General features: G+C 36.5%; 2 protein-coding genes across 2 annotated transcripts; one reads left to right on the top strand and one right to left on the bottom strand.

Annotated features, from left to right (window-relative positions):
• Window positions 1-37029: 37029 nt before the first annotated feature.
• LOC145000625 (ABC transporter C family member 10-like) lies at window positions 37030-44014 on the bottom strand. The gene is made up of 11 exons (XM_078959885.1): window positions 42449-44014; window positions 40401-40721; window positions 40241-40327; window positions 39563-40150; window positions 39305-39469; window positions 38908-39202; window positions 38559-38773; window positions 38056-38361; window positions 37928-37991; window positions 37568-37807; window positions 37030-37451 (listed from the first exon to the last, which is right to left on the bottom strand). Exons 1-11 carry the CDS (start codon window positions 43880-43882, stop codon window positions 37348-37350), a joined length of 3819 nt encoding a protein of 1272 aa, XP_078816011.1. The 5' UTR covers window positions 43883-44014; the 3' UTR covers window positions 37030-37347.
• A 3153-nt stretch (window positions 44015-47167) lies between these two features.
• On the top strand, window positions 47168-49507 carry LOC145002954 (uncharacterized). The gene is made up of 2 exons (XM_078962132.1): window positions 47168-47867; window positions 48102-49507. The coding sequence occupies exons 1-2, from the start codon at window positions 47168-47170 to the stop codon at window positions 49505-49507; spliced, it is 2106 nt and encodes a 701-aa protein (XP_078818258.1).
• The last annotated feature ends 22582 nt before the right edge of the window (window positions 49508-72089 follow it).

Here is a 72089-nt window from a genome sequence, read left to right as displayed (position 1 = left end):
AGATCATAAGAATTATGTGTAACCTCCATGTGTGTTTAATTCATGATCTTAATGGTAATAATGGTGTCCATAACTTGTCCTCAAGTTATGGATAACCAAAAGTCACTTCTTTAAAAGTTGTCATTAAAGAATAGTAGGTTTCATAAAATGAAGAGTCTTCAACTTTATGAACCATTAAAACTCATAAGTTACAAATTGAAGAGACTTGGAATAGTTTCAATTCTTGCCCTCAAGTTTTGGAATTTGAAAATTCTTACACTTTAATTCCAAATTAATTTTTTTTAAAAGTTAAAAAAAAATTTCAAACTTTATGGACTTCATTAAATTAATTAAAGTGTTTAATTAAAAGAGTTAATAATTCCATAAAGACATGGTTTAAGTTTAATTAAATTAAGTGTATAGTTTAATTAATAGATTAAACCACCAAGTATTTTAAATGTTTAAAATACACCCTTATACTATTATTATAATTTTAATTATATAGATATGTATAAGAATATGTCATTCTTACCGTTAGTAGGCCTCATTCACGAAGCTGGTCTATAAGTGAGGTATAAGGTTGTTGCCTATAAAATGGTGACTTAATGAGTGTCTACTCTCACCCACCGCTTCCTTGATCGGTGGAGGGTTGTTAGCCGAACAGGTAGGATGCGACTTTAAATACTCATTAAAAGTATAATGAATTATAAAGTAACTATACATTATAAATTCCCAATCTTAGTTACTTTAGGAAAATGTGAAATTGGTGCTAGCCCATAAAATTACACTTTGTACCTTACCAAGTCGTTAGTGGAGCGTGTGTGGTTAACCGACATACTAACATGGACTAGTAAGAGTGGCAAAGGGTAACTTGACTTTATTATAGATCGGTGGAGCGTGCGTGGTTAACCGGCACATCGATTAGGTAATATTGTTGAGGGTACCAAGTCAATTTGTATGGTTATTCACACCTTGTTTGTGATCCTCGGCATCCCAGTCACAAACTTGAGAGGACACAATCGAGATTCAAACATGCCATTGAAAGTTCAATGTATCTCAAAAGATCTAGGAGTTTTAAATCCAATTAAAACTTAATTTTATTTCGTTTTTCATGGTGGAAATTGGTAAATCGTCATTTACCTACCTTTAACTATTTTATAATTTGGATTACGGCATCCCTCTTCCAGTTATAAATAGGTTATTGGGTCCTAGCCTTAATATTTCATATTGGGTGTTATATTAAGGACTTTAAATCAACTAACTTGAATTTCTCCCATTATAGATGTCTAGTTTAGATAGCTATGGTCTTCCCAAATCTTAGGAAGAAGCTTCCTAATGAAGATGATATCCCGAATGACAATCAAGGTGAAAGATCAATCCCTTTGTTGTGCATTAGTGGGACTGAAAATCATACTTCACTTCCTTCACCTACTCCAATAAATCTCCCTATCCCACAAGTTTCAAGACATGATAAGTTCTAAGTCACTCAATCCCTATTGGCAAACAAAGTCTATATGTGCTTAGGTCTTGGAGATTAAGTCACATATTGACAAGCCGGGAGAGTCGGGTGTCGAAGTCTCAAGGTAGCTGGCTGTTGACTTGGTCACTCCCTGATGACCGATCACGACATGACCCCTAATGATCTTACCTATTTGCTTGATGATGCTGAATCAGCAATGATTTGGAGCATTGGTAAAGCAAAATTTGATTGGAAGATCAACTTTCCAAACTTCCATGGACATTTACAATGGTAACATTGGAAGTCCAGAAAAACTTTCTCTTCCCAATTGAAAGGGATTGGCCATAGTCAACTCGGTTGACCAAATGGTAAAGAGAAAGGCTAAGTCTGTGATAGTCCCATGTACCGTTTCCAAAGAGTCCATATGTTTCTAAAGGAAGGGCATTGGTTGCGAAGCTGCCAAATTTACCTAAAAGTCCATAAGGATAGTAAAGTCAAATGTTTGACTCTACTTTAGGTAAAGTCCATTGTCTAACTCTATTAAGTTTCTATTATGAGATTCTTATTGCATGTTGTGACTGGGTCACATATTGATGTTTAAGAATCAAAGAAGAGTGAAGAAACTTAAAGGAAGTATATGCTGATTCTGATCGTGAAGATGGATTTCGATTGCATGGTTCGGTGATCAGAATTTTGAGTTGTTACTTAAGAGTTAGATATACTTAGGAAAGGATAACAACAAGTTTTCCATATGGATTGTAAGGATAAGTTTTCCGCAAAGTTTTAAAATAAAAGAAAATGGTTTTGATTTTATTTATTTTAAGTATCCTTACAATGGCATTTGTGAAAAAAGGTTGTTGCTTATATGTTTCCATTGATAAGCAATATGGGTAAATGGATTTGATTCTTTCATTAGTGGTAGTATCATAATTTACCAAATAAGGAAAGATTCTCATCACCCAAGTTTCAGTTGGATAGAAACTTGGAATCATGCAAGTTGTATTATGTGATGAATGAGAATTTTCATCTTTGGTAAATTAAGACTAATTCCTTGTGCACATTCACATGTGAGTCAAGCAAAGGACTAAGAGATTGGGTACACTTGGTTGTGTGTTGGTCAGGTCCACCACAATGGTTGATAAGATTATTCATTATGATTTACTAAAGTTTAGTAAATATGGTTATGCTTACAAGTTTAAGTGTAATTCTGAAACATTGGAAAAGTTTCAATGTATGGCAGAATGAATAAGAAGAATCAAATAAGGCAGAAAGATAAAAGTTTCTCCAATCTGAAGAGATGGGAGAGTACTTATGTATTTTGTTTTATGATTATCTTAGTGATTATGAAACCAGATCACAATTGATCCTTTAAGGAAACCTTAGTTCATTTGTTTGGCTAAGGAGAGGAATCATGAGTTGTTGAAATGGTTAAATCAAAAGATAAATCATACATCAAATCTTAGAGTCATACTCCAAGATTGAGCCATTGAGTGACATAATCTTTAGAAAGTTTATAACACTTATCAAATGTAGAGTAAGATGTGTCCTACTCGTGTACATTTGAGGTTGGTTAGTTGTTATGTTTTGGATAAAACAAAGACAAACTAATTCCAATTGTGGGAAGTGTTTAACTTGATAAGAATCCACACTAGCTCTTGAATATTTGTATTGTCAAGTAATGGTTCTTGACAAAGAGAAGTCTTATATGTCAAGAGGACAGTGGGAGTCTAAAAGATTCTGAAATAGTTTCAAGAACTAATCAAGAGTTTTGTTAATCACTAGCCCACGACTTGAGGTTTGTAACCTATCGTGTTGACATATTCTGTGCTCATCCCAGTTAAGGATGGCTTTGCATTAGAGTTCTGAGATTTCTCGACTTTTTGCATAACAACCTAGAAGCAATGGTAGTACCTTGTGCTGCCGGGTGGTAAGAAATTAAGATTGCACAAGTTCAGTCCATATGAATTTGGAAGTGTCACTAACCTAGTCCTGTGATTATGGTTTTGACAAAATTCACATGGAAAAGAACACATACACCATAAAATCTAAGTGTCATAAGGTTTCTCTTCAATTCATGAAAATGATTGTAAGGAAACGCTTCCACTAAGAAGATTTTAAGTAGATAACGGATGTGATATTTGCATTCTCATATAGTTAGTGGAGCGTGCGTGGTCAACCGACACACTAACTAGTGAGAAATGCAAAAGGTCTAGACAAACATGTGAGCTATCTAAGGAAAGGTGTATGTTTTTGATAAATTCTTATTAAAGCAATCTAGTATCAGAAATATGAACTTCGGTAAGAAAGTCAATAAAGTATTGATTTCTAGAAGTCCAGTTGATTTCTGAGTACATGTCAAAGCTAGTGGGAGCATAAAGTGTTATGTTGGTAATCATTATGCTAGTAGGAGCATGATGATTATGTTAAGTGTTGCAAGTTAGCAATGTTAATTATAGAAAACAAAAGTTTCAATTTGCTTTGAAAAGTTGTTTTGCTATAATTAAGGGAGAGGATTTTATACTTCACTCCAATGCTACAAGCTTAGATTGATATTTTAATCTACTTTAGTCAAGAATATATATGAATGTTATACTGAAATGGTTCAGCATAAGGAAATTTTATATATGTTGCGTTCTCAAAATTCGATTATGATTTCGGCATACCTCTTCATAGTTCGAATTGTGAGAACATGGAAAATAAAAATTTTATAGCATGAATCGTGTCCCATATGCTTCGAATATAGGATCGATTGAATATGCTATAATATTCATCCATTCTAAATTTTCCAAATGCCTAGGGCATTAAGATGGAAAAAGGAATAGAACTGGAAATGACTAAAATGATTAAGCAAAATTGTCGAGGACAATCTGAGGTTTACCAAAGATTGGTTGCTCATGGACAATTAGAAGTATAGAGTAAGGTCCATATTGACGTATTTTGAAAAGCGGTAACTCTTGTTCAGAAGTGATGGTCAAAATGGTAATATGGAATTGTCTCCATAGGTGGAAGTTATTTTTAAATCTGTGTAAGATTAAAGAACTTAATGCTAAGAAGGATGTTCAAAGGAATGTACTTTGAATTTGAGACTTCATTTCCATGGAATTGTTTTCCATTAGAATGCCCTGTAATGTCTGTTTCCAAGTCTTTGTGACTTCTGTGCATAGTCATTACAAGGGGATCATTGCATATAAGTTTAGAATCTAACATATTACAATAAATGGCAAGAGTTTGGTATTCTTGCATTTACAACAAGGATTGGAATTGTGAAATGAGAATCATTGGAATATTGACAATTGATCTATTTCAGAAAGAGAGGACCATATGTAAACATAGTATGCATACTTGGAGTATGGCATAATTGTTGTTTGGAAAAACATAGTGTACATGCTTGGAGCATGGGGCAACTAATGTTTTAATTCAACCATAAAGTTGATTAATCGAAACATAAATAATGAGTAACCAATATGGTGCTTAGAGAAAAGTTGTTTTATTTACACCCAAGTGTTGGGGCCATATAGGATTAAGTATTATTCTTGTGTTTCACTTTGTGTGTTTTGACTTCCAGAATAATTATGTTATGGTATATATCATATTATTCAAACCATCCACAGTCAGTCATATGTTGGAAGTAGATATGAATCAAGACTGTCATGAATTTGGCTTGTATGATTTGTCTAAAGTGCTTTAGACAATGAAATGGTTGCTACAACATTCATGAGTACTCATAAGGGCTGAGTATTGGATTCAACCCACGCTCACTTGCATCACTTCATGGAATTTATCTCGAGTGATCGTGAGACGGTAATATCATATAAATCTTCAAACCTAGAGATATGAGTTGTTGACTATGAGTTGGTTATTTATTGATTGTACGAAAACGCATTGGTAACTCGATGTTATAAAACGTGCCTTTGTGAATAATTCAACAAGTAGTTAGTACAAGCATATCAGTCGAAGTTTATCTGTTCCTTCTAGAAATAGAAGCGATATCTGGGCCCCTCAATGATTTGGTTTTGACCTACGCACCGAGCCCGGTCAGAACCTAATTGATGTGTTCAATTTAGTTCTATGTCGAAACAAATCGGAGATCGAGAAACAAATGTTGGACAATAAGTAAGACCATGTTCCATGTGTTTGTCCGGCTGATATCATGAGATCAGAGGATTATATGATCACTTATCTTAAATGGCATATCATCATCATCTCAGTTCCGAGAGACTTTGAAAGAGCTACGATTGCTAGTCGGGTTTTGAAGTCATATTTGCAAATATAGTTATTAGACCTATCCAAGTGGGAGACTGTTGGATATAGTGTCTAAGTCCACAACTTTATTTGGTATGAACTTGACCCGACCCGCCATGGTCCATTTGGGTTGCATGGCATTGCAATACTTGGATAGACTAAATTAGAGAATAAGGCACTTATGATTATTAATATATTATAAGTTCTAATATATTAATAATAGTATTATTTAATTAGCATTTGATCAAGTATTAATCTAGAATTAATTTGATGATCAAAGTGAGACTAATTAAATATATAGGGTTGATTATGACAATCATCAATTCTTTTATGGTGGATTAATGATCCATGGTTTATGAGTTTGGTTATAACCATATGGAGCTCCATGGATAGTCCATGGGAGTTACAAATCCATGGGTCATGAGAAATGAAGAGTCATGACAATTAGGGTTTACATTTGTAACTCCTAATTATGACACACTATAAAAGAAACCCTATAGCATGCAAAATTAGCACTAGAGTATTCTTGTGACGGCATAGCCGATTTTGGAGTGTAGAAATATTCTCTCTAGTTATTCCAAGGTTGTAGTGTTGTGTGAAGCATTTGAGGCACAACATTTGGGGTGCTAGGCTCACAAAGTCTTGAAGGAATCCAAGCAACAACAAGGTATGTATTTCTACTAGTTCTTTATGTTTTATGTAATCCCCATGCCATGCTAGTTAGGAAATAACCTTGAAAAAGAAATTTGCATGTATATAGAGAAAACATAGATTCAAGGTTATTAGGGTTGCATGTACACTTAGGAAGTGTTAGAATGCTCAAAACCCAACAAAAGTATCTGCCCTTGAGTTGATTATGGAGCCTCTTTGCCTTAAACCCTAGTTTATGGTGTATTTTGCCTAGATCTCCTTCTCTACACGTAAAGTTTGCAAATTTACGCGAGAAATAGGCTTGGGAAGGGTAGATCTATAGTTTGGAGTCCATGCATGACTCAAAAGTCCTCTGCATGTGAGGAGATCTGAATGGACTCGGCGAGTCCTTTGAGTGGACTCGGCGAGTAGCATGAAGAGTAGGAGCAACTCGACGAGTGGGATGAACAGCTCGTCGAGTCAGATGAAGATTGCCTTGTACTCGGCGAGTCAGGTCGCGAAACCCTAAACCCTTCGAGTTGAGACTTGAATCAGTGAGTCGAGTGGAGACTCGGTAAGTTGGACAGGTCAGGACTCAGAAATCGGTAGACTCGGCAAGTCATGGACTGACTCGGCGAGTCGAGACGCGAAAGGAAGGACTCTGAATATATGAACTCGGCCAGTTAGTAGGTTGACTCGGTGAGTAGGGTTGACCTGGGAGGTTAACCTTGACCAGGAGTTTGACTTTGGACAGAGTTGACTTGGTTTTCTCTCGGGGGTCAGTTAGACTCAGTGTTGCTTTGATATTGGTAGTTCGGGGAGTAAGGGGAGCAGGAGTTCAGAGAGTTACCAGGCAGCAACTAGTGAGATCATCAGCAAGTTCAGCCAGTGCAGGTGAGTTTCCCTTTGTGCGATGGGTCTAAGGCCACAATTCCGGCCCATGTAGTTATGAGTAGAAGGCCCGAGGGTTAGCCCTAGGCACAGTATGCTAGTATGATATTCAGGATGAGGTCCATTAGTAGCGGGCGGGTGCCCAAGGAGTTGTTTATGTGATAGTTTATACTTGTTGTCTGTATGATACATGTATGTGCCTGGTAGGGAGGTGAGTGTGGGCGAGGTCCCGTATCTCACCAATAACAGAGTGTGGATGGGGTTCCACATCTCATTAGTAGCAGAACAGGGGCGAGGCCCAAGTTAGGGAAGGAGTGAGAGTGGGTTGGTCCCGTATCCCACTACCAGTAGGAGCATGGATGGGGTTCCATGACTCATCAGTAGCAGGACAAGGGCGAGGCCCAGGATAGGCGAGGCCTTAAGACAGGATCAGTCGTATGGGTTTAGCTTATGTGTTGTGATATGTTTATATGTTATTATTTGTTGGCGGGCGAGGCCCTGTGACAGGCGAGGCCTAAGTGAAACAGATCTGTATCCGAGCGGGGCTCGAAGCCAGGCGGGGCCTGGAGCGACGGGGCCGTTGTAGCGGGTGAGGCCCGAGGTAGGGGGCGAGGCCCAAGATAGCGGGAGTGGCCCAGTATGTGCAGTATGTGATTATGCATGGTATGTGGTAGGGTGGGGAACTCACTAAGCTTCGTGCTTACGGTTTTCAGTTTTGGTTTCAGGTACTTCCGGTAGCGGAGCGAAGAGCTCGAGGTGATCGCATGGCACACGCTATTGATTAGACAGCCTGGGAATGTTTATTCTGATAACGAACATGTGTTTTGGAAATTAATACTCTGTTTATGTTTTAGATTAATGATTTTGCTTTAAGTAATGTTTTATTAAAAGAAATTTTGGTCTTGAGGGAGTTGATATTAGCTGAGTTTACGCGCAGTATTCTAGATCAAAGTCCTGTGATCTTTGGCACGGTCAAGGAGGGTATATTGGAGATTTTGGATGAGAGGTTGGGAGCCTTCCGTACTGAGATGATGGCATTGATGGGAGCGCTTAACTTGACATTTTGGGAGTTCAGGGCTTGCGGGGCACCAGATTATCATGGGGCTAGGGACGCCATCGCTAGCAGCAGATGGCTGGCTGATGTTGCCAACGCGTTCCGTACGAGCCGGTGTCCTGAGGAGGACAAGGTCAGACTCGCTTCCTGTCTTCTGAAGGACAGATTGAGAGATTGGTGGGAAGATATTGGTCATGCTTTGGGTGATGATGCCGCGTTGGACGCGATGACTTGGGGTGATGTTTCAGCCAGGTTCAGGGCGGAGTTTTCGCCAATTATTGAAGTGCAGCAGTTGGCACGGGAGTTTCAGGATTTGACGCAGACCATTGAGACTGTGGCGGAGATCAACGCCAAGTTCAGGGAGAGGGCTCTTCTCGTACCGCAGTATGTCGCAGATGAGGAGATGAAGAAGGCCCGATAACACAAGATGTTGAGGGATGACATCAGGGAGTTCGTGAGCAGGTCCGGGTGTAAGACGCTGGAAGATATGATTTCTCGGGCCAGGGAGAGGGAAATTGATTTAGAGCAGATCCGGAAGAGGAATCCGGATAAGGTTCAGGTAGCCGCGAGCTCGGGCAAAAGGCCCAAGGGATCGGATTCGAGATCGAGGGATTATCGGGACCGCAACCGATGCGGGAAGTGTGGCAGCGCGCACGAGGGCGTGTGTAGGAGTGGTAGTGGTGGTGAGTCTGGCTGCTTCAAGTGCGGTCGGACTGGTCATTTTAGCAGGGATTGTACTGTTACCACCACTCAGGGATCAGACTTTATATGTTTTCACTGCAATCAGCGGTGCCACAAGAAGGCCAAGTGCCCCAGTTTGTTTTCAGCAGGACGAGTGATGGCACCTGCCCCTACAACTTTGAGGATCACAGACGACCATCAGGGTCGTGCAGAGGCACCTGCAGTAGGAGGCAGGGCTTTTCAGATGGCTACCTTGGAGACGCGAGCAGCGCCGGATGTTGCAGGTATGCGATTTCCGTTTTCAATTCTTTTATTTGTGCATGATTATATTGTTATGGTTGTGCATCATTATCGGTATGAGTATTTTATTTTGAGCGGTTTGATTGTGATCGAGTTATATGCTTAGATATTTGAATGGTAGTTAGGGGATGTGCCTTATTGAGGGAGGTTGCTTAGGATGCAGTAACTGTAGCATGCCTTGGAGGGACTCGGTATGTCTCGCTAGTTCGGAGCCGTATAAGTTTTAGAAATGGACTGGTTAGATCCCTAGCTATGGTATGCTTGGGATTCCTCAGCAGATTGATTATGGAATGGTAGCAAGGATTGGGATTTCTATTCATTGAGTAGCAAGGTGTAAGAAGGATCAAAGTGGGGGAGAATCCTCCGAGTGTACAAAGGTAAGAGCACGCAAATCCAGAACGAGTACGTGATTTCTGAGAAGGAAAAGAGGTAGTTCAGCGTTTGATGGATTGAGTAGTTCAGGGTTGGGAGTTTGAGAAGCTCCCCATCAGTTCGTGCGTGTAATGGTGATGGTGAGTATGTGGTTCGGAATTCAGGTTGAAGGATCGCCTGTAGGACTCGTGTGATTCGGAATGACGATCTTGAGGACAAATAGCATGGGATGCTTTCGTTTTAGTAGACAGTGGCAGAGACAACATGTAGAGAATGGAAGAGCGGTGGGAGAGCCTCATCCGTAGCATTCACTAGCGATTAGTGGTAGAAAGTGTTGTAAGACTACGGGACAGCCGTAGCATTCACTAGCAGTTAGTGGTGGAAAGTGTTGTAAGACTACGGGGAAACCGTAGCATTCACTAGCAGTTAATGGTGGAAAGTGATGTAAGACTACGGGGCAACTGTAGCATTCACTAGCAGTCAGTGGTGGGAAGAGTTGTTAGACTACGGGGCAGCCGTAGCATTCACTAGCCGACGGCGATAGAAGGTGATGCAAGACTGCGGGTAAGCCGTAGCATTCCATAGTAGCTTCGTTGGCGGAGTTGGGGCGAGGCCCTTATCTCCTAGCATTCAGATAGGGATCAGGAATGGGTAATGGATGAGAAGGGTAAGGAGTTTGCTTGTATAGCCCTTGAGAGGTGAGACCTTGGGAGAGGCCGCTCTAGGATATAGTTGGGTGAGACCCGCGGGCGAGGCCCGTATGAGAGTAGCAGTGTAGGTGAGACCTGAGAGCAGGGTTGCTCAGTTGTATGGTTGGGTGAGACCCGTGGGCGAGGCCCGTGCGAGAGTAGTTAGGCAAGTGAGACTAGAAGGATAGGGGCGGGTGAGACACGTGGGTGAGGCCCATGAGTTTTAGCAGCACAGGTGGGACCTGGTAGGGATCTTAGAGTCAAGATAGGGGATCGAGGATCCTAGGAAATTGTAGTGCATGCATGGTATAATAGACTGAGCAGTTATAGGTGGTTGAAGTTTCTTCGAAAGTCGCTAGGAGAGACTAGTAGTTGTGCTGGGTCAGCGATCGGTGGGAGCCGGTAATCCAGATATTGATAGGTTGGTAGGGACCAGGGTGGTCTTAGTTCATCCGGGAGCCAGATAAGGAATAGTAGAATTTCTAGTCAGTAGCGGTGCGAGTATGCAGCGTATGGTGGAATTCAGTTAGTTGATCGTGGGGGTGCTCGACACGAAATGATAGTATAAAGAATGCCCAGTGGATACTGGCGATAATGACCCGTACTGGGAGTAGCGGGAGTAATAGACTGAGCGGAAGGCTAATGAAGGATTAGCGTTAGTCTGAATGACTGAGCGGAAGGCCAACGAAGGTAGGAAGTTGGTGTTGGAATAATTTGTGGGGTATTAGAGGCAGATCACAGGCGGTGGATCATAGCAAACTTCGAGGACGAAGTTTGGTTTAAGTGGGGGAGAGTTGTAACACCCAAAGTCTGGAAGGCCAAGAAAGGAAAGAAAACCCTAATTTTAAAGAGCGACTCGGCGAGTCCGAGCAAGATTCGGCGAGTAGCATGAAGAATAGATCTACAGTTTGGAGTCCATGCATGATTCAAAAGTCCTCTGCATGTAAGGAATCTGAATGGACTCGGCGAGTCCTTTGAGTGGACTCGATGAGTAGCATGAAGAGTAGGAGCAACTTGACGAGTGGGATGAACAGCTCGTCGAGTCAGATGAAGATTGCCTTGTACTCGACGAGTCTGTTCTTGGACTCGACGAGTCAGGTCGCGAAACCCTAAACCCTTCGAGTTGAGACTTGAATCAGTGAGTCGAGTGGAGACTCGGTAAGTTGGACAAGTCAGAACTCAGAAATCGGTAGACTCGGCGAGTCGAGACGCGAAAGGAAGGACTCTGAATATATGAACTCGGCCAGTCAGTAGGTTGACTCGGCGAGTAGGGTTGACCTGGGAGGTTGACCTTGACTAGGAGTTTGACTTTGACCAGAGTTGACTTGGTTGTCTCTCGGGGGTCAGTTAGACTCAGTGTTGCTTTGATATTGGTAGTTCGGGGAGTAAGGTGAGCAGGAGTTCAGAGAGTTGCCGGGTAGTAGCTAGTGAGATCATCAGCAAGTTCAGCCAGTGCAGGTGAGTTTCCCTTTGTGCGAATGGGTCTAAGGCCACAATTCCGGCCCATGTAGTTATGACTAGAAGGCCCAGGGGTTAGCCCTAGGCATAGTATGCTAGTATGATATTCCGGATGAGGTCCATTAGTAGCGGGCGGGTGCCCAAGGAGTTGTTTATATGATAGTTTATACTTGTTGTCTGTGTAATACATGTATGTGCCTGGTAGGGAGGTGAGTGTGGGCGAGGTCCCGTATCTCACCAATAACAAAGTGTGGATGGGGTTCCACATCTCATTAGTAGCAGAACAGGGGCGATGCCCAAGTTAGGGAAGGAGTGAGAGTGGGCTGGGCCTGTATCCCACTACCAGTAGGAGCTTGGACGTGGTTCCGTGACTCATCAGTAGCAGGACAAGGGCGAGGCCCAGGATAGGCGAGGCCTTAGGATAGGATCAGTCGTATGAGTTTAGCTTATGTGTTGTGATATGTTTATGCGTTATTATTTGTTGGCGGGCGAGGTCCTATGACAGGCGAGGCCTAAGTGAAACAGATCTGTATCCGAGCGAGGCTCGAAGCCAGGCGGGGCCTGGAGCGGCGGGGCCGTTGTAGCGGGCGAGGCCCGAGGCAGGGGGCGAGGCCCAAGATAGCGGGCGTGGCCCAGTATGTGCAGTATGTGATTATGCATGGTATGTGGTAGGGTGGGGAACTCACTAAGCTTCGTGCTTACGGTTTTCAGTTTTGGTTTCAGGTACTTTCGGTAGCGGAGGGAAGAGCTCGGGGTGATCGCATGGCACACACCATTGATTACACAGCCTGGGAATGTTTACTCTAATAACGAACATGTGTTTTGGAAATTAATACTCTGTTTATGTTTTGGATTGATGATTTTGCTTTAAGTAATGTTTTATTAAAAGAATTTTTGGTCTTGAATTTTGGGTTGTTACATGTAGGGAACAATCGATATTTAAACATGACATTGAAAAGTTCAATGAATCTCAAAAGATCTAGGAGTTTCAATTCATTTAAAACTTAAATTTCCTTTTCGTTTTTCATGTTGGAAATTGGTAAATCGTCATTTACCTACCTTCAAATGTTCTGCAGTTTGGATTACAGTATCCCTCTTCCAAATTGTAGAATATTATGTTGGGTTCTAGCCTTAATATCTCATTTGGATGTTTTATTAAGGACTCAATCAACTACCTTTAATTTTATCCATTTTGTAGATGTCAAAGTCTAACAACTATGGTATTCCTGAATTCGTTGGAAAAAGTTTGGATTGTGGAAATGGAAATCGCTCTACACTTCCTCCACCTCCTCCAATAATTCTCCCTAACCCACGTGTTCAAAGACTTAAAAAGTTCAAGTTCACTCAAGCCCTATTGGTGAAAAGACATGAAGATGGAAAGTCGGTATGCGCTCATGTATTGGATATAAAGTTGCATATTGATAAATTAGGAATGTTGGGCGTCGATGTCTTGGAGAAGTTAGGTGTTGACTTGGTTCTTCACTCACTTCCCGATTCATATGGTAAGCTCGTTAGAGAGTACTATATGATGGAACACGACATGACCCTCATTAATTTCACTTACTTGCTTATTACTGTTGAATCATAAATGATTTGCCGCACTGGTCGAGCAAATTTGTCTGGTAAATCAATATCCCAACATTCTATGGGCAATGACAACATTGGAAGTCCAGAAAAGTTTTCTCTACGTAAGAGAAGGTCTGAGTCTGAGATAGTCTCGTGTACCATTCCAGAAGAATCCATATGTTTCTACTACCAAAAGAAGGGGCATTGGTTACGAAACTTCCCTGACTACCTAAGAGATCTATGAGATGGGAGAGTCAAGATGTATGACTCTGCTTCAGGTAACAACCATTATCTAACTCTATTTAGTTTTCTATTTTAGATTCTTAATACATAATCTGATAAGATTGCATTTTTTATGTGTTGTAGGATCGAAGAAAAGAAAGGAAGCTTAAAGGAAGAAGTGAGTTGAGTCTGATCGTGAAGAAATGGATTTCGATCACAAGATTCGATGATCGGATTTTTGGAGCTGCTACTTTTAGAGTTATGATAGATTGCTTAGGAATATGTAATAGTGTAGTTTTCATTAGAATTGCATTGTAAGGACAAGTTGTTACGCACCTTTTATAAATAAAATAAATTTTGTATTTTGTATTATTTATATTTCCTTGCAATGACATGTGTGAAAAATTGATGTTTGTGTATTCCTATTTTTAGCGATGTTATATGGATGTGATTCTTGGTTATGTTATTTATGGTAATGTCGAGAATTTACCAAATAAAGAAAGATTCGTGTCGTCCGAGTTTCAATTGTACATAAACTTCGAATATTACAACTTGTATTGTATGATTAATGAGAACCTTCATATTTGGAAAATTAAGATTAATTCCTTGACAAATAGTCAAGTGAAGGACTAGGAGAACTGGTACACAATGTTGTGCACTGGTCAAGTCCACCACAAATAACAAGAAATGCTATTCGTCATGTTTTACTAAACGTCTAGTAAATGTGGTTATGCTTACATGATTAAGTATAATTCTGAATCATTGAAAAGTTTCAATGAATGGAAGAACGAATAAGAAGAATCAAATAAGCAGAAAGATAAAAGTTTCTCCAATCTGAAAAGATGGGAGAGTACTTTAGTATCATGTTTTATGATCGTCTTGTTGATTATGATACCATATCACAAGTAATCCTCTAAGGACAACTTAGTGCACGAGTATGGCTAAGAAGAGGAATAAAAAATTATTGAAATGGTTAAACCAAAAGGTGGATCATATCTTAGATTCATACTCCAAGATTGTGACTTGAGTGACACATCTTAAGAAGTTTTTAACACACTCATCAAATGTGGAGTAGAAAAATGTTTTGAAATTGGTAAGTTGTGATGTCGTGAATAAGACAAAGACCAACTAAGACCAATTGTATGTAGTGTTTGTCTTGATAAGAATCCTCACTAATTCTTGAATATTTTTTTGTCAAGAAATGTTTCTTGACAAGAGAATCTTATATGTTAAGAGGTTAGTGGGAGTCTAAATGATCTTGAAAAGTTTCAAGAACCAATCAACAGTAAATGTATGATTAAACACTAGCACACGACTTGAAGTTTGTAACCTATCGTGTTGACATATTCTTTTTTATGTGCCATTCTAGTAAAATTACTTATGCATATGAGTTCTAAGAGTTCTCATTTGAATGCATAAAAGGCAAAGCACCCTGATCAATGGAAAGTACATTGATAGGTAGGAGTAAGTTGCTAAATAACTTGGAAGCAATGGTGGGACCCTTGATGGCAAGAAATTAAGAATGAACAAGTTCAGTCCATATAAGTTTGGATTTGTCACAAACATTGTCTTATGATGATGGTTATGACAAATTCACATGGATAGGAACACATACACCATAAAATCTAAGTGTCATAAGGTTTCTCTCATTCATGAAAATCATTATGAGTAAACGCTTTCACTAAGAGAGATTTTAAGGAAATAGCGATTGTGTAAATTGCATTCTCAAATTCGATTATGATTACGACATCCCTTTTCATAATTCGAATTGTGAGATTTGGCAATTAGTTTAAACATTTAAGACTTATTGTTATAAGTGTTGAAACTATTTAGACACATATATGAGCTATCTAAGAAAGGTGTATGAGTTCGAGAAGCTTAGATAAAGGCTTATCGAAGCATATTGTATTAGAAATATGAACTTTGGAAGTCAATAAGTATTGCTTTCTAGAAGTCCAATTGTTTTCTGAATGCATGTCAAAGCTAATGTGAGCATAAATGTTATGCTGGTATGGATATAATTATCATGTTAGTGGGAATATGATTATTATTTTAAGTGTTGCAAAGTTAGCAATATTAATTATAGAAAACAAAAGGTTTCACTTTGCAAAGTTGCAAGGTTTGATAAATTGGTTTTCTATAATTAAGGGAGAGAATCTTATACTACGTTTCAAAGTCTAAAGCTTGGATCGAGAAATTTTAATCAAATTTAGTCAAAAGACATATATGGATGTTATGTTGAAAAAGGTTCAACTTAAATGGATTCTATATATGGCAATATTATAGTAAGAAACTTGGAAAGTATCACGTTTTTCATTATGAATCGTGTCCCATACGCTTCGGGTATAGGACCGATTGCATATGCTGTAATATTCAAATGTTCAAAATTTTCCAAATGCCTAGGGTATTAAGAGGGAAAAAGGACTAGAACCAGATTGACTAAAGTAATTAAACAACTGTCAACGAAAATCTAAGGTTCGCCAAGGATGGTCACTTGTGGGCAGTTGGAAGTACAGTAACGAATGGATCATATTGACATTATTATGAATAGATAAGACTCTATTTAGAATGAGTTGTCATGTGGAAAATATGGAAATGTTTCCATATTGGGAGTTGGACGTTAAGAATCTATGTCTAGATAAGAAACTTTTATGCAAGAAGGATGTTCAAATGATTGTACTTTAAATGTGAGACTTCATATTTATGGAATCGCCTAGTAACAATTCCCAATAGAGCACTTTGTAATTTCATTGGCAAAGTCTTGGTGACTTTTGTGTAATAAGATTACAAATGTATCATTGCATAAAATGTTAGAATCTAACATATTCTAATAGTGGGAAGAATTTGGTATTCTTACACTAACAATAAGGATTAGGAGTTGTGAAATGAGCATCATTGGAAATATGTTCAATTGATCTACTTCACATAGTAAGGACCATAGGTAAACATAGTATGCATGCTTGGAGCATGGGACAACTGTTGTTATAATTCAAGTAATAAGTTGATTACCCGAAACATTATACAATGAATAATGAGTAATCAATATGGTGATTAAATAAAGGTGTCTTATTTATACTCAAAAGTTTGGGGCCTTATAGGATTAAGTATTACCCTTGTGTTTCACTTTGCATTTTTTGATTTCCCGAATAATAAGATTATTCAAACCATCCACAGTCGATCATACTTTGGAAGTAGGTATGAAAGAAGACTGTCATGAATCCGTCTATAGATTGTCTAAAGTATTTAGACATAACACAAGTTTGTTGTAGAGTTCATGAGTGCTGCTATAAGATTAGAGTATTGGATTAAACTCACGCTCACTTGGATCGCTTCATGGATTTTATCATGAGTGATTGGTGAGATGATAATATCTTATATTCTTGAAACTGAGATGTGTGAGTTGTATTCTGCAAGTCAGTTGCACATTGATAATATGTAAACACACTAGTAACTTGGTGTTATAAAACATATTGTCGTGTGTGATTTGATGAGTATGTACAAGCGAGCATTTGAGTCGAAGTTTATCCATTCCTTTACCCAAAGTAGGATAAAAGCGATATCTGTGGGCCCCTCGTGATTTAGTGATGACACCCTAAGCGCTTGTCCAAGCCGAGACTAAGTTGATGTGTTCAATTGTAGTCTGTTGTCAGTCGTCATAAATCAAAAATCGGGAAACAACACATGAACAGAGAGTATGATTAATATGATCCCTAATCTAAAGGACGCGTTACTGATAAGATCAGAGTTGACAGAGGCTTTTGAAAGCTACGATTGCTGATCAGGTTTTGAAGTCATATGCAAAATTGTTATTAGACTTATCCAAGTGGGAGACTGTTGGATTAGGTGTCTAAGCCCACAACTATTTTGGTATGTACTTGACATGATTACGATGGTCCTTTTGGGTTGCCTGCACCATAGCAACTTATAGGATGAACTAAGGAGAAAGAGGATTAATTATGATTTATTAATATATTATAAGAGTAATATATTAAAGGAGAAATCATATTGTTTAATTAATATTAGTCAAGAATTAATTAAGAATTAGTTTTGTGACTAAAGAGAGTAATTAAATAAAGGGGACTGATATTGTAATTATAAGATAGTTGCATATATGGGCTAATGGACTCCATAAAAGTTGGATTGGACGAAATCTATGAGCAAACCCACTAGAATTCATCCAATGCTTATAAGGAGGGATTCCATGGGCTGCTTAGAGCCTAAGCAGTCAGATTAGGGTTTCCTTGTTTGATAACCCTAATAGCCTCACTATATAAGGAACCCCTAAGGCCCCAAAAACGTGTGGAAGTAATCCCTAAGGATTCTTGGTCGTTTTTGGTGCTCCTTCTCCTTCTCCTAAGTCATCTTGTTGCTCATGGTGTTGTGATTCCATTAGAGGTGCAATATTTGAGGCACTAAGCTTTCAAGAGTCAAGATCAAGAGGAATTGAGATTGTTATTGCTACATAACAATCAAGGTAAGATCTAAACCCTTTTATTATGATAATATCGATTATTATATGCTAGATCTAGGGTTTATAAGCTTTGAATGATTATTGCATGTTCATCAAACAAACTAGATCCAAAGCTTTATGGTTTGCATGCACACCATTGGATTGATGTTTTGCTTAAAACCTATCAGAAATATCCTCTGATATCCATAACCATAAGTCCCGACTTCCCTTCAAATGTCCTTTCCAACACTGAGTACCAGGTCAGCTTCTGACCTACGATTTGAACCTCCGAGGGTACCCTAACACATCTGAAAACATGACTTCATAGTCTTTCTATCCAAGCAAGTTGTCTTAACCAATCAAATTGGACTCCACGTTCGCTTTTCCCTAAGCGATTACTACAACCGGATTGAAGTCACACCTCACCTCCGACCTTTGTCGTCTACTACTTGCTACTTCATGTGTGTCGTGGTTCTCCTCAAACTAACGATCCAATTCACAGTTGGGAAACATCCCCTCTCACAAAGAAATCCATCTAGAAACTCTGAAATCCCAACCTGATCGTCCTCCATATAGATAGAACCTAAACTCGACACAAGAGTCTGGCCCGACACAGAATTGGAACCACTCGTATCCAATTTGTTACTCAACTCAAGATCCAAGATCCAAGATCCGCCAATCCACGCGTACATTATTCCTTCCTCCCTTTCGATTTGAGACGACTTCTTCCTCAATCAAGATAATATAGTTTCCTACCATCACAGAGACCCCAATCTCGCCCTTGGTCCAGCCCACCAGGTTCCCACAGACTCATTTGGCAAGGCTACCCAAGCCTAAGAACCCCTATGCATCACACCCTGAATAGTAAAGGCTATGGCTCCCCCCAGTTTTATGACACTCTCTCACTGCCTCTTGAATGCTATGGCTCCCCGCAGTCTTACGATACTCTCTCTCACTAACTCATGAATGCTACGGCTCTCTGCAGTCCTACGATACTCTTTCTCGTTGACTCATGAATTCTACGGCTCTCCACAGTCTTACAATACTTTCTCTCTTTGACTCATGAATGTTACGGCTCTCCGCAGTCTTATGATACTCTAGGTGACTCATGTATGCTATGGCTCTCCGCAGTCTTACGATACTCTCTCTTTGACTCATGAATGCTATGGCTCCTCGTAGTCATACTCTCTCTCTCTCTCTCTCTCTCTTTCTCTTACTCGTGTATGCTATGGTTCCCCGCAGTCATACGATACTCTTTCTCTCTCTCTCTCTCTGACTCATGTATGCTACGTCTCCCCACAATCATACGATACTCTCTCTGACTCATGAATGCAATGGCTCTCTGTAGTCTTATAATATTCTCCCACTCACCATGGGTTCACCTCATGGTTTTTTCCTGTCAGTCCTAAGTGATTACTCCTACCCGGATCTGCTCACTCTCTTATCACCCCACAATCTCATCATCAAGTCATCTCCATACTAAGTTCACTAACTCATGCTTCGCGGTCCAACATAGTTAGTTGCACACACCTTCCCAGATTATGCATCACTACTCTTGAAGAAAGTTCTATTTGACAAGCCACTCTCCTCACTACAGTCACTTCCTTGGACAATTCCCGTCTGATGACAATTAACTGATGGCCTCACATATGGAAATATAGTCGATTGACATTCCACTTGCCATCTGACAAGCCCAAGTATCGTAGTAATCCAACAATTTAGGGACTCATACTTTGATACCTCGATATACCATCACAAAATCTCACGATGTCTAGCCACAACCACTGACATTCCTTTCCCACAACTCGAAACCTTGAAATACTCCAACTTCTAAGGCTCGAAATTGTATTGTAATGAGTCGAAGTCTGTTAATGCACGCTTCGTATATTCTGTAATGTATTTACTAAGGTGTCTTATGTTCGAAGCTTAATGTCTATGCCTTAGTATTTTTTGTATACTTTCACGTCTCCTATAAATAGGGATATTACTTAGAGTTAGATAAGGGTCTTTACAGATCATGTCTTCTTTACTCTCTGTAAAACTGTTGGAAGTATAATTAAGCTGAAACAAGATTCTATTTACTCATTATGTTCATTTCATATTGATATTACTCTGATTTGATTCTTTTAACTCGATTATCACTTCATCAATTGGTATCAGAGTGGGTCTCTAAGATCAAAGTGATTTTTGAAGAACAATTCTCGGTTTTGCAACATTTTTCACAATTGAAGAAATTTTGGTGAGTCTCTGTCTATGATCTCTCTTAATCTCATTGAATCGTGCATTGCGTTTTTGAATTTTGATCAATTGACTCATTGGATCAAATTTTTCTTGAAAAAACCATTTGTTGTTATCCAATAATTTTTTGTTGATCAAGTCCCGATCCAATTTTATATTTGTTTGTTCGATCCGATTTTCAAAATGCATGTGTTCGTTTGAATCAAGATCTAGTCCAAAATTAATTGTGATTCATTTCATATTTTGATAATTCAAGTCTAAACAATCAATCTGATAGTGTTCATCAATAATTTGTTTTTGAGCCCAATCAAAATTTTTTGTTTGTTCAAGACTCAAATGAATATGTTACTATTCATGAATTGAGCCCATGATTCTTGTCGGTCCAATATCTGAAATCAAGGAGCCGAAAATTCTTTAAATCAACTAGATACATTTGATTCGACGTTCATTGCTTTTCATTCCACGCATATAAGGGTTGTACATCTGATATTCCAAGCAGATTCATCTATTGTGTTATTGTTCTTGAGCTTTTGTTTCATATCGTAAATTTTTTCTTCTTCTCGATTGCGTTATTCTTCTTCTCGATTGTTAGGAAAGGAGTTTATATGATTTGTTGTATGATGATATCGGGTTTAGAATCAGAAACCGGTAAATGATTCATTGATTTTGATGAAATTAATCAAGAAATGTCAAATGTTTGTGAAGAATAAATGAAGAATAGTGAAGTAATCTTATTTTGATCCAAAATTTGGTATGTGAATCATTCATTTGCTTTTTGTTCATCTCTGATTACGAAAAGTGAAACAAAGAAAAGTCAAAATTGAGTTCTTGGTTCTTCATCAGTAAATTTTGTTTTGATTTTTGAGATCAATGTTCAATGTTCGAAGAAACATTGAGTATCATAGGTGATGGATTTCGATTTGGTATTGCTAATCGTTGTTCAAAGGAGATGGCTAACGAACAAACTGATTTGGCTTGAATGATAACGACAAAATTGGGTTTAATTGTTGATTTCAAAAGTAACAGAATGGTTGATGAACGAAGGTTCAAGATGTGTTTCATCACAATGTTCGAATGAATCTGTTTATGTAAAAAGAAACGAATGGGTTATTGATCGATGGGTGTTTGTGGATGAATGGACTTTCGGTTGTGAACTAAAATATCGAAGGTTTGGGTTCTAATGTGGTCGATGGATTTGGGGTTAATGATAAAAGAATTACACGAAATCGGTCTTGATTTGAGGAAGAAGAAACCTTGAATTGGGAACAAAAGGTCGGCAGGGTTTATGTACCTGTTGAATGATTTTGACTTGGGAATTGATATTCGAATGATGAATTGATGGTGTATAAAAATGAATAATCAAAGAGTTTGATGTTTTGAAGACTTGAAAATTCGTGTTTGGAGTTGTTGACTTCTTGCACGAGAGTTACGCAAGTTTGGTGATCATTGTTTTTTGGTTCGAATGAAGTTGATGTACGAAGGGTAATGGTCATGGTTGTGTAAAACATAAGAATAGTGTGTTTGGGTTATTATTAACGAAGGGGTAACAAGTTTCATACGAAAGGCTGAGGATTTCATACAAAGAAATGAAATTTTCGTACGATTGGTCAAAAATTTCGTATGTTTTAAAGAAAAAGGAGAAAGTTTCGAAAACAACCCTTAACCTTTCGAATGTTTGACAACTTTGACAATTGGGGTTACTCTTCATATTTTGGGACAATTCTTCGAAATTATGGAATGAAAAAGCAAAAGTTTTGAATTTGGCCCCTGAAATTTCGACAATTTGACACATTTTAAAAACCTTCGTATGTTTGGTAAAATTTTTGTATGAACTGAACAAAATGCATAACTTTTGAAAATAGTCCCTGAGGTTTCGAACATTCGGCGGTTCATATCTAAATTCGAAAAAGGATTGTTTCTGCTGAAAAATTGAAGAATATGCATTTCAAGCCCCTTACAGTTTGTGCAAATTGACGCTTTCTACCCAGCTTTGGAAAAGGGGGAGAGTTTTGCATATTTGGCTGTTTTAGGCGCACCGGGTCACTGTAGAATTTTGAAATTGACAATTTCTACCCATTTTTGAGAAATTTTGTCAAAGGCTGTCCGTTAACGAAGCTAAAAATTGAATATTTTTTGGATTTTCTGGATTCAAGCACAAAGTTTATGCCACATGTTAATGGGGAGTTTTGACACGAAAAATTTCGAATAGAGCATGTTCTCTTTCCTTGAAGGTTTTATAATTAAATTTCGATTATAAAAAGGGGGAGAAATTTATATGGAAATTCGAACTTGAATTTTTCATATTACGCGGATTTGAAGACCGAAGTGACCTTGAATTTTTTAAGCTTACGAAATGATGCAATTGGAAGTTCGGAAATGATTTATTTTCGAAATGGGTTTGGAATTATTAAAGATTTTTTGGGGTGTGTTTTTATGCTCAACTTTTGGTGATCGATTTGGAGTTTGAGAAGCTCGTGATTATTCGTTGATGCTCGGTTTGTATGGTCTCACATCCTAGAGCCCAAATTGAAGAATCATGGAAGAATTGAAGATTGAAATTTGTTTCGACATGTGTCACCTTTGAGGCTTGGATCGCGTAGTTGCTCGATTTTGGAAGATTTGAAGTGGGTCACCCCTTCCTAACTTTGAGGGGGAGAATGTTGGGATGCAAAGTTATTCATGTTTGACTTTGTAATGGTTTGACTTTTGTAGACCCACTTGCATGTGGTGCATTAGCCTTTAGACTAATGAGAGTTAGAGAGTGAGAGAGAGACATGTAAACACCTCCATATAAGGTGGATTCATACAACTTGTAGAGGTGTGCTTGAGAGATGTAGTTTATAGTGATTAATGAGTGAGATATTTATGAAGTTCTGGACTATATCCCTTTTTGTAGTCATTACTATGATCGAATATATCTTTTAGCACCCAAATCACCATGTTCATTGTGCAATCTTTAATTCCGCATAACAAACCATGTTCTTATGTCACTACACAACTCACGATTTGCAGAACGAAAGAATCGTTAATGACTGAGAACACGTTAACGACAATGCGAAACTCATCCTCTACTGATCAAAACTTATGCGAAACTACTCATTCCAACTTTGTAATTGATTGAGAAATCAACTACTGCCCTTCTCGGAGTACAGATAACAATCAATATGTAGAACTATCAATCTTTCAGCAATTGAATCTTGACCTCAGCAACCCAACCGTCTCGAACTCAACATTGTCGCACCTGAAGAATCACGGACCATAATCAAATTCGTGCCCAATGGCTATCTGCCGTCAAGGCACTTATTCTCTCCTGAGCATATGCACATGCATCCTCCCGGCCTGTACATTGCCTTGACTACCAAATGACCCTATTATCATATATTCGGACCGCACATTCCCATAACCCAAACTTTTGTACCGCATCAGATTGGGGATCCTCCCCACATAATACCATTTCTCCCCTACTTAGGATTCGAACCATCACCCATTGACATACCCAAACAACCACACTAAAGCGGGGCTCTCTAGATGTACTTTCCTGCCTCAGGAGATGTACCACGCAGCTCTCGATGACCTTCTAGATAATGCCCAAATACCTCCAAGTTGAAGGGTTTTGAGCATTCTAACACTCCTAAGGTGTACATGCAACCCTAGAAACCTTGGATCTATTTTTGTCTAAAATACATGCAAAATTTGATTTCCAAGCTTCTTAATCCTATCTAGCATACATGGGGAACTTTAAACATAAAAGATAGCTAGAATTGCATACCTTGTAGTGATTTGGATTCCTTGAAAACCTTGTGAGCCTAGCACCCCAAGTATGATGCCTCAAATATCTCACACAACACCAAATGCACTTGGAATAAACATTGAGAGAAATGTCACACTTAGAAAATCGGCTAGACCTCTATCTTCTTTCTAGTGACCAATTTTGGTGAGCATGAGTATTCTTATATAGTGTGTTACAATTAGGGTTACACCATGTAAACCCTAATTGTCATAACCTTTTATTTCCATGACCCATGGGTCCTATAAACACCATGGAGCATCCTATGAGCCTTAGCCCAACTTGATAACCCATGGAGCATAAAGCCCATTATACAAGTATGAGTGATTTATACAATCAACCCATATATTTAATTAGTCACCTTTTGATCACTTAATTAATTCTAAATTAATTCTTGATCAATACTAATTAAATAATATTATTAATATATTAGAACTTATAATATGTTAATAAACCATAAGTGTTATTTCTATCATTTTAGTCTATCCAAATGCTTGATGCCATGCAACCCAAATGGACCATGCCAAATCAGGTCAAGTACATACCAAAAATAGTTATGGACTTAGATCGATTATCCAACAGTCTCCCACTTGGATAAGTCTAATAACTATATATGCAAGTATGACTTCAGGAACCGATCAGCAATCGTAGCTCTTTCTAGGTCTCTCGGAACTGAGATGATGATGATACGCCATTTAAGATAAGTGGTCATATAATCCTCTGTTCTAAATATTAGCCGGAAAAATACATGGAATAATGTTTTACTTATTGTCCAACAGTTTGTTTCCTGATTTCCGATTTGTTTGACAAAGAACTTAATCGAACACATCAATTTAGTTATGACCGGGCCTGATACATAGGTGAAAACAAAATCATCGAGGGGCCCAGATATCACTTCTAATCCAAGAAGGAACAGATAAACTTTGACTTATATGCTTGTTCTACTACTTATTGAATCATACACAAAAGCACGTTTTATAGCATCGAGTTACCAATGTGGTTTCGTACGATCAATGTATAACCAACTCATAGGCAACAACTCATATCTCTAGGTTTGAAGACTTATATGATATTACCATCTCACGATCACTCGAGATAAATTCCATGAAGTGATGCCAGTGAGCGTGGGTTGAGTCCAATACTCAGAACTTATGAGTACTCATGAAGTGTTGTAGCACCACTTTGCTACAAGCCAACCTCATGAAAATCTTGATTCATATATACTTCCGATATATGACCGACTGTGGAGAATTTGAATAATATTTAATACACAACATAAATATTCTTGAAGTCAAAACATGCAAAAGAAATTATAGTAAACGATTGATAAAAGATAGTAACACTTTACTCATAAATAAACACAACTTTTATTCATCATCAAATGCCAATTACACTTTACAAAATTCTGACCTATCTAACTACTAAAAACTAATATCATCCTTCAGCCCAATACGCCTCGCATGTTGGAGATGCTTAACCCTACCCAGTCCCTTCGAGAGGGGATCTGCTAGGTTCTCATCTGATGATACCCTCTTTGCCAAGAGGCGTCCTTCTTCTATTCGATGTATGATGAAATGGTATTTTCTATCGATGTGTCTGGATCTCCCATGATCCCTTGGTTCTTTTGCTAAGGCAACTGCACTTTCACTATCACAGAAAATTTCCATAGGCTCCTTTATAGTTGGTACTACTCCAAGGTCTCTAATGAAGTTCTTCAGCCATATCGCCTCCTTTGCTGCCTCGCTTGCTGGTATATACTTTGATTCACAAGTTGAATCATCTACTGTCTCCTGCTTGGAACTCTTCCATGTAACTGCTCCTCTAGTTGACACATGTAAACATCTTCAGCCAAACTTCCATTAAGGAAGGCGGCTTTGACATCCATTTGCCATATTTCATAATCATGAAATGCAACAATGGCTAGCAGAACCCTAATAGACTTAATCTTTTCTACTGGTGAAAAGGTCTCATCATAATCAACTCCCAGAGTTTGAGAAAAGCCCTTTGCAACCAGTCGCACCTTATATGTGTGTACATTACCATCCATGTCGGTCTTCTTCTAGAAGATCTATTTGCACCCAATTGTCTTACGACATGGTATATTGTCAACCAAGTTCCAAACTTGATTGTCATATATGGAATGTATCTCGCTATCCATTACCTCTTTCCATTTAGCAGACTCGGGGCATGCCATGGCTTCCGCATAGGTGTTAGGTTCATCCAGACTTACCGGTGTCTCATCACTGATAAGTGTCTCACCTTTCGAAGTAATATGGAAACTATAGTAGTGCTCAGGTGCATTCCTAACCCTTATGGAACGCCTCAGAGGTACAGACTCGTCAGTTGGATCACCATAAGTTTCCTCCTCAGGTTGACTGCTAGGGTTTGAGGTCCCTTCACCACTTGACTCTTGAATTTCTTCAAGATCAATTTGCCTCCCACTGTTTCCTTGGCTTATGAAATCTCTCTCCCCCTCCCTCTCTCAAAAGATACCCCTCCTTGCGACAAAGACCACATTCTCACTGGGTCTATAGAAGAGGCAACCAAAGGTTTTTTTTTGGGTAGATGATGAAAATACACCTCTCACTTCGAGGTTCGAGCTTATCTTGAGTCTCACGCCTCACGAAATCCTCACAAACCCAAATCTTGATATGGACTAGACTAGGAACTTTTCCAGTCCACATCTTGTGAGGTGTTTTGGCAACCTTCTTTGTTGGGATTAGATTAAGGATATTGGTGGTAGTCCCTAAGTCATACCCCCAGAATGAGATTGATTGCGAAGCTCGACTCATCATGGAACGAAGCATGTCCACCAATGTTCGATTACGCCTCTTAGCCACACCAATGAACTGTGGTGTCCTGGGAGGGGTCAATTGTGAGACAATCCCACATTCCTTAAGATAGTCAAGGAACTCTTTACTAAGATACTCACCACCTCGATCGGACCGAAGCATCTTAATGTTCCTGCCCAATTGATTCTCTACTTCTTGTTTAAATTCCTTAAACTTTTCAAAATCCTCTGAATTGTGCTTGATTAAGTAGACATATCCATATCTACTATAATTATCTGTAAAAGTCACATAATAACGATTAGCATCCCTTGTGGCAGTTTTAAAGGGCCCACACACATCTATGTGCACTATATCCAACAAACGTTCACCCCTTGCACAAGAACCAGTAAAGGGTGGCGTTGTCATTTTTCCAAGTAAGCGTGATTCACAACTATCATCTGACTTTAGGTCAAGTGAATCCAAGACTCCATCCTATTGGAGTTGGCCTATGCATTTCTTGTTTACATGTCCAAGACGACAATGCCACAATGATGCTTTATCCAAGTTATCATTAGAAGAAACAATACACAACACATTATTCCCTAGGTTATATACAACAGATACAATTTCATACACACAATCATAAGGTAATGCTTTAAAATAAAGAACATTATTAAAGAAAGCATTTATTCCACGAACTTCATTATCAAAAGAAAAGGTAAAACCTTGTTTGTACAAAGCATGAAAGGAAATAATATTTCTTGCCATTTCAGGCAAGTAACAACATTTATTCAAATCTAATGTAAAACCACTACTTAGCAACAAAGAATAAACTCCAATCTTGGTGACAGGTAAAACTTTCTTATTCCCCATGATTAACTTTATATTTCCATGCTCCACATTCTTACTTCTTCTTAGTCCTTGCAAATCAGAACATATGTGAATTCCACAACCTGTATCAAGGACCCAAGAGTTAGAATAGGGTGAGTTGTTAGACAATATTGTGTATATACCTACATGGGTGGGTTTCACTTTCCCATCCTTAATATCTTGCTAGTACTTTGGGCAGTTCCGCTTCTAATGCAACTTTTCATGGCAATAGAAGCATTCAACCTCTTTTGGGTCAGAAGAAGGAGTGACGAATCCTTTCTTGGTTCCACTTGAAGACCCTTGGTACCTTTCGAAGGGTTCTTCCTCTTTTTCCCTCTATCTTTCCCGATTTCCAGCATAGGGGCGGAGTTTGGAGTAAGAGTAGGAGTGGTAACAACCGACTTTCCTTTAAGAATTGTTTCAACGGTCTTAAGGAGTCCTTGAAGCTTGGTGAGGGTAACTTTCTCCTTGTTCATGTGGTATGTCATGCAGAATTGATCATAACACGAGGGTAAGGAGTGCAAAATGATATCTATTGCCAACTCCTCGGAGAATTTCACATTAAGTTTCAGCAACCGATCCACATACCTTTGCATTTTCTACAAAGTGGCCGGTGATGGGTTCACCATCCTTCATTCGACTTGTTATCATGGAGCAAATGATGTCATACCTCTCTTGGAGAGCACTTTGATGGTAGCGCTCCATCAAGTTTTGGTGCATCTAAAAAGGGTAATAGTCCTCATAGGACTTTTGGAGCTCGGCTGTCATCGTGGCCATCATGATACAAGCCACTTTCGTGGCATCTCTCATGAGTCCGGAATTCAACGATCTCAGGAGTAGCAGCTGACTCATCAATATCCTTTAGCTCCTTGTCGAGGACATATTCCTTGTCCGCATAGCGTGTGACCATCATGATGTTCCGGATCCAATCCATAAAGTTGGAACCATCAAAGATGACTCTCCCATAAAGGTTCATGAGAGAGAAGGAGCCGGTAGGGTTTGAGCCAGAAGCAATATTGTTGGAAGACATCTGAAAAAAGAAAACAAGTTTAGATTTGATATAAAGATAGTCCTTAATAAAACACCCAAATGTAATATTAAGGCTAGGATCCAATCACAATATATTATAACTTAGAAGTGGGATGTCGTAATCTAAGCTATAACATATATGAAAGGTAGGTGAATGTCGATTCACCAATTTCCACCATGAAAAATGAAATATAAATTATTAGGTTTTAATTGGTGTTAGAAACTCCTAGATTCTTTTTTAGATTTATTGAACTTTTCAATGGTATGTTTCAATCTCGAGTGTACCCTTCATGTTTTGTGATTGGGATACCGAGGATCACAAAACAAGGTGTGAAGTAACCATGCAAATTACTAGGTACCCTTAATGTTTTTCACTCAATCGATGTGCCGGTTAACCACACGCGCTCCACCGCTACCTATGAAAAACCTTAAGTCACCCTTTGCCTACCTTATTAAGTCCAAGTTAGTGTGTCAGTTAACCACACACACTCCACTAACGACTTAATCAAAAGGCAAAGTGTAATTTCATGGGTTAGCACCTTATTCACATTTTCCTAAAGTAACTAAGATTGGGAATTTATAAAAACATTTAGTTACTTTATAATAATCATTATACTTTTAACGAGAATTTTAAGTCATTGTCCAACCCGTTCGGCTAACGACCCTCCACCAGTCAAGGAAGCGGTGGGTGAGAGTGGACACCCATTAAGCTGCCATTTTATAGGCAACAACCTTATAGACCGACTTCGTGAATGAGGCCTACTAACGGTAAAACGACTTGATCTTATATTATTATTATTATTATTATTATTATTATTATTATTATTATTATTATTATTATTATTATTATTATTATTATTATTAACTTATAATATTATAAAGTATAAGGGTTGAATTTTAACTTTTAAAATTCTAAGGATTGGAACTAAAGTTTTTTAAGTGACTTTACATGTTCCAAAACTTGAGGGTAAGTTTTGTAACTTTACAAGACCTTTCAATTCATAACTTATGAGTTATTAAAAATGAATACGCTTCATTTTTGTAACTTATGTGTTCTTTTAATGGTTTTAATACAAAGTGACTTTTGATTATCCATAACTTGAGGACAAGTTATGGACTCCATTAAAACACATAAAGATCATGAATTAAGCATTAAACAAATAATTCCTATGATCTATCAAGAACTCATAAGAATATGAATATTCATATCAAAATTTCAAGAACATATGAACACATGTAAACATGAAATTTTGATATTAGCCATTGTAAATGGATTAGAACAATCATTACACCATCTAAAACAAGTTTTAAAACACCAAATCAGTTAACGGTAATGTTTCTACTCCATTTCCAGCAGCAAAAATCGAAAATATGCACTCTACATGCCCAACTCGTCGAGTGAAAGAACCAACTCGCCGAGTTGGTTGAAGATTCACTTGGACTCGTCGAGTCCCCCAATGGACTCGGCGAGTCCCCTATGCAAACAACAAGAAATTCTACCTTTTTTCACTATTTTGCATCAAGTATCAAACAAAAAAGCCTAGGCTCTGATACCACTGAAGGGGTTTGAGCATTCTAACACTCCTAAGGTGTACATGCAACCCTAGAAACCTTGGATCTATGTTTGTCTAAAATACATGAAAATTTTGATTTCCAAGGTTCTTGATCCTATCTAGCATACACGGGGAACTTTAAACATAAAATATAGCTAGAATTACATACCTTGTAGTGATTTGGATTCCTTGAAAACCTTGTGAGCCTAGCACCCCAAGTGTGATGCCTCAAATGTCTCACACAACACCAAATGCACTTGGAATAAACTTTGAGAGAAATGTCACACTTAGAAAATCGGCTAGCCCTCTCTCTTCTTTCTAGTGATCGATTTTGGTGAGCATAAGTATTCTTATATAGTGTGTTACAATTAGGGTTACACCATCTAAACCCTAATTGTCATGACCTTTCATTTCCATGACCTATGGGTCCTATAAACACCATGGAGAATCCTATGAGCCTTAGCCCAACTTGATAACCCATGGAGCATAAATCCCACTATACAAGTATGAGTGATTTATACAATCAACCCATATATTTAATTAGTCACCTTTTGATCACTTAATTAATTCTAAATTAATTCTTGATCAATACTAATTAAATAATATTATTAATATATTAGAACTTATAATATATTAATAAACCATAAGTGTTATTTCTCTCATTTTAGTCTATCCAAATGCATGACGCCATGCAAACCCAAATGGACCATGCCAAACCGGGTCAAGTACATACTAGAAATAGTTATGGACTTAGACAGCTTATCCAACACAAGTACCCCGAATCTCGGATGAAAACATTAATCTTCCTCGCAAGGTACACCTCCTTGATGTTCGACCAACATGGCCATCTGGCCACACAATCTACCATATCCACACTTAATCTAAATAACCACAATGTGATAACTAGTAAGGACGAAAGCACCCTCTGCTACAAATCATAGTACCCGAACCACGTTTTCTCCCCCTCAATTTGCTATTTAGAACCTCCTGGAATTCTCCCTGTTTTGAGTATAGGTCCTCTGCTTTCAGTAGTACAGGCCCATACTACCTGCCACATCCACCCATACTTTCCACACGGATCGTCCCATAGTCCCTCTTTTTTTTTTGTCATATTGTTATATATATGACATAACGTTATATTGTATCTATTGTTGAATTCACTAAGCGTCACCCGCTTATCCCTCTCAATGTTTAACTATTGCAGGTGATAAGCTTCCAAAATAGACATGTTTTGTTGGAAGATTTATAATAACTAATATTATTACTTTTGTACTCAGTGTTCATATATGTATATGAATTATAAATTCCTGATTAGTTATGTAATATATAAAACTTTGTAAAAATCTTAATAGTTGGTTTGTATCCAGACTTTTGTAATTAGACTACTGATGTAAATTATATTATGAATATACATGTAACATGTTTGGAGTAATATGGTAAAGTTTAGAGAAGGGTTTCTCTCAATTAGTGTTGGAATCAGTTTCGATTTATGCTGCATTGAAACAAATCGATGTTGAATACAACCTGGAATCGAAATCGCCTTTGTGTGGTACCACGTTAGAGTCGTTCAATGTGTGCCTGCCCATTTCGATGTGTGGAACATATGATTTTGCTTTTTAGGTCATGATTGAATTCACATCTAAGATCGCGTTTTAGGTTTGGAAGTCGAACATGCATCACTTTGGGTGATTGATTTGGATGTCGAACACACTTTCGATATGAGGTCAAAAGAGTTGTTCGATTTGTGGATAGCGATTCCGTTATGTATTGATTACCGTTTGCATGTGGTACTACATTTGAGAAGAAAGAGAATATGTTGATTTGAATCCATGAACTTTCAACGAGTTGGCATAAATTACCCAGCTTTGACATGGGCTAAAATTCTATGAAATGAGAAGAATTTTCGAATCTGGTCCTACAGTTGATGTGAAATGACACTTTATTCCGAGCTTCACATTTGGGGTAAAGTTTCGCATTTGAGGCTGTTTTGGTGTAACATGTCCCTACATATTTTCGAAATTGACAGTTTCTACCTGATTTTTCGAATTTTAAGTCAAAGACGGTCCAAGAAGTATCGAATTCGAAAATTATGATATTTTTGGATTTTCCGGATTTATGCAAAATATTTATGCCATGTGTCAAGGGGGAGTTTTGTACGGAAAATTCCGAATTGAGCGCTTTCTCATTCATTTTCGATTTTATAATCAATTTTCGATTATAAAAAGGGGGAGAGAATTAAATATGAGAATTCGAAAGTTGTGAATTTGTCATATTACGCGGATTTGAAGACCGATGTGACCTTGAGAAATCAAAGTTTATGAAGTGATTCGATTTGAAAGTTTGAAGTGATTTGGGTTTTCCCGGTTCATGATGGGTTTGGACATAATGAAGATTTTTGGGGTGTGCTTTTATGCTCAAATTTGGGTAATAGTGTGTGAAGATTTGGATACTCCAAATTACCTTTTGATGCTCAGTTTTTTAGGTCTCACACTCTAGAACCCGGACTAGAAAATCATTGAAGAATTGAAGATTTGATGTTCATTTCTGCATTTGTCACGCTTGAGGTTTCGTTCGTGAAGTAGCTTATTTTGGAAGATTGAAGCCAAGTCATTCATTCCTAACTTTGAGGGGGAAAATGTTAGGGTGCAATTTTATACATGGAGTGACTTTGTAATGGTTTGACTTGAAGACCCACTTACATATGGGATTGATGCCTTGTGACACGAGAGATATAGATAGGATAGAGAGACATATATATATATATATATATATATATATATATATATATATATATATATATATATATATACACAGACCCAGCCCCATACATGGGTGACTTGGGCTCAGGCGCAGGACATCAAATTATTGAGGGCATCAAAAATAGTCCAGCTAGTTGTATATGTATATAAAATTGGCTCAAAAACATAGCCCATGGTGGTGATTTGTTTACCGACGTGAGAAAGAAAGCTAGGGAGGACGTGCCAATTCCAAGCAATCATCGATTTGCTCATAGAGATATCAAATGTCGCCCGTGCCTAGAAGGCTAAAATCCCGCTGGTGTTGTTATCGATGCTAGAAATCAATGCATACCTAGAATGTCTCTCATAAATAAAAAGTAAGAACGGATTTCTCTTTTGTTCCTTCCGATCGAATAATCGATATTATATGCCTCTCAAATCTCAATTTAATCATTATCAGTCGACCTTTCGTCCGATAAAGCAACGATTTCTCTAATTTGGTCTGGTTTTCTCTAATTTGATACAGCAAAAAACGATTATGAATTTCTGATTTCGTAGTTCACTGATTTGGGTGTGATTCGTTTCTTGTTGGTTATTTAAGAAATCGGATATAGGCGAGTTCAATCGAAACTTGTGTTTATTTTGGTTTGTTTCAGTATCTACTTGATTTATTATTCATCTGATGATCTGATTTCTTCTCTATTTCATTACAAGAAAAAATAGTCAAATTCGCAAAGAGCTCATTCTAAGTTTTCTATTTCAGAAGTCATAATTCTGTTTCAGTCTTTCAGAAATCAAATCAAATTTCTCCTCTGTTTGTGATGTTGTTGTTTCAGAAATCATCAAATCATATTTGCGTAAGTTTAAACTCGAAATCTGTTTTTATGTAGGTTTCTTTCAGAAATCTGATTAATTTCATATATATCTGATTTCTTCTCTAAGACTTATTGGTTTTTGTCTCTAATTTCTCAATTGTTTTGAAATCAGATTGAGGTGATTTTTGTATTGTTTTCTCCAAGTTTGAGCTCTGAAATCAGATTTGTATCTGATTTCTTTATTCTTTCAACAATCAGATTTGTATATATTGTTTTAGAAATCAGATTTTAAGAATTTTGTGAGTTTAATTTTGAAATTTGTTTGTGTTTACTGTTCAATATTTGTTGTATAAACAATCTTTCTAAATTTTGTGTTATTGTTTATGTGATGTGAAGATAAGCATTCTTTCTGAATCTGAATCTGATTGTAGAGGAGTTGTTTCAAGGGCATCCCACAAGTAAAGAAAGTTGAAGGAGCTATTTGGGGACACCACATCACATGTATTTGCAGGGGCAGTGCTTGAGATCCTAGTTGCTTGTATTTGTTGTCAAGTTTGCTTTGGTGTGATCTAATTCCATGTAGGATTGTTTTGTTTTAAAAACAACTTTGTTTTATTTTGGTGGATTGATTAGTTCTGTATAAAAATACACATAAGTTGTTATATTATAATCCTAAGAAAACTGCAAAGCAAAAGTTTGTTGTTAGTTTCTTATTCTTCGGTTGAGATCATAGAAGAACAACATATTGCTTTTTAGAAAACTAACCCATTTGATTTTTTTTATAAACCCAATCCACTAATTATCAAGTTTGATATTGGTAAAACAAGATATAAGTTGTAGGTTTTTGTTTGTATAATTTGTTTTATTATAAAGTTTTATTGCATTTTTTTTTATAAAATTTTTTCTTTATGAGTTTTCTATATAAGGGCATAAAAAATTTATTTCGCCCTAGGTATCAAAAATCAATGGACCGGCCCTATATATATATATATATATATATATATATATATATATATATATATATATATATATATATATATAGAGAGAGAGAGAGAGAGAGAGAGAGAGAGAGAGATGTTAGCACCATCTCTATATAGTGGGTTGCATACCACTTGTAGAGTGTGTTTGAGATATATAGTTCATAAAGAGTTTTGAGTGAGTTAATTATGTAGATTAGATCTAGTTCCTATTTTGTAATCTCCTCATAATGATCGAATGCATCTTTTAGCACCCAAATCACTATGTTATTTATGTTCTTACAATTCCGCATGTCAAATCAAATGATCATAATTCACTACACTAAGCTTTGTGCTTACGGTCCTTCAGTTTATGTTTCATGTACTTTTGGTTCGAAGGAGCATGGGATGATTGCAGTGCACACACTACCTTATTCCGTATTTTATGATTGAGAGAATTTCATATATGCTCTTCTTAAATATTAAAATATCATATTTACCCAACTAAATTTCTAAATATCATATTTACCCTTCATAAAACTTCAAAATATCATATATGTCCCTTTTAAACATCAAAATATCATATATGCCATTCTTAAATATCAAAAATATCATATATGCATTTTTTAAACATCAAAATATCAATGGTAACATCTAAAATATTTTCAATCTACAGCATGATAATAATCAACAACAACAAAAACTAAACAACCAAAATATACATTCCATAGAAAATGTTGAAGAGGAATCTTTTAGTCTGTCAAGAGGTCAACATTCAAACGATTTAAAAGTTCACATTCCATTATCATAGACGTAAGGATAATATAATTAAATTTCTTAATTATTATAATAATTATAAGGTATAAAAATGATTATAAAATATTAAAAACATTATAAAAAAGGATTTGGGCAAATATGATATTTTGAAGGTTTATGAAGGGTAAATATGATATTGAGAAATTAAACTGGGCAAATATGATATTTTGAAGTTTAAGAGGGATATATATGAAATTATCCCTTTATGATTACTCTGATGTTTCATTATGTATTTGTTACACTTTGTTCCACCATGTTTTTATGATGATGTTTTGGATAATAGTTTTAATAATTTAAAAACGAAAGAGTTTGCTATTAAATTTTGGTACGTTACATTTGGAGAATATTTTGTATACACTATTATCTTGTGGACGAATGAATGAATGGGTTTTGGTTGTTGAAAAATTAAATTTTGCCTTAGTTTTTTGGGTACAAATGAAAAAATGGTTTTATAATCAAGTTACCTATTTTAAGAATGAAGTTTGAATAGGTGATGTGTTGTTTGCCCAACGATTTAACATACTTTACATTCTGGAAGAAGATCGTGGGTATTGTGGGTGTTGTGGTGGATTGGAATTGAAATCGGCGGCCAATGGGTGGTACAGAACACCACCAATTAATATTTTGGATGTATAAAATGTTTCAATTGTAAAGATGAAAATGATAAATGGGTGTGGTATCACGAGGACACAGGTCATCATACGATAGCATTAATAAAATAGTTTGTTGACGTGGGTTCTATAGAGAATTCATGGGTTAGATCGAGTCTATAAATCATTTTTCCTACATCTGCAGTAGTCCTATGGTGCTTAGGTGTTTGTTGGTAGAATGTTCATGTGCAATCTTTTGATACAACTATAGATTGGATTTGTTGGGCAAAACAAAAACTTTTCTAGCAACTAGGACGAAAGGATTCAACTAGATTGTTATTTCCACAATTTACACCATATGATCTTTATGAAATTCTATTATTTTCCAATTAAAATCCTTTAATTTTTTGTGTTTTCGATACTATATTACAATTCATTTATACAGATTTTGAATAAGCGCGATACTATATTACAATTCATTTATACAGATTTTGAATAAGCGCCGCTTTTTAGAATAGCTGACACAGTTGGCTTAAAAACTCGTATATAGTTTTTATTGTTTGTAATTTTCTATCACATTGTTAATAGTTTAAAAATACAGTTCTGTAAAGAAAGTTACTTTTTCTAACAATGATCAACAAAAAAATAATTTAATTGTGTTAACAATTATTTATAATTTATATCTATAATTCTATAATTAGTTTATAAACAAGAAAAAAAATTAGTCAAAAAGATATAAACAAAATTAATTTTGTGATCTATTTGATATACATTCCAAATCTTTTGATAAATTTACAAACCAAACAAGATTTGATTGTAGAATAGATTTCAATTCCATTGTAAAGCTATCCAACCAAACACACAACAAGACTATAAATTACAACTCCAAATCTTTTCATAGACTCTAAATCCCACAAAAATAATTTCACAATCGAAACAGAAACAACTCCTTATTATTTATGATTTCAATGATTTCAAACCCTAAAATCATATCGAAATCAAGTTTCTAAACCAAAATCAAAAGTTTGAGCAAAAATCAAACAACCCCATTCGTTAAGAATGAAGAAGCACGAGATTTACAGAAATGAAATGTAAATTACATGGTGATAAATCTCAATTTCACAATGATGATCGCAAAGTAATCTGATTATTATTATAAATGTCGCGATCTCATCTTACCTAATAATATGATCATGCGGTTTTATGTTGCGACCAATATTCATTAACAAGTTGCGCAAATAAAGAATCCGGTTGGCTCATCAATTTCGAGGGTTCATCATACTCCATCACCTTTCCTGTAATTTACAAACAAAGTAAAATATTAAAATTTGCATAAATGAAAATTACCGAAATGTAGGGAATCATATTCCATCAGACAAGAAACATACATATGAAAAAAAAAAAAACTTACCATCCTTCATAACAAGTACCATTGAGCAGTCTATAACGGTTGGTATTCTGTGTGCAACTGTAATTACTGTGCAATCTTTAAATTCTTCTCGAATAGTTTTTTGAATAATTGTGTCAGTTGCATTATCGATTGAAGCTGTGGCTTCATCAAGAACAAGTATCTTTCTTCTTTTCAAAAGAGCTCTTCCTAAACAGAACAGTTGTCGTTGTCCCAAACTCCAATTCGATCCATCTTGAACAACTGTAATAATAAAAGAGGGAATGGAATGTGAATTCTGATTTTGATCCATTGGTGAAGGGTTTTTTCTTTTAATTTATTGATGGAATGGAATGATAGTTTGTCAATATTCTTAAATCTTACCCATTGAGTCCAAACCATCTTTTTTGTCTTGAATTGCATCTCGAAGTTGACATTTTTCAAGAACCTAGAAAAATACAACAAGTGTTACAGTTTGACAATAATTTTGATTATCAAGTGTTTTAATTTACCTGCCATAGTTCTTGATCACTATGTTCTCCAAGAGGATCAAGATTATACCGAATGGATCCATTGAATAAAGTTGGTTCTTGTGGAATAATACCAAAATTTGATCGAAGGTCATGGAGTCCAATTGTAGTAATATCTAATTCATCTATAATGATTCTTCCCTCTGTAGGTTCCACTAATCGAAACAATGCACTAATTAAAGTTGTTTTTCCACTCCCTGTCCTTCCAACAATCCCAATTTTGTTTCCTCCTTCAAATACACAATTAATTCCTTGAAGAACCAATGGGGAATTCGGTTGATATCTTATCTACATTGTAAAAGTAATCAAATAAGTCATAAAATTAGGAATTTGAAATGATAGAATTAGGAAAGGAATGGAATTGTTGGTTGTGTGATGGAATGCAATAATCGTTTTCATCACCTTGCTTATTCCATTCGATTCTTTTGTTATTCCATTCCATTTAACCAAACAAGCATGGAAAAAAGTTTGAAAATTGTACTTACTTTTAGGTTTTGGATATCGACTCTACCAGAACTTGGCCAATTACTTGGGGGTCGATTGTCTTCTATGATTTCCGGGGCTTCACTAAGGATATGCATGTATTGCTCTAGTCTTTCAACCGAAACTATCAAATTCGATAGCTGACATTGGAATTGAACAGAAAGAACAACAAAAACATTCAATGAGAGCCCATATGAGAGAGCCATTCCAATGAGTCCTGTGATTACAATGTTTGTTGTTAGAGAAGCATCATAGTTCTCATTATTATTCCACATCTGCTAGACACAGTCTCATGATCGCATCTCATTCTACCTCTATATATGTTGGAGTCTATATTTTGATATCACTAACCTGAGTCAGACGCTTGAAACGGAAGCAAAGTTATGGCTAATGCAAAGCTAGCAACAACAAGCGCACATAGCATTTCTAGACGTTGGATCAACCACTCGTTTGCTGAAAAACTATGAAAAAATGGACTTGCATTGTTGTCAATGAGATTCAAATGTTCTACAAAGAATCGATCTTCTTCACCAAAAGCTCTAATGGTAACCACTCCGGCAATGGATTGTGCAAGATGGCTAGTGACTAATGACTTACTTGTTCCATCTAATCGCATCAACTCATTTGCAGATGCGTAATAGAATTTCTATGTAAACAAATTCGAGAGTTAACATTAGAAAAAAATATTCCAATTAGGTCCTAAATTTCTACAAATTTGCCTCAACTCTAGTAACACTATTTTTTTTACCTGAAGAAGTATGGTAACATAAACCGTTGGAATGATAATGACCAAGATAGGCCAAGTTAGGACTGCTAAGATTCCAAGGCTAAAGTAAGTGTTCATTGTTGTGCCTACAGTAAACGTAAGCTTTGTTGCCAATTCGAGATCCACAATGCTGAGATCCGAGGACACCTGACAAAAGTAGATAGATAAGTTTCTTGCAAGATCATTTGAGCATGATAAATTAATAATGTAGATGTATGAGTTTAAGTAAAAAAGAGTTACCCTGCTAATGATCCTTCCCACAGGTGTTGAGTCATAGAAGGACATTGGTGCTCGGTAAAGACATGTAATCAACTTGTTAAACATTGCAATTGATGTGTTTACAGTTAACTTGTAAATAAAACAAGATCTCCCAAGTAAAAAGATCATCATCACAATACCAAGGATCATGTATACCAACAACAACTTCATCTGGCTTATACTTACATTCTGCACTTCCTTAGCTAACCATAGATTCTGTGAGAATTGTCCAATTATGTAGAGCAAATGTAATAAAACCGACAAAGAGAAGAAGATGACTCCATTGCTTTGACTAAGATACTGTTTGTATGGTCTTAAACCTGTGTCCCCTGATTCTCGTTCTTCTTTCTTAATCAGTTGTTCCCCTACCGACTGTTCTATCTCTTTTACCGGCTTAATTTTTTCAATTTCTTGAATTGGGGATTCAGTCTTTTGTTTAGAGCCATCGGCTGTGTGATTATCTGAACCAGAATTTTCGCTAAGTGCAATCACAAGGTTTTGGAACTCTTTACTGGATTCAAGCAATTGATCGTAGGTTCCGGTTTCAACAATCTTCCCATCCGCCATTAACTGTTAACAAATTCAAAGCCGATTAAGAATAGAAGAGGACAAAAACCCTAAAACGACAAATTAGGGTTTATAACTTGTTAGCTAGCTTACCAGGATATTGTCAAAAGCAGGAAGGAAATCGACTTGGTGAGTTACAAGTAACACCGTCTTGCTCGATAAAGCTTCCATGATGAATTCCTAGAAATAAAAACGTGTTCAACGATTTACATTTTCGTTGCAGATTGAAGAGAGAAGTGAAAACGATGCTTACTTTGAACAAACTTGATGCAGTATGTGCATCAACCGCGCTGAATGGATCATCCAAGAGGTATATATCCGCATCTTGATATAACGCTCGAGCAAGCTGAACTCGTTGCTTCTGTCCACCGCTGAGATTTACGCCTCGTTCTCCGATGATTGTTTGATCGCCGAATGAGAACATCTCGATATCCTTCACCAGTGAGCATTTGGTTATTACATATTGATACTTCTCCTCATCCATCAAATTTCCGAATAGTATATTGTCTCGAATTGTCCCTGTTTGGATCCATGCCGTTTGCGAAACGTATGCCACCTTCCCATTCACTTCAATCTGAATTTGAAGATCAAATTTTGATTACATATCGTTATAGACTCGAGATGTGATGCAAAACTTTAGCTACATATCTTAAGCTATTGTCGGGGACAAAATTTAACACCTTCAACTTTATTGTGATATGCTAAAAAATTTCAACAAGTTATTTTTAATTGTTTTTGTGTTTAAAAAAAATTATGATGTTATTTTTATATCCGTAAAAATCATTACATGCTCTTTATAAAAATTAATGTTTTTATATCGTAGGTGGAATTAAAATAAGTATATGGCATTATATATTTTCAGAATTTGTAAGTGTTGTTCTGCATTTTGATTTTTTTAATTCCATCTAGACTATACATTCGGTTTTCTTGTATTATCTGGTTGTATAAATTTTTATAGATATCCCCAAATTAGAAAATATAGCTTTTAATTGACATAAAAATAATTTAATAATTCTTTTTTAGAGAATAGTACATTGAGTAAACTAACATAACGTAACAGTGTATTTTAAAAAAAATCATTTTTTTTCTTTAATAATACTAAGTCCAAAATAGAAAAGTACGGACCAACAAAAATTACCTGACAAAAAAAATTATATTTTGAATTTAGACTGTAATTTTAGTCTTCCAATATAAACTTCAAAATTTCAAGAAAAAAAAATCCAAAATCCAATATATAATTCCGAAATTTCAAGGAAAAAACATATTTTTAATATAATTTAACAAAAAGTTACCATACAACACTAGGACTTAAAATCAAACATTTTATTTCGAACATATGTAAAAATATTTCTTTAAAACAAATTGTAAAAAAAAACTCCAAATTAAAAAAACAAGTCCAAATTGGAACATACAGGAGAAAAATAACATATTTCAAAACTAAAAATTATAGTTATTTTCTTAATAAAAAAGAAAAAGAAAAAAAACTCATTTAGTTGTATGTTTACTTAATTTCCCGTTTTATTATGGCTATTAACCACATATAAATAGATATTTATTTACATGTTATAAAATTTATCCCTATATCAATACACTTTTAATAATTAACAATATTATAAGAAATTAAAGGTACAAATTTTACAATACATGTGTGACTCTTTTTTAAAACTAAAAACAAGATTTACAATTTAACTATTGATATTTTTTATTATGTGTTTTGACAAAACATATACAATATCTAGTTTATTATTTAAATTAACAAATACATATCATAATTTTTTAACAAAACACATCAATTATTAGCCTCATTTCAAACGTACGACTATTTGTTTTTGGAAGTAATATTCTATTTCTCCTGCATGTGATTTCAATGAATTAAAAAGGGCAACATAAGCCAACAACCCACGACCTATTAATGAGAATCTAAGATTTGGACGGCTACATTATTTTTTGGTATGTAAAAGAATAATATAAAATCAAATTAGATGTTATATATTTTTTTTTATAAAATAATAATAATAATAATGTTGGGTTGGAGAAAATGTTATGAAAAAAGCTGTTATAAATGATATTTGATGTTTTTTATTTTTCTTTTAGCATCAAAACTATATAAAAATGTCACATGACAATTTTAGTCCACGTTTATGCAGATTATGTTTGATTTCGTTGACTAGTTATATATTAGATTAGATGTAATAATAATCTTTAATCGTTATGTTTTCAACCTATTTAATAAAATAACAATTAATTCAAATTAAAAATACACGAATTAATTACAGATCAAAAGGTTAGAAGAGATCGTACTGTGCCTTTTATATTCGGAACCTCTCCAAGAACGGCGGAGATAAGAGTCGATTTACCAGAGCCGACTTCACCGCAGATAGCCACTTTTTTTCCGATCAAAACTTCAAGTTTTACATCGGTAAGTGTCGGTTTCGAAGAATCATCATTCCATGAAATGGAATCACAATTGATTACTACAGCTCGATCTTCCATGTTTCCATGATTCTTCCCGTCTTTCTGCAACTCCGGCGCCTGTAAAAACTCAACAACACGAGTCAACGCAACCCTTCCTTCAATAAACACAGCTGCAACATCAGAAATAGCCTGAATCGGCTCCTGAATGATCCGAATCGTTGCCAGAAACGTAAACACGTTACTCGCATTAAGCTCGATTCCCAACAAGTAACAAGTCCAAAACGTCACCACCGCTACAATCGCCGGAGACGACCAAAACATAAGCATGAAAAACCCTCTTTGCATCATAACCGCCGATAACCATTTCATCTCTTCGTTTCTTAACTCTTCGGCAGCCTTCCGGAAATGTGTCTCCCAAGCGTACAACTTGAGAACCTTCATGTTTGAAATCGCCTCTGTTATGGCCTTCAACCGCCGGTCTTGCGCCCCCATGAGTTTCGTTAGGTACTTATGCTGTAATTTCCCCAACGGAATGTTTATGACGACTGTTAATATTATTACCAATAAAGCTGCGATCGTTGCTACTCCGATTGAATAATAGATTATGAAAATCCCTAGACAGATCTGAAGAGCGATTGTCCATATGTTATGAAACCAAAACGGAACCTCGCCGATTCTGGTAGCGTCAACGGTGGCGTAATTCATGATTTGACCGGAGGAGTAAATCAATTTAGCATCGTTTGATAGCTGGAGTTGCTTCTTATAAACTGCTGCACATAACATGGATTTGACTTGGAGTCCGATGACTCTACTCCGGAACTTTAGTTGTCTCTCCGATATCGATTCCAGAACTTTCGCTAGAAATAACCCTAACGTCAGAAAATACCCTTCGTTCTCGAAACTTTCATTCCCTTGAACAAGTTGAATGAAAGCTCGAAGAATCAAAGGACCTGAAGCCAACGCGAGGACTTTTATCAGCGCAAAAATACCAGTGATTACGAGCTCTTTCCGTTGCCAAACGAACAACGTCGATAAGACCGGCGGATCGGAATCACCATGATCACCGGAAACACTCTTTGCTCGCCGTTTCTCCAGCGTCTCCATGAAACTGGAATAACATTCTTCTGACGTGTCTTCCTTTCGTAACTTTGGGATGTCTTTATCGTCGAGAACTTGACTTTTCCCTTTGATCATCAACGGATTTAGCCACCAGAATGTGAATATGCTTAACACTCCGGCTTGGGCCATCGGAGTAACATTTTCGTCTGTTTCAGGTGGTGGATTAGCTTGCAGAGGCGCATAAAGTGAACCCTCTACCATTATGCAAGTCCTTCTGCGATGAAGGTCTGGAGAAAGGAGAAGAGAGTCGGTAGTTTGTTGTAAAACTGATGTGTGGACTGAAGTTCAGATAACTCTATCGGTGGTGTTTATAGCTACAGAAATCGGACCACCATAGCAGCTAAATCAATAATGAAATCCACTAAAGCCAAAAGCAATTATGCAGAATGAAATCGACAAAAGACATGTGTTTTGCAATATTCACGATTAATCGATTTTTATGTGATTTGAGATATTTGAGTCATAGAATCCAACCTCTTTCTAGAAATTATTATTAAAATATCATTATTTAAAAGAATATTCACCCACATGACGATATTTTCGAACATATGACACATGATAACTATCTTTCTTTTATGTTGGAAAATTTAAGATTTTCCAAACTACTAAATGTCTCTATAATTTTAAAGATTGAGGGAGTCCATCTCTTTCAATCCTTTCACAACTAGGTGACACATGGTTTTATTTTTCAATCTACAATACAAATAATCAATCTTTCCTAACCCACTTCCAATGTACAAATACCAAAACATGTCACAAGTTGACGGAGAATAGGTTAAGCGGGTTCAAGATAATGGTGAAGCGACCTCAACTTCATCGAGCATGTCATGGAATCGTCATCCTAGAGGCAAAGCCAACCTAGAAACAAGGTGACATGGCAATAGACCTGACAATTTCAGATACGAATATATGAATCTGTGAAAGACACGATATGATACGAATACATCTTAAAATTTGAGATAAAACTTATTTCTCATCGTGTAATCGTATCGTGTCAAATTTGTGGCTGACATGTTTTCATGACACGAATACACAAATTATCAGATCTACATGGCAAGCTCGACCGGTAAAGATAGACAAGTTGGACGATAGCCTAAGGCCCATATATGATTTAGGGCCCAATCTTGATTTAGTTATATAAAAAATTAATTAAACATCTTAGCTTAGTTGGTAAAGATGCACATGCATGTTAACCTATTTCTTAGACGAGTGATGATCCGTACACAATATTTTTTAGCCATACATAAAAAATTATGTTTTATACAGTTGTACAGTATAATTATCTAAAATATAAATTGTTGTCTATAGCTAAAACATATTGTGTACTAATCCCTACCATTTCTAAATGTCCTTGGTTCGATGGTTCGATTATCTTAACCGTTTTTACGGAGGGTCTTTTTGTAATAGATAGCCAGACCACAAGGTTAAAGGGATAGAAGTGGGATTCACCAACTAAAAACAAAGAGTAAAAATAATTGGGTTGAGCTGATTTTGTGTTATGAGTAAATAATTTAAGAGTGTATATTCTTTTTAAATATTTAAAACATGTTTAGTAATAGATTAACATAAATTAATAACGCTTTCGATATCTAATATATGAACGATGAGAGGCATGGTTATAAATTTTCATAATAACTCCTTTAAATTTAATTCATGTATATTTTTTAAAGGGCTTAATTTTTTATTTCGTTCGAGACCTAAAATATGTTTATATCGGCCCCTGTGACATAGGCCACACCCCAAAGTTGCATATAGAATGGCGCATGAGTTCTCGGTAACATGTTATGGAGAAAGACAAATTGATTCTAGTTAATATAGTGGGATGGTGGACCTTTCTAAATTGTTTACCTACTAAGTTAATACTATTTTCATCTCGTTTATGTGGATTTCAAGTGTGGTCTTAGATTAATGGATTGTATAGGTTGGCTTAGAGGTTTTCTATGTTTTGTAATGTTCTATCATCTTGCTATTAGTTAAGAAAAGCTTTGATGGTAAAAAATATAACTTTTTCTAACAAAAATAAACAAAGTAAATTAAAAATAAAAAAATAGTCAAAAAGATAAGAAGGTAAATTTTGTGATTATTTTATATACATTCCTATTATTTTGATGTATTTACAAACCAAACAAATCTATCCAACCACAACACATTAAAAATTCTTACAATTCCAGATACTTACATAAATTCTTATCCAAATCCTATAAAAATAATCGCATAGTCGAAACAGAAACAACCCCTTATTATTTATGATTTCAACGATTCAAACCTAAAAGCATGTCGAAATCAAGTTTCTAAACCAAAATCCAAAATTTCAACAAAATTCAGACAACCTCAATCCCATTCGCTGAGAGATAAATACGATGGTGATAACACTTAATTTCTCAATGATTCGATCATCGCTAAATTAATCTTATTATTATTATTATTATTATTATTATTATTATTATTGTAGCAATATGATCTTACCTAACAATCCGATCATGAGGTTTTATGTTGTGATCAATATTCATTAACAAGCTCCACAAATAAAGAATATGGTTCATTCATCAATTTCGAGGGTTTATCATACTTCATCACATTCTGGGTATACGAACAAGGTAATCAAATAAGTCATTTTGTTTAGATGAAATGGATCACAAAGTAATGGAATTATATTCATTCAACATGGAGTGGTCCATTCCATTCCATCAGGCAAGAATATATATATATATATATATATATATATATATATATATATATATATATATATATATATATATATATATATATATATATATATGAAAAAAGTCAAACTCATCATCTACCATTAAGCAGTCTATAATAGTTGGGATTCTCTGTGCGATAATAATTGATGTGCAATCTTGAAATTCTTCCCAAATTGATTTCATTCTTGATTGAAGTTGTGGCTTCATCAAGTACAATGATAGGCATATACCGGATCAAAATTGCAACTTAACAGTCACAAGCCCAGATCAGAAATGGGTCACGGTAGCCCAACTCGAGTTACTACATTAAGTGACTGTCTTGAGATGAAGTTAACCACGTGTTTTTTGTTTAACCCACAAGTTATTTTCCATTTGTTAGTTTTTTTTTTATTGTCTTTTTACTTATTGTTGAAGCTGTCAAGTTAGTTTTATTTTTGATTGCCACAAGTTTAGGAAACGTGGTTAGTGGGTATTTTCTTTGGCGTATATGTACAGAGAACAAAAAGGAATGAAGCAGTTTTTGAAGTTCCTGAAATTTATTTGCTTTCTCTGTATTTTAATAGAGGAATCAATGTCCATGCTATTCTAATTCGTTACGGGTAATTAGAAGGTGAACTTGGGCAGCTAAATCGGAAGTCTCGTGGTGTAACTGTATCGAGTAATTTCAGGTTTAGTTTTCAACCTGTTATAATTTGTTGTGTTGGGTATTTTCGATCCTGATTCATAGCCTATTGCTATCATATTGGTATCAGAGCGCATGGATACCCGAAGCATAAGCGAGATGAAGAAGCTAATTGCTGATGCTCTTGAGAATGACCGAAAAGAAAGAGAACAACAGATGAAAGCGTTGCAAGACCAGGTGCAAGAACTTATCGTTTCCCAAAATCATCGATTAGAAGAAGAGAATAATTCAGGAGGTACTGATGGTTCGTTTGTTCGTGGCGACAAGGAGAAATCAGGTACTCGTTTAACTGACATCAAAGTCGATATTCCAGAGTATGATGAGAAGATGGATCCTGATGAATTTCTCGATTGGATGCGAACGGTGGAACGGGTGTTTGATTACAAGCAATTGACAGAGGCTCACAAGGTGAAAATCGTAGCCCTCAAGTTTCGCAAATACGCTTCAACCTGGTGGTCCAATGTTTGTTTACAACGTGAACGCTCTGGGAAAGAAAAGATTCAAACATGGTTTAAGATGAAAAAGAAACTAAAAGAAAAGTTCCTTCCATCTTATTATATTCAACAGAGTTTCGGCCAACTACACTCCTTGAAGCAAGGTACGAGTACTGTTGAGGAATATTCGCGTGAATTTGAGTATCTGTTAATGAAGTGCGATGTACCAGAGGATGACCCTCAGACTTTGGTGCGTTATTTGGGAGGTCTAGAATCTCGGGTTGCTCAGGTTGTTGAATTACACCCATATCAAACCCTAGCAGACCTCACTTTACTGGCCCACAAAGTAGATGTGCAACAGCGTGGTAAAGGAAAGTATGAGTCCAGTCGTTTTTCTCTTAAGCCCAATTTAACCTCAAAATCCAACCCTAACTTTAAGCCCACCCCACCTATCACTCACAAAACACCTTCCGTTCCAAACACCAATTCCGAACCTCAAAGAGCTCCACGTTGATGTTTCCGATGTCAAGGCCTAGGGCACATCGCGTCTGAATGCCCAAACAAACGAGTAATTTCGTTAGTCAATTTCGAATCAGCAGGAGGTTTTGAAGTTGAATCCAATGAAACCATCATTCCTGGACACTTGATTGAAGATGAATTCGAAGTAACTGGTCCGGATGACGGGCCATGTCTTGTAGTTCGTCGAGCCCTCAGCACGACTACAGCTTCAGGTACAGAATTACAACGTGAAGCAATTTTTCATACTCGATGTACGATTGATCAAAAGGTGTGCTCGGTGATAATTGATGGGGGTAGCTGCACCAATGTTGCTTCTCAGACTTTGATTACAAAATTAAACCTCAACACACAGCCTCACCCTTCTCCTTATGTTATTCAATGGCTTAATCAGGGAAAAGGGATACGTGTTTCTCACCGTGTTCTATTATCTTTTAGCATCGGTAAATCGTATGCAGACGAAATTTGGTGTGATGTTATACCAATGGATGCGTGTCATGTGCTATTAGGGCGTCCTTGGCAGTACGACAAACGCGTAATTCACGATGGGTATTTCAACACCCACTCTTTCTATCATAACAACCGCAAAATTGTTCTCACGCCCATCACACCAACTTCAACCTCCTCAAAAACCACGACCACCTTGAGTACAATTCTTCAATCTGAGTATCATGAATATGCGTCTTTTAAAGACCATCTTCTGTTGGGACTTGACGAAGAAGAAAAGCAACCTCAACCTCTGTTGTCCCCTGTTATACAGACTTTATTGAAGGCCTATGCACAAGTTTTTCCCGATGAAATTCCCATGGGACTCCCACCTCCACGCTCTATTCAACACAAAATCGACCTTATACCGGGGTCTGTGTTACCCAACAAACCTGCCTACAGAACCAATCCCAAAGAAACCATTGAAATTCGAAAACAAGTTGACAAGTTACTTGCGAAAGGACTAATTCGTGAATCTCTTAGCCCTTGTGCAGTGCCTACTTTACTTGTACCCAAAAAGAACGGAGAATGGAGGATGTGTATGGATAGCCGATCCATAAACAAGATCACCATCAAGTATCGTTTTCCTATTCCGAGGCTTAACGATTTACTGGATGAGCTTCATGGCTCAACCGTGTTTTCTAAAGTAGACTTGCGGAGTGGTTATCATCAAATCCGAATATATGAAGGGGATGAATGGAAAACGGCCTTCAAGACCAAAGAAGGGTTATACGAGTGGTTAGTTATGCCGTTTGGACTGTCCAATGCGCCAAGTACTTTCATGAGGCTGATGAATCACGTTCTAAAACCATTTCTGGGGCGTTTTATTGTTGTGTATTTCGATGACATACTTGTGTACAGCCAGAGTATGGAAGATCATCAGACTCATCTTGTTCAACTATTCCAGGTCCTTGATCAAGAAAAGTTGTATGGAAACTTAGAAAAATGCGATTTTTTCACAAAACAAGTCAATTTTCTTGGTTATCTAGTTACTGACCAATGAATACAAGTAGATGAGAAGAAAGTTCAAGCAATCCACGACTGGCCCGTCCCGCAATCCATCCAACAAGTTCGAAGTTTTCATGGTCTCGCCTCTTTTTACCGGCGTTTTATCAAAAACTTCAGCACCATCGTCACTCCAATGACTGAAATTACCAGATTCAAAATATTCAAATGGACACCTCAAGCTCAACGAGCTTTTGATGAGCTCAAACTACATCTATCGTCTACTCCCGTGTTAGCGTTACCATGTTTTCAGGAGATGTTTGAAGTCGAGTGTGATGCGTCTGGTGTCGGCATAGGCGCGGTTCTGTCCCAACAAACCCGTCCCGTTGCTTATTTCAGCGAAAAGTTTAATGATGCAAAAAGGCGATACTCAACTTACGATAAGGAATTTTATGCAATTGTTCGGGCCTTGGATCATTGGCAACACTATTTGATTTCTAAAGAATTCATTCTACATTCTGACCATGAGGCATTAAAGTACATCCAAGGCCAGCATAAACTTCAGCCACGACATGCTAAATGGATCGAATTCCTTCAGGCGTTCACATTCACAATTAAACACAAGGCAGGGAAGTTAAATAGAGGTGCTGATGCTTTATCTCGTAAATATTCCTTATTGAATTCGCTTCAACCTACAGTTATGGGACTCGATCTTTTACAATGTGCATACCCAACAGACCCTGATTTTGGGGAAGTATATCACATTTGTTGCAACCATGCTAAAGGCGAATTTCACATCTTTAATGGGTTTCTTTTTAAAAGACAGCGGTTATGTGTTCCTCGCCACAGTGTGCGGTTGGTTATCCTACAGGAAGCACACGAAGGTGGCTTAGCTAGTCACCTTGGAGTTGACAAAACACTTCATATTGTGCGGCACCAGTTTTTTTGGCCACAAATGAATAAAGATGTGGGTCATTACATTCGACGATGTCTTCAATGTCATCAAGCCAAAAGTCAGTCGTCTCCACACGGCTTATACCTGCCACTACCAGTCCCTGTTGCGCCTTGGGAGGATGTGAGTATAGATTTCATTACCGGGTTGCCCCGTACCCGGCAGTACAAGGATTCCATAATGGTTGTCGTCGACCGATTTTCTAAAATGGCACACTTTGTAGCATGTCATACCACCTATGATGCTGTCAAGATCGCAACATTATACTTCAAGGAGATAGTTCGACTTCATGGGATTCCGAAAACCATGGTTAGTGATAGAGATGCTAAGTTCTTGAGCCATTTCTGGCTGACTCTATGGCGGAAATTGGGAACGAAACTCAAATTTAGCACCGCTAGCCATCCTCAAACAGATGGTCAGACAGAAGTTACTAATCGCACACTTGGGTCGTTACTCCGTTCACTTATCACCACTAACCTGAAAGAATGGGAGGACTTGTTACCACGCGCTGAGTTTGCATACAACCGGGCTCCTAGCAAGACCACAGGCCGTAGTCCTTTTGAGGTTGTTTATGGGTTGAATCCATCCACCCCCCTTGATTTAGCTGTCCTTGACACGACCACTAAGTTTAGTAAAGAAGCAAGTGATGCAGCAGCTGATATCAAGACAATTCATCAACAGGTTCATAATAAAATTACCAAGTCAAATGAACTGGTTAAATATCGTCGGGACAAGGGACGAAAACATGTGCTTTTTAAACCAGGTGATCTTGTTTGGTTACACTTTCGAAAAGAGAGATTCCCTTCCAAAAGGCGTTCCAAATTAAGTCCACGTGCGGATGGCCCTTTTAAAGTTCTCAGCAAAGTCAATGACAATGCCTATGAAATTGACTTATCGGGAAATGCATCTGCATCCGCTACCATTAATGTCGCTGATCTCCAACCTTACTACGACCCTGATGAAGACCTTCCAAGTTTGAGGTCAAACTTTTTCACAGTTGGGGAGGATGATAGGCATATACCGGATCAAAATTGCAACTTAACAGTCACAAGCCCAGATCAGAAATGGGTCACGGTAGCCCAACTCGAGTTACTACATTAAGTGACTGTCTTGAGATGAAGTTAACCACGTGTTTTTTGTTTAACCCACAAGTTATTTTCCATTTGTTAGTTTTTTTTTATTGTCTTTTTACTTATTGTTGAAGCTGTCAAGTTAGTTTTATTTTTGATTGCCACAAGTTTAGGAAACGTGGTTAGTGGGTATTTTCTTTAGCGTATATGTACAGAGAACAAAAAGGAATGAAGCAGTTTTTGAAGTTCCTGAAATTTATTTGCTTTCTCTGTATTTTAATAGAGGAATCAATGTCCATGCTATTCTAATTCGTTACGGGTAATTAGAAGGTGAACTTGGGCAGCTAAATCGGAAGTCTCGTGGTGTAACTGTATCGAGTAATTTCAGGTTTAGTTTTCAACCTGTTATAATTTGTTGTGTTGGGTATTTTCGATCCTGATTCATAGCCTGTTGCTATCATACAAGTATCTTGCTTCTTTTCAAAATAACGATTCCTAAACAAAATAGATGTCGCAGTCCCAAACTCCAATTTGATCCATCTTGCATAAGTGTAATAACAGTCTAACACGGAATGGAATGAAGTGTTATCGTGGAATGGAATGTAAATTCTAAATTCGATCTATATGGTAAGGGTGTTTTTTTTCTTGATGGAATGGAATGAGATTTTATTATTATAAATAAATTTTATTTAAATAATTTTCAGCAGATTGTAAGAAGAAACAGTAGCGTACTTTATTCTTTTTAACAATATAGCCAATGTACTTACAATTCTTTACCCATAATAGTCATATTGCCTATATTGACAATGAAATGTATCTATGTTGCTATTACTTGTAATTTGCCCTATAATTTTCAAAGCCAATCGTGTTTATTACAAAATTAGAAAATGACAATTAAATTGTTTTTTGTTATCTTCCAAAAATAATTAAAAATATCATTTATTATAATTCTATTATAAGGTTTAATGGTATTAAATTATATTAATGTTTATTTTTTTAAGCAATAAACAAATTTTTACTATTTTAACTACATATTACTATATTCATATCTGAAAAGACATGATATATATATATATATATATATATATATATATATATATATATATATATATATATATATATATATATATATATATATATAAAATCCATGTTTTTACTTCCTAAAACTAATTTATATAGTAAGAAAAACGTTAAAACATAAATAATAAAAATATAAAAAAAATATTTTTACGTGATTTTTTTTAATAAAAAAAATATATTTTTTGCATTATAAAAAAATATATACAAATAAAGTTTTATGTTTTTTATGTATTTTGCATTGTAAAATATATTTTTTACATATTTAAAAATACATTTTCCGTAAAAAAAATAAGTTACATTTTTTTTAATACGTATTTTTTAAACCGAAAAACAGCATTTAGAAAACCTAATGGGCCAACACAAAAATTTATTCGGCCGATTTTGCATTCTAATACAATGTAATAACATATTATATAAAAATATATTCTTTAAATACATATAAAAACATATTTACATAAAAAATAAGTTAATTGTATAAATTTATTATTTTTATAAATTTATTATTTTTATACAGTTAACTTATTATTTATGTATTTTTTTTTTATGTAAATATGCTTTTATATGTATTTAAAAAATACGTTTTTATATAATATGTTATTACATTGTATTGGAATGCAAAATCAATCAAATAAGTTTTTGTATTGGCCCAATAGGTTTTCTAAATACTGTTTGTCCGTTTAAAAAATACGTATTAAAAAAAAAACATAACTTGTTTTTTTTTTTTGCCGGAAAAAGTATTTTTAAATATATAAAAAACATATTTTACATAGCAAAATACATAAAACTTTATTTGTATATATTTTTTATAATAAGAAAAAATATATTTATTTTATTAAAAAAACCACGTAAAAATATGTTTTTGTATATTTTTATTATTTATGTTTTAACGGTTTTCTTACTATATAAATTAGATTTACGAAGTAAAAACATGGAATTGTGCAGCTCATTTGGTTAATGCATATGCTTTATTTAGCTATAAGTCTTTATTTAATTTTATAAAATGACAATTTATTTCTTCAATGATCAATTTAATTTCATCTAGTTTTTTAGTTGTATATGATAGGTTTTATAGATTAAAAAAATATGTGGCAAAAAAAAAACTTAACCGTAAGTTCATATTTATGTTTTCACTATTGATTTGCAACAAATAATTAAACATCAAGAACCCTATGAATACTTTATTATTTTCGAAATTAACAAAGGGTTTTAGAGTTTACATACTTTTTGATTATTATAGCAAATAATTAGTAATTCCTTCTTGATTAAGCTTTAGAAAGTAAGCACCAGAAATATCGTACGTCTAATGGTTTGTATCTAAACCCCAGTAATAGAATACTTTAGAGGAGAGAGGAGAGGGAAGGAATTTTCGGCTCTAAGATCTTAGAGAAGGGATGTGTGAAATATGAATCTGATAAAGGGTTTATATAGGTGAGTTGGGCTGTAAACAAACCGAACGAACACGAACGTGACTTGTTTGTATTCATTCGTTTAAGTTAACCGAAGAAATGTACGAACACGAACGGTTAAACGAACAAGTTTTCTTGTTTATGTTCGTTCGTTTAAAAAATTACATTGTTTATGTTCGTGAACATGCTAAACGAACAATAACGAACAAAGATAAACAAACATATATGAACATAAATGAACATATAATATAGTAATGTAATCAAACACAATTAAAAATATATGAAGATAAAAAGAACTTATATGAACGAACATAAACAAACGTAAACGAACAACATAAACGAACGTTTACGAACATAATTGAACGAATGAGATCATTGTTCATGTTCGTTTGTTTAACTAAACGAACGGGAATATGTGTTCATGTTCTTTCATTTATTAAATAAACGAACTTCCCACCGAACGGTTCACGAACAATTCGTTGAACGTTTAGTTCTTTTACAGCCCCATACGTGAGTAAGGAAGCTAGGATAAAACAGGTTTCCTTGGATAACCCTTATCTCATTTCTTACTCCCTAAGGCTTCATAAGGCTTCCAAGAAACCCTTGGAACCTCCTCCAAAACCGACCCTTCTATGGAAAGGCTCCATGATTTCTCAATACTCAACTATTGAACATTATCATCTTTAGTCTTTATACTTTTTATTAATCCAATTAATTCAAATTAATTTCTGATTAATTGTCAATTAAATAATACTATTTCTAATTAGTATATTAATCTTATAATATATTAATAAATTATTTATTGCTATTTATTAATCTTATAATAAATCAATAAATTAATCTCTATCTCCAAAAAGTCATTATGTCAATTACTAGTTTGAGGACAACTTAAAAGGACTTTGCTTTTAATTCAAATATATATCAATTTAGTTATTGGTTTAGACAGTTAATCCAACCGTGTACAACAAACATAATGTTTCAATGACTTATATCACAAACTAAATATTTTCGTAAGTTTAGGATGTCTTTATCATCGAGAAATTTGTTTTTCCCTTTTACCATCAACAAATTCAGCCACCATAATGGGAAATTACTTAACATTCCTACTTTGGCCACAGGGTTGGTCCAAACGTATATGGGGTTCAAGACGAAAAGAAAAAAATGACCCCTTAAAGAAAAATATAATAAAGATTAAAAAAAAATCATTTATTCTTCACTATAATCACGTTTAATTAGCAATAACAATCAAGTCAAATTGTTTATCTTTTGAGCTAGTTTGAGTTTGAACCAAATTTAGGTCCTAAAAATCACTTTGGTAATAATTGGTTTATATATATATATATATATATATATATATATATATATATATATATATATATATATACACTATATAATCCAGAAATTTTGGGCCCCTTTGAGTCGTGGGCCCTGGGCGGTCACTTGGGTTATCTACCGTCTGGACCGGCCCTGTTTGGCCATTAGAGTAACATTTCTATCACAAGTTGGGGCTAACCCACTTGGCTAACAAGGTGTCTAACTAAAAGTTTCTAAACATGAGGTCTTGTGTTAATCTCAAGCAAATACTAACATTGCCGTTCAAAAAAAAGAATAACATTTCTATCTGTCTTAGGGGTTTGATTAGCTTGCAGAGGCACATAAAACGAATTATCTTCCATCCTACAAGTTCTTCTAACTTCTAAGATGAAGGTGTGAACTCTCAACAAATGAGAACATAGTTGGTAGTTTTGTGCTAAAACTGATGAGTGGAGTTCACATGGCAACTATCGATGGTGTTTACAGTGAAATCGACACAAGACATGTGTTTTGCAAGGAAATTGTTAATCAAATGCACACCGTATTGATATACAATCATATAAAAAGTAACATCAAATTTAACTTTATTTTAGTATATTGTTTTCATTTGTATTTTATTTTTCATGTTTTTTTATTTTACAAAAGTCATAGATACTTCACACTCTATATGGTTTCTAAAATTCTTTATTTTTGTTTCTAACTTTTTTTTTACATTATGTCCTCGTTTAAATTTTCTATTTGGTTGAGCCTAAATCATGTAAAATGATAGGGATAATGATTTAGGAGGGTAATAACGTTTCCTGTTTGTCCATTTTAGGTCCCTAACGTATTTTTTGTGCGTATTACACCATTAAGGTTATTATAAGCGTTTATAAATAGTCATTTTAACAGTAAGAAGCCGGTAAAAGGATTATTTATAAACGGTTATAACAACCTTAATGGTGTAATATACACAAAAAATACGTTGGGGGCCTAATATGGACAAACGGGAAACGTTATTACCCTCCTAAGTCATTATCCCATGAAACTATAAACCCCTATAATAAATTTTTTAAATAAGAAACTTATAGGTCTTGGGGTTGGTAGTTTGGATGTTTTTAACCTCGGCCTTCTTTACAAATGGAAGTGGCGGTTTCTTAATGACAATTGAGCTCTTCGGGTTAAAATTGTCAAATTTTGTCATGGGAAAGGTGGTGGTTTTTCGGACGATTCGAGAATAGGAATTGGAGGGGGTGTTTGGCAAAAGATTGTAAGATCCATTAATCACCTCCATGAGAATGGTGATATTCCTTCTAATTACATGTATAGAGTGGTGGGGGATGAGATTCAAACAAGGTTCTAGAAGGATGTTTGGTGCTTGGATATTACTCTTAAGGAGCGGTTCGGGAGGCTTTTTGCTTTGGCCTTTAACCAAGATGCTCGAGTAGCACCAAACATCCTTCTAGAACCTCGTTTGAGTCTCATCCCCCACCACTCTATACATGTAATTAGAAGCAATACAACCATTCTCATGGAGGTGATTAATGGATCCTATAATCTTTTGCCAAACCCCCCCTCCAATTTCTATTCTCGAATCGTCCGAAAAACCACCATCTTCCCCATGACAAAATTTGACAATTTTAACCCGAAGAGCTCCATTGTCATTAAGAAACCGCCACTTCCATTTATAAAGAAGACCGAGGTTAAAAACATCCAAATTACCAACACCAAGACCTATAAGTTTCTTATTTAAAAAGTAAAAATTTATTATAGGGGTTTATAGTTTCATGGGATAATGACTTAGGAGGGTAATAACGTTTCCCGTTTATCCATATTAGACCCCCAACATATTTTTTGTGTATATTACACCATTAAGGTTGTTATAACCGTTTATAAATAATCCTTTTACCGGCTTCTTCCTGTTAAAAGGACTATTTGTAAACGGTTATAATAACCTTAATGGTGTAATACGCACAAAAAATACGTTAGGGATCTAAAATAGACAAACAGAAAACGTTATTACCTTCCTAAGTCATTCTCCCAAAATGATATTTCTATCCTATTTAATTTAATTACTTTTCCTTTAACTAATTTAAGATAAAATAAAGACAAAAATTCATAAATGGTCTATGTGGTTTCAAAACTTTTAATGTGTAGTCTTTATGCCTAACTCCGTCAACTTTCTACCGTTAAGTGAAGGGTATTTTCATCATTTCACTGCCACAGAGACCATTTATGAAGTTTTGCCTTATTGAAAAAAAATAAAAAAAATATATAATTATTTAATATAAAAGGGTCCATGTAATACCCATAAAAATCACAAGAAATTTAAACTTTTTTTAAAACCAAACCAAATTCACAAATTGTTTACAAACATAGTTTTCAAAACAATTTCGAACATCGGAGTCTCCCAAAATCACAAGTTATAACAAGAGGATGTGTACAGTCACGCATTCGCCTTCCCACAGTGATCCCAAGTACCTGAAACATAACCGAAAACTGTAAGCCAACGCTTAGTGAGTTAAGCTAAAATACCATCATATAACATAAGTATAACAACAAACAACATGCATACAGAGCCTTCACCAGACTGGAATGTCGCATCGGCCTACAGACTATCTGGTATGTTCACAGAACTTTCAGCATGATTGGAACACTTCACTGGGCCATCAGCCTATCCAAAACGTTCCCCGAGCCTTCAGTCTGACTGGTAACCCCCACAAGCATACAATCTATCTGGGATGCCATGGGTCTCTTGGCCTTCAGTCTACACTGGTCTGCCTCAACCCAACCACACATAAACCATGTCTACATATATATAACAAATAAGCATACATATAATGTAACGCCCGTAAATCTGGGCTAGTCAATTTAGAGACGATAGGCGTCAAAAATGAATTTTTGATAAAAGATTATTTAGAAGGAGTAATCTTAACTAAGATGTAGTTTATGTTACGAGGTTTCCGTGCATATAAAGAACGCCAAAATAAGAGTTATAATGAAGAAGTTATGATATGTCGAAGTTTCGCGACAAAACCGGCATGACCCAGTGCGTAAATAGTGAATTTAAGGTAGATAGATATCTATCCTTAGTGATCTAAAGGAGAGTTGAATATTTCTTCAATATTAGTCCAACGATAACAAGACAGACAAAAACGGAGTTCAGAGGAAAGAGTTATGAATTTCGAACAGAGTTTTCCTGTCCTGGCCTACTAAAGATAATATATAAGTAATATACTTATAATATATTAAAAATAAAGTCAAAATTAGCCAATGGAGTATAAACGAGAGTTGTAGAGCATAATCTCACCTTCGCGTCGATATAAAGAACGTCGAAAACGGAGTTCGTATGCTAAAGTTATGAATTTCTAAAGTTCGGGGCGCGAACCCCAAAGCTGTGTCAGAGACGACGATGTGGCAAGCAGTGCCACGATGTGGCAGGTCTTCTGACACCTCCGGGAGCCCCCCAGACGCAACTTGCGATGACGCATGCAGTGACGATCAAGCCCACGATGTGGAAAAAGGTGCCACGATGTGGCAAGGGCAGATTTTGCCCTATAAATTGATTTGAAGGGCCAGCCGTTTAGGGTTGCTATTTTCTCTCCTCTCTCCCATTTTACCTCGATTTACGTGCAAGAAATATCTCGAAGCCCCGGTATCAACCCCGAGACCCGAAGCGAGTCCCGAAGTCCGAAGATCCCGAGAAGAAAAGAGTTTCCGAGCCGAAGCTCTGCCCGCGAGAAACCCGATGTGTGAAGATATCCCGGTTTCACCGAAGAATACTACTCTTAGAGCTGTAGTGTTGTCCGATCGTCTTCTGATCAAGTGAGTGTATAGTCCCTTTCATAACACGATTTTAATACAAGTATTGTTTGAATGTATTAAGTATATGTTTTGGGTGAGTATGTGATCACTTTCTTGTAACATATATATATATATATATATATATATATATATATATATATATATATATATATATATATATATATTAAGTATTTGCTATGCAATACGTGCTATGTGTTTATATATTGTTGTTTATTTGAGATGAGTGTGGAATGGATGTTTTATATAGGTGTTAAATGAGTTAACATGTATATGTATTTTATATCTACAAATATGTTGGGTAGAACATGGATAGATGAATTAGATGATGTGTGATGGTAATTAGGTGATGAGAAATAGGTGATGATAATAAGGTGTTGAGAAATAGGTGATGATAATTAATTGATGAGAAATAGGTGATGATAGAAAGGTGATGATAGATAGGTGATGATAAATAGGTGATGTGAGATGAGAGGAGATACCATAACCTTGACCGGCGATGTCGCAATTTGGTGATGTAGTCATCTACCAGAGTATAGATGGCGACCACGGACTATTCTAGATGACCCCGTGGAAACACTAGCAGGCTCATAACCTGTAGGTGATGAATTACGAGTTCAGGCGATGTTGTAACTACGTATTCATGCAATGATACTCTAACCCTTACTATAAATTACGAGTCCAGGCGATCTTGTGGCTGCGTATTCATGCGATGATAGCCTAACCCTTACTATGAATTACGAGTCCAGGCGATGTTGTGGCTACGTATTCATGCGATGATAGCCTAACCCTTACTATGAATTACTAGTCCAGGCGATGTTGTGACTACATATTCATGCGATGATCCTTAGGAAAAAGTCCTTAGGAACAAACATACAAGGAAATGTGATGTAAGGAGATAAGAGGTAAATACGATGTAGGAGATGACCCTTAGGATAATTCCTTAGGGAAGGTACTTAAGAAATAAATGGAGATAACGGGGATGGGTAATTGGGTTGATTGTCTGATGATTGAATATATATATATATATATATATATATATATATATATATATATATATATATATATATATATATATATATATATATATATATATATATATATATATATAATATTGTGGGTTGAAAACCCTATATGCTCACCAGGCTCCCAAGCCTGACCCACTCAGTTTAATTGTATCACATGTATCGATACGAAGCTGCTTTGCACTAAGAGATTAAAGGAGATGTAAATCACTAGAGTAAATGAATGTATGTTCTGTTTATGCTTATGTGTCTGTATCGGAACATGAGATCCCGAGGTTTTATTATTTAATGAAAATACATTCTCTTTGAGAAATGTTTTGATAAGTTTTTATCATATCTTGTTTTGGGAACAAATTCCGCAACCATTTTCTTTAAACGATTACTCTGATTTTAAAATAAAGCATAAACAAACCGGTCTTTTCTGGCCGTGAAATTTAGGGATGTCACATATAACCAGTCAACAAATAATCAGACAAATCTTATAGATCATTAAGCATAGCATCATCTTATATACTAGGATACTGATCCAACATATCACCACAACACAAAACATATTATCACATAACAAGATATCTAATCCAATGGACCGACCTTGGTGCCTTCGACTCGCAAGTACAATGAGGAAAACTTACCTCGCAAACTGGACAAAAGCAGATGAGGTCTCGACTCCGAATCTCAGCTCTAACCATCACCTATTCCAACCAAATGACCAACCTCAATCAAAATTCCAAAAATACCCAAAATATCTTTAGGGTCAAACTTAGTCAAACAGTCAGAATGGTCGAGAAAAGTCGACTCAGTTGACCGTCACGTTGTGGTACCCTTATACCATGTCGTGGTGTTGAATACGACAAAACAGTCGCGAACTGCCCCGCCACCACATCATGGTAACAGGGTTTTCAGTAGCTTAATGCATTCAACCACGTTTTTCAATTCTAAATGGTCTCCAATAGAAACATCCAAAATGTATAAATCTAAACATTAAGATCCAAAACCCTTCATAGCTTAAGCAATAATCATCCAATCCATATGGTTACTTGAACAAAAGCTTCAAAAGAGTCTCTAACACCAACCACAACATAAAAATCGATGCTTTTTCAGAAATGCATGTCCAATGCAGGTCTAAAACTCTCTAAGGTCAAAATAGGGCAAAAAGGCCAAGATTCCATTCATGGCCTCAATACTCAATTCTAGACTAGATCTAAAGAGCCAAATGCTTTAAATGGTCTACAGACTCATAAAGTTGCAAGCTTTATGAAGTTCAACCACCCAAGGCAACAAGACATAGAGAAAAAGGGCAAAATCCATAGATCTATCCATTGAATCAACAATATGAAGACTTTATACCTCATTGAGATGTTAGAGGAAGGTAAACTCCTGGATTTTATTTGCGTTGGACTCCCAATGAAATCTTTCACCACTTTAAGGCTAAAAACTCACATAAGGGCTCTACGGTTTGCAAGGTACAATTTCAAGAGATGGAGGCTGATGGGAGGGAGGCTAGGAGGGGTTAAGACTCTTTAAATAGGGATCAACCCTTAAACTTTAGGGTTTTCCCCAATAGCCACTACCACGTCGTGGTGGTTCATTTACCCCCACGACCCAAAACTCATCGCCAGGTTGTGGTGAGGCTTCACCACATCGTGGCCTTCAAAGAAAAAAAATACCATACACGATCGAAAAAAAATTCATACATGGAACCGAGTGTTAACGTCCCACCCTCTCTATCTCTTTGTCTCTCTCCTTGGTTGATTGTCTTTTTCCGCAACTTCTAAACCTGCATCAATTTAGGTAGATTCACCATCACAACTCCCACCAAACTGTCATCATAATAATCATATTCACCACGCCTCTTCCTCCATTCCCACGGTCAATCATAGATTGGAAGGAAAATAGTGTGGAGCTACCTTTTTTTGTAACGGATTGATCATATAAAAAAAAAGAAACAATGGCAGAGAGAAGCACAAAAATTTGATTATTGCTAAGTGAATTGATCAGAAATGGAGTTGTTTATGTTCAAGCAAATTTGTCTCAAACTCATTTCAGAATACAGAGCTTCTACATCACATGGGTTGGGTTAGTTTATTAGAAGAACTCGATAACCCAAGCTATCCTTCCTCGTTCTGAAACCTGTAGCTCCCCCCCCCCCCCCCCCCCCCCCCCACATTTAATTTTCAACCATCGTTAATATGGAAATACCAAATTTTACCAAATTATTAGTCGAAAAAACATATAAACACATACGCATTGATTACAGTTCATCATATTTTAGTTTTAGAGTTCATCTTGAGCATGACTGGAGTTCATCCGTTCCGTCTTGCCATTAATTTGTAGATTTTTAGATATGTTTCTGGTTTGATTTTAGCAAAATGATTGACCACTATCCTGGATATATATATATATATATATATATATATATATATATATATATATATATATATATATATATATATAGAGAGAGAGAGAGAGAGAGAGAGAGAGAGAGAGAACGCATGGGGTGGGAGGAGGAAACAGGTTAATGATTGCAGATTCGTGATTCATTGTCAAATTTGAATAAATAAGCAAATAAGTGTGTGTGTGTATTTATCACCCACCATTGAAAGAAATATGTAATTCCTTTACATTGAACATTATATATATTTCCTTTAGAGGTTTTCCTGATGAATTACATGGAAAATTAAGTACAATGATGTTTTGGGCTATAATGGTGGTGGTAGTAGTGGTAGGTAATGGAGAGAGAGAGAGAGAGAGAGAGAGAGAGAGAGAGAGAGAGAGAGAGAGAGAGAGAGAGAGAGAGAGAGAGAGAGAGAGAGAGAGGGTGGGTGGGTGGGTGGACCCTTTTATATTAAATAATTACATTTTCTTTTTTCTTTTTTATTTAATAAGGCAAAACTTCATATATGGTCCCCTGGGATAGTAAAATAAAGAAAATATCAATCACTTTATGGTAGAAAGTTGACTGAGTTAAGCATAAGGGCCAAAAATTATATATTTTTAAAACCACATGGACCATTTATGAGGTTTTTTAAATTTAGGGACTAACTTTAGATTTCAAGATACCACATGAATCATTTATGAAGTTTTATCTAAAATATATAAGTAATACCTGACCATATATCACCTACCCTACCACTTTCCTCACACTTCTTTAGTCGCCCTCCTTCGCTACCACCCATAGTAACCACCATCTGTTGTCATCTGTTTTAGAAAAAGAAATCAATATTAGACTTCCTAATCCATTTTCACACACCTATACTAAAATTGATCTTACACGCATAATTAAAACAAAATACACACATATATGACAGTTGAAACTCAAATCAAAACACAAATCAACCTCATAGTACATTTTTTTACTCGCTCTTTTCATCGTTTTTTGATTTTAGTCTGTTCTACATCTCACCTTAAATTTACATTAATTAATCGGTATGTTTTTCCAAAAATTGAAATTTGAATCTAACTTCCTATTTGATTTCATTTAACGATGTATGATATATAATAATTAATAGAAACATAATAAAAAAGAGTGCTTTGATTTACAACCCAAGAATCGTAGCTTTTGTCAAGGTTTCTTCTTCCCATATGATCAATCTAAGCATTAGATTCATTTGTTAGATTCTTAGTTTGCAGACAAATATTCAATTATTAGTCATTGTACTTGATGAACTAGAAATAATAAGACTTTTTTTGGTCTATTTAATTTAAACAACGAAATGAGTGTTTCGTTTTACTTAAAAAACATTAGATGTAGATGTCGCAGTCTTGTGAATAATTTTGTTTAATATGGCGATGTCAATATCAATCATGAAGAAAATAGTTTGTTCACAAATATAATTGAAACGTTAACATACTAAAAGAAAAAGAAAATTTTATATAAAAATCGTGATTTATTTGACTTTCTAAAATTAGATGGTTTCTTAAAACTCGAGATGTTTTCCCAAAACCCTAGATGATTTGCACATTTTAAAGGTGAATTTATAATCACCCATTTTACACGATATATTCGTTTTGGAAATTTCTATTTTAACCCATTATGATCTGAGCATTTTGGAAATTTTTATTTCCAATCCTTATGATTTGACATATGTGACATACGATCTAAAGGAAATGATACTATTAAAATTTAAATAAATTACATAAATGGCCTGGAGACTCAAAAAGTTGCAATATTTATGAAGTTCAACCTCCAAAGACAATAAGTCATAGAGCAAAAGGGGGAAAATCCGTAGATATATCCATTGACTCTACAAAATGAAGACTTTGTACCTCCTTGAGATGCTAAAGGAAAGTAAACTCCTGAATTTTCTTTGCATTGGTCTCCCAATGAAATCTTCCACCACCTTGTTCCTTCACAAACACCGGAAACCCACACTTTAAGGCTAAAAACTCACACAAGGGCTCTAGGGTTAACAAGGGACGATTTGGAGAGATGGAGGTAGGCTAGGAGGGGTTAAGGATCTTTAAATAGGGATCATCCCTAAACTTTAAGGTTTTCCCCAACTACCACCACCACATCGTGGCACAATCACCATGTCATTGTGATTCATTAAATACCCGCGACCCAAAACTCATCGCCACATCGTTGTGAGGCTTCACCACGTCGTGGTCTTAAAAGAAAAAAATACCATATACAATCGAAAATAATTTCATACATGGAATCGAGTGTTACAACTCTCCTGCACTTGAATCAGACTTCATCCTCGAAGTCAACTACGATGAACAACTCCAGGCAATGCTCCTGTATCTCTGACTTGGGCTCCCAGGTTTATTAAGAACCCTTCCGATGTTGCCACTGAACCTTTACGAAAGGTATCTCCTTGTTGCATAGGAACTTCATCTTTCTTTCCAGTATAGCCACCGGTCTCTCAACATAGTTCAGGTGCTCATCGACCTAAATATCATCTAATGGTACCACTACCTCGCTATCCAACACACACTTTTGAAGCTGAGAGACATTGAAAGTGTTATGGATTTGACTGAGCTCGCTAGGCAAATCCAACATGTAAGCCACCTTGCCAACCCTGGAAATCTCCCGAAAAAGTCCAATAAATCGAGGACCTAAATTTGCACTCTTACGGAAGCGTATCACACCTTTCCAGTGTGAGACCATTAGGAGTACCATATCGCCAACTTGAAACTCCAATTTTGATCGACATCGGTCGGCATAACTCTTCTGCCGACTCAGAGCGGTCTGCGGTCTCTGTCTGATCTACTGGATAAGCTCCGTTGTTTGACGGACTAACCCGTTCCTTTCCAAGACCCTATGACCAACCTCTCCCCAAAAAACTAGGGTACGACATCTTCGACCATACAAGAGATCAAATGGTGGAGCACCAATGCTGGAATGATGACTATTGTTGTAGGAGAACTCCGCAAGAGGTAGTTAGAAGTCCTAACTCCCACCAAAATCAAGAAGACAGGCCCACAACATATCCTCAAGGGTTTGTATCATCTGCTCACTCTAGTCATTGGTCTGCGGATGATATTAATGGGTATTATGCAAAACATGTGATCCTATGTGTTCATGCAACCCTAAAAATTTTGATCTATGTTGTTTCTAATTGAACATACAACTTGAGCAACAAAATAGAAAAACCTAGCATACTAGCATATTTTTGAAATACACAATAAGGGTTATAAGAATGAAAATCCTTGTGTTGATGAAGTCTCGAGAGAAAGCGTCACAAGTATCACACCTCTAGTGGTTCACACCCAACACCAACAATTGAAGATGATTGAGAAAGAGGAGAGAGACTTTAAATTTTTGGCTGGATCTTCCAAAGAACAAGTGACCAAAAAATGTAGGATTTAGGTTGTTTTTATATTGCAGTCAGGAAACCCTAGATAAATCCTAATCCAAGATAATCGTAAACCCGGTAATTATCCATTTTCCTGTTTATCCACCAAAGATTATTATAGAAACACTTAGGCCTTAAGAAAACCATCTAAGCCTATGGAGGGTTCTAGATTCCTTCTTTCTCAACTATTGAACAATTGTACTTCGGGCGTTCCACTTTTAACTAATTCTTTTAATCCCAAAATTAATTGAAATTAATTTTTTTATTAAATATTAATTGAATATTATTATTTCTAATTAATATATTATTTTCATAATATATTAACAAATCATTTGTTTCAATTTATTAATCAAATAATAAATCAACCTCTTTCTCCAAAATCATCATATCTAGTTGCTAGTCTTGAGGGTAACTCAAAAGGACTGTCTACTAATCCTCTCACAACATATAGTTCCACTACCAGTTAACCCCCATATATGCGTAATCATGAGTAACCAGAGGTGAGATAGGCACCCGAACAAATGGTCCTACTCTAGAGCCACAACCAAACAAGGAACATGTAAGAGAGCCTAGATCAAGAGTTCTTAGGCTATCCTACATAACCATCGACAGTCCCTAGGGGCACTCCATAGATGATAACCAACAAGCACAGATAGCATACAGTTCTACAGGCTATTACCACAAAGCAACATAACCAATACAAGGAGACAGATCTAACTAATCACTACCACATAACAATATACTCGATACCGAAACACAGATCTAACAGATCACTACAACATAGCAACATACTCAATACCAATAGATCACTACAACATAACAACATACTCAATATCAACAATCCAAGGAATGCATGACCGTATATACTCACAGGTGAGATAGTCACCTAGACAAGTGATCCTACTCTAGGACCACAACCAAACAAGGAATATGTAAGAGAGCCTAGATCAAGATTCCTTAGTCTATCCTACATGACTATATACAGTCTCTAAGACATCCCTTTACTAGTAGATAACCAAAACTAGTGAGCCGACATTAGTGCCTTCGACCCACGGGTATAGTGAGGCGAAACTTACCTTGATATGCACGTAGATAACCATTGTAGCAACGAAGGACTCTACCAGCTTCAACTGACTTCCAAACACCTACAGGATGATACTTGAATCAATACCCGATCACACTTCATAGTCACTTGCAACAGTGATCATCTCAAATGAAATGAAAATTGCAGTTTCACATAAAATGACGATTAGGGTTAAGTAAGAACACTAAACACATTAAGGACGTAATCGCTTAAGGGTATGATTAATTAAGGTTTGACTTAGTCGTTCTCGGGTAAAATAATAATTAAATCGACAATGTGAATACGCGCCCGATCATTGTCCAAATAGAGCTCCCCAATTCTAGGGTTTTTCACATAAAATGATAACTATGGTTAGTGTTCTACACTTAACCCCTTAAGGACTTAATCTATTAAGTCTAATATTGAATTAAGTTAATTGTGGAGAATTATTAAGTATTATTGTAAGTTTAATTAATAGTTTTAATGCGAGTCCTGTCCAACTCCAAAAATTCGGGTTTTCTTGATATTACGGTTTTATAAACACTAATTAGGGTTTCCAATCTCCTAAAGTTAAATGATTATCTAATTAAATAAATATATAATTAATAAATTGGGCACCACCACTGCCACCTCAGGCAGTGGTGGTCAGCGGCGGTCCATGGCGGCAGGAGGCGATAGCCACCCACATACGATGGCGGTTTGAGTAATAATTCCAACAATCCAACACACATACAATTTCCTACAACACACACACTAGCACCAAATGAATAAGAAAAAGCCCAATAGAACCACCAAAAATGGTGGCCGGCGGCGGCAGGAGGTGGTAGCCACCACCTCAGGGTGGTGGTGGTGGGTTTTCTTTGGTTTTCCGGCCAAAAAAATCATAGAACATCATACAAATAAAATACGTTCACACACACTACATGACACAGACACACAACCACCACATATGGTGGCCGATGGTGTCAGAAAAGGCAGCAAACGGGTGTCAACCACCATGGTTGGTTGCCATGGTGGTCTTTTTACGATCTCCGGCCAACCCAAAAGCACACACATACTCACTACATGATTTGTGGCAACAACACACATAACATGAGCATCTAACACTTAACTTGTACCCAAACTTACCCACCCCTTGCGGAGTGCGGCGACGGTCGGAGGGCAAGAACGAGACGGAACAGCCGTTGGAGCGGCGACAGTGGCGCAACAACAGAGTAAATGGAGATAAGAGAAGATAGTGAGATCCCAATCGAGTGTAGTAGTAACCACAACATCTATCTCATGGTCCTCATCCCCGTCGGCAACAAAAGCAACAACGATGTTGGTTTGGCGGCTCACATCGGTGGAAAAAAGTTGGCGGTGTTGGTTGTGAAGGTTGGTCGAAGAAGCAGCAGTACGCGAAGGTTTCCCTCCACTCCTCATCGGTCTCAAGCTCCCCTTAATGATGCTATTCGTTTCCAGCAACAAGATGGTTGCGATGGTTGGCTTCGGTGGTTGGCGATGTCGTCAACGGAGTGGTAGCGGCGACTGGAAGGTATAAGGGTGGTGGCTGAGAGGTTGTTAGGGTTAGGGTTTCGAGGTGTGTAAGGGACTAGGGAAGGTTTCCCTCCATTCCTCGTCGGTCTCAAGCTCCCCTTAACAATGCTAGTCGTTGCAAGCAACAGGATGGTTGCGATGGTTGGCTTCAGTGGTCGACGATGTCGTCAACAGAGTGGTAGCGGCGGTGGGAAGGTATAAGGGTGGCGACTAAGAGGTTGTTAGGGTTAGGGTTTTGAGGTTTGTTAGGGACAAGGGAAGGAGACTGGCGGGTTTTAAGCCCCCGTCCAATTCAAATGTTTAGCCAGTTTAACACTTTCAGCCCCTCCCTCACTTTTCTTTTCAATTTAAATCAAGTAATTACCGAACAACCCCCCCCCCCCCCCCCCTCTACAAAATATTTCACATTCCAGGTCCTAATGTTTTAATATAGACCCCAAATTCTGTAAATTATATCATTTAACTCCTTATGGCTAACACTGATAAAATATTACTGATTTAGGGCTAAAATAAATAAAAATATCAAATACATCTCGGGGTTTTAGGGCTTATTAATTATTTATTTACCTATTTATTTATTTATCTATTTATTTTATTTGTTCTATTTTAATTTATTTATTCTAAATAGAATGTTACTATTCTGCCCCATTGAAATTAGTTTTTTTCCTCGAAATCAGCTCCTGCTTCTACTTCATGATGCACACCCCCGCAATGATGAAGATGAATGAAAATCCGAAAAATCAATCGGTCTTTGAGCTTCTGGGCCAAACGCAGACACTCTAATCCCGCACCAAAAGGGCATCACCACAATGAAAATTAATTGACCTCCTATTGAACCGAACCATGCTCTTACTCTGCTCCAACAACCTAGATAAGCTATCCACTATCTGCACTGGGGATTACCCTAAATAAGACGATAATAGAGAAGAAACCCTCAACCTGAACTCCTAACACCTTAGGGCCTAAGCACAAGCATGCCCTATAGACGCTATCATGACTAAGATAAATACGAATTGAAGGGAAAACCCAACATCTGACATTCACCTTATGGCGAAACAGGTAGACTTAGCAGTAAGTCTAGAACTCAGAGCAATTTGAATGAAAACCGAATCTTGACACCAAGTCTTCCTGCTACAAGATTCCACTCTCCCCCACTTGAAATATGCTAGGAACTGAGAACTTCATAGTCTTTTGATACTCAGACTAACTCAGACCCTATTACTTGATCCTAACCACTTATATTCACATACATACAAGAATTTTTGAAGCCACACTACATTCACAACTTCCAATACGTATACAATTGAGGACTAAGATAATTAATCCATACATAACAAGTGATTAATTTAAACAAAGCTAAATAGAATGATTTCATTGAACTGATCATCTAAGATTACAACTGAACCTTGAAACACAAACAAAAATGACATATAAATACCAATACTACCAAAGTTGCTAAATAGAACTAGCAATATCAAATCTTGATCCTCAGGACCCCGACGGTCCCTTAAAGACCATCGGGTAACTGCCAAGCTAAGGGCGTAGGATCCAACATCTCACTAAGAAAAGGATAATGAGATCTAATGTGGCCTTCCTGACCTCAATGAAAACAAACTCGCACACTCCGCCTACAGTCTCGTCCAAAATGACCCTCCTTGCCACAACGACGACATGCAACAGATCTACGCCTCCCTCCAACTGCTCCTAAACTCTGGCGACAGACTTGAACCGCTTTGCTATAGGCTGGGACTGATCCGGAGCCTGACACTACTCCCTCACCTGGGTCTCTATCTCAATCTCTCACCTCCTCGCGACAACTTGAAGCTTAGCAAGAGAACCATAACGTTGGATGGAAACGAACTGTCGAATATCCGTCTTGAGCATGCTCAAATACTGAGTCATCTAACATGCTCTAAAGCAGCGAACTCGAGCTGAACACAACCCTCACAATGAACATCTTGGTGATCTTCGTCACCGACTCGATTGTCAGTCTCAGATCCAAGTATTACTGGACTAGCCTCTCCCTTTCTACTAGGGGAACATACCTTGCACGGAACATCTCCAAGAACTACTTATAAGTCATCATTGCCCTCCGCTCAGAAGTATAAGAACTACTCACCAGTCTCTACCAATCCCTTGCCCCCTAAATTAAAAAGGTTCAGAGCGTGCATGACCTTATGGTCATCTAGACAAGAACATGTGAAGAAAAAACCCTCCATGTCATACAACCATCTCATCGCCATGATCGGGTCCAAGACCCCATCAAACACTGGGGGATTCATACAATAAAAATCCCAATACTAGAAGTCTTTCTCTCCTCGACCACCAACAGAAGCAACAGTTGCGGTTGCTGCTGCAACGACAACCTCAGAATGTGCAGTATATCGGTCATCATGGTACTCCATCATAGCAACCTTGATAGATTCAACCAGCTCCAATATTTTCTAATGAACAAAGGAAAAAACCTCATCATGTATGATCTCCCTGACATGGTCCTCGATCAATGCTAGCTCATGCTGACCATCTGCTTCTGATCTTGATCCGGATCCAGCCTCAAATCGTCTTGTACTCACCATAATGAAAAGAAACCAGGAAGATATCAGACAAAATGCATATAACAACAGGGGAACTAGTTCCCAACAAAACTCTAGCGTTTGTGACTTCTTTGATACATATACGGTCCTGTACTTTCAGTAGTATGAGCCTATATTATCTTCCACACCTACCCGTAGTTGTCTCAGAGTTTTATCACAACAACCTTAGCAATACACTGCACTCAAGCATACTCATGCACTCTATCCTCACTTTCTAGAGGAAAGTTACCCATATCACAACTGACCGGATGACCTCACATAACTCATCCTACCATCAACTGCCACACGGCCATCCATTGGTGCCAAATAAATATTGCATGAACACTATCACATACTATACAACTTAAACAATCTTAGGTTAAAGGATTCAATCCTACAGCAGTTGGACTCAAACAAAACCTGCACAACATGACCAAATCCCCCACCTTAAGACCATTTAACCCATGAAGTATGTGACTTAGCACATTTATTCAATAGCAAGTTCACACATGAAATAGTCATAAAACAATCAATAAGGTATTTTACAAGAGATAAGGCATCAAATATCAGACAATTCTATCACACGATTCCTAAGGATCCCTATCCTATCACTAGCATGCTATTCTAACATAACGTAATATAATCTCAAATAACAATGTGGTAATTTGGGATCTACTTACTGGCTCCGACTGATCGTACATATCTCATCCTCATTGATTATTTTGAAAACCATTTGAAAATTGTTTTAAAAATATTGTTCCTTAGTTTGAGACTGGATTCACACGAATGTTCCTCCAATTCACTCAAACCAAGGCTCTAATACCAACTTGAAACGTCCCAAAAATTTCAACAAATTTAAACTTTTCAAAACGATCCTTTTACTAATAAAATGTTTACAATAATAGTGTTCTCAAACATTATTTGAAATTCCGAGTTTCCCAAGATCCAATCTGTTGTAAAGCCAAGGATCTGTATGGTCACACCTTCGCCTTGTCACTTTGATCATTTGAAAACCTGCAACC

This window comes from Lactuca saligna, chromosome 6 (genome assembly GCF_052625555.1).
Source record: "Lactuca saligna cultivar CGN05327 chromosome 6, ASM5262555v1, whole genome shotgun sequence".
Lineage (NCBI taxonomy): Eukaryota > Viridiplantae > Streptophyta > Magnoliopsida > Asterales > Asteraceae > Lactuca > Lactuca saligna.
Note: the sequence above shows the minus strand (reverse complement) of the source record. Positions and strands in the feature narration are given on the sequence as shown.

Coding starts and splice junctions, on each gene's coding strand:
- LOC145002954 (XM_078962132.1), top strand. CDS start 47,168: ATGAAGAAGCTAATTGCTGATGCTCTTGAGAATGACCGAAAAGAAAGA. Junction 47,868..48,101: donor AGTAGATGTGCAACAGCGTG/GTAAAGGAAAGT, acceptor TCGAATCAGCAG/GAGGTTTTGAAGTTGAATCC.
- LOC145000625 (XM_078959885.1), bottom strand. CDS start 43,882: ATGGTAGAGGGTTCACTTTATGCGCCTCTGCAAGCTAATCCACCACCT. Junction 40,328..40,400: donor CTGCATCAAGTTTGTTCAAA/GTAAGCATCGTT, acceptor TTTTATTTCTAG/GAATTCATCATGGAAGCTTT. Junction 37,992..38,055: donor GTGATCAAGAACTATGGCAG/GTAAATTAAAAC, acceptor GTATTTTTCTAG/GTTCTTGAAAAATGTCAACT.